Source organism: Marmota flaviventris, chromosome 12, assembly GCF_047511675.1.
Source record: "Marmota flaviventris isolate mMarFla1 chromosome 12, mMarFla1.hap1, whole genome shotgun sequence".
NCBI lineage: Eukaryota > Metazoa > Chordata > Mammalia > Rodentia > Sciuridae > Marmota > Marmota flaviventris.
The window spans coordinates 24,321,860-24,393,948 of NC_092509.1; positions in this window are offsets into that span (position 1 = coordinate 24,321,860).

Consider the following 72,089-nt stretch of genomic DNA (forward strand, 5'->3'; position numbering starts at 1 on the left):
CATTTAATTTAGCAATTTTGAAGATTTCCAAGTATAAGAGTCATGGAAAGACTACTGTTTCTAAAATTTTAATTTGGACACAATTGCTAAATTTACTGCATCCTCTTCACCAAGTAAATAGCAATAGTCTTTCTGTTAAAAAAACTTCCTAAATGTCTTTCCCAGTTTCCTCATACACAGGGAATGATAGAAATACTGTGAAATGGAAGCCCATACATAATATCAGTATAAACTACACAACTTCAGTTTGATTTTCTTCAAAATAGCTTAAAAACATCATAGACTTGTCATTAATTTTATACTTCTTATTTCTTTTATTTGTGTCATACTAGTGTTGGTGCATCTGGCCATTTCAGCTCACTTTTTTGCTCTTGTGACAACAGAATGTTTGAAGTTGACTACTCACAATCCTGGTTTGGTTGTATTAATATCAGTGTTATTCTAAAAAGAAAAATCCGTGCTGAAAACAAAATTGCAACCAAAATTTCCTCCCTGATAGTGTTGCATAGAGAACATCAACAGGTGTCCTCAGACTTGGAAGAGTGGGATGTAGAAGTCTTCTCACCCACATTATCTCCTTGGTGAGGCTTTCTTTTGTGAAGTTTTTTCTTCAAGACAATGAGAAAGGAGCACATGGTTGGAAAATCGTTGTCATTTGTTGATTTGGAGATTGCGTCAATAAATAGTAAATATAGATATATGAACTAAATGCTTAGTAAATACTATTTGATGATAAAAATGTAAGTATAGAAGAATTGAAATTCATGAACTCATGGAGGCACTACAAAAAGGACCCTCGTCCTTTCTCCATGCAAGAAATTTGTCTCCCGTGGAATGTCAGGCAGGATTTATTGTGCAGTTTATGAGATCAATGGATGCTTTGACTCATAATGATATAGTTATTGTTCCTACCAGATCATTGAAGACATACTTTATTGTTATTTAACAGATATAAAGACACAAATATATAGGTGGTGAGAAGGTCTACCCAGGTCACATCTTCTCAAATTATATTCCCTGAACAACATTTATCTGGTATCTCAGTGAGTGATCTGAGAACATAGTGTTCCATGAGCAAGTAAGCTTGGAAATTGCCTCTCATACTGTTAGGCAAGGGGAATAAGCTTTCTGACTCTACCATCCTGAATGGAGATGGTGAAGGTAATATGTGGCATATTTGAAATTTACTGAAAGAGTAGATTTTAAGTGTTTTCACCACAAAAAGTGAGGTGATCGATTTCTCAGCATAATTTAATCATTCTGTATTGTGAAAACATCACATTGTGCCCTATAAATATGTACATTATGATTTATCAATAAAATAAAAATGAAAATGCCCCTCATGGAATTTAATAATAAATATTAACATAGATTAGAGGTTTTCAGAAACTCTCATATATAGAATGAGACAAGGGAAAGATAGAGAAAGGAAAGAAGGTGAAAGAAAGAAACCTGTTTAAAGACTAAATGAGGGGCTGGGGAGGTGGCTCAAGCGGTAGCGCGCTCTCCTGGCATGCAAGCAGCCCAGGTTCGATCCCCAGCACCACATACAAACAAAGATGTTGTGTCCACCGAAAAACTAAATAATAAATTCTAAAAACTACCTAAATAAATCTTTTTAAAAAAAAGACTAAATGAGTCCTCACGTATATCATGGTAGACTTCTTCAACATGCCTTGCAATTTACTGGCCCTTACCTGCAAACTCCCCCTCCCTACTCCATTCCCAAAGCTTTTCTCTGAGCAGCCTTAAGAGAAGCCAGATCTGCAGTCATTCATTAACAACCATAAGCAAATATCTACTGGACTTCTGCTCCCTGCCAGTCACAATGGTAAGTATCAGAAATTTGATGTTGAGCTGAAACATGGATCCTGCCTACCCTGTGTAAGAAGGGATTAGTACCAACATAAGCACACAATTGCAATAAAATTTGTTACAGATCACAATCAGGGAAAAGGAAAGAGCTTAATAAAGCACAACAATGGGGAGTAAACTAAGACTGCTGAGTGGTGACAGGCATGGAAAACTTCCTGGAGGAGGTGATATTCAGACTACAGCCTGAGGAGTCAGTTGCTGTTTACCAGATGGAATTAGAGGAGAGGTGTCTGTTACAAGAGTGACATCACTGCAGGGTAGAAAGCCTGGGGGAGATTCTCTAAGAATGACTGGAGTGCCCCTAAGGATGTTATTTAAGAGATCTGGAGACATGGGCAAAGACCAAAGTTCCAAAGGCCCTGAAAAATCTTCTTTTTTTTTTTTTTACTTTGAAAGAAATTGTTTCTTCCCTGTGTTACTAATGTAAGGGTTTCTTTTCTCCTATAGACTAGAAGCACCCACGTGCATAACTAATAGATCCATTAGTTTCAGAGGTAAGACAGTATTCGTGGTGTTGAATACTGCTAGGTGCATTAACTGAGTCTACTGAGGGTGAATCTTCAGGTTATTTTTAATGGTTTTATTTCATCCTAAAATTTTATCATACTTTTATTTAGCAACTTTCCACTTAAGCCAACTTTTATTTAGCATCGTTCCACCTAATTACTGGTAGATCCCAGTATTGTCAAATATCAAGCCCAGAGATGCCCGAATTTTTGTCCAGCTTTTGCTAGACTTGGAAATATTATATGATTGTTCAATTGGCAGCAGGCTCTGCATAAGAAAATATTACAACATAGGCTTGATTTTTTTTCAATTAAATTTTAAATGAATGCAGAAATCTGAGCGCTTACTCCTTTTAAATGGTTTAAATTTAACAATACATTCTGCATTGCGCAATAAAGAAGCAGCTGTAAATGCAATGAATATTTGTTTACGATGTCTTGGTGGTAATTGGGTTTAGCAAGGCATGCACTGAGCAGCTTTCTTCAAATGACTTATTGGGAATGTGAAAGGACGATGAGTCTCTTTCTACAGCCAAGCTTCCTTTCTTCAATCCCTGAGATGGTATTACGAATAAATTGCAGAACAGATTTAATACCAAGCATAAAAGACCCTTGTCCCAGATGCATGGACATAACTTATAATTACTATACTATGTAAAGTATGCTATTACTATTTGACTTACATTTGCTATAATTACTGGGTATTATTCTTCAAGTAGCTGGGAATAAATGATCATTAACAGATGATGTCCTTTGTAATTCTGATATATGATAACCAGTACAATTTTATTCTTCCCTCTGGAGGTAAAGTGCTTAGCTTATAATAACAATTTAAGAATTGGGAGGTGTGGGATGGGTATTGGAGTCTGCTTCCTGGAGGATCACTGAAATTTTTTTTGCTGCTTCTGTAAAATGCCATAAGTTTATTTGTTTTCCTTTAACATGTTTATTTTTGAACCAAGCTGTGTTTTTCTAGTTAAGAATAATGATCCATCAGAACCTACTATGCCTAACTATGGTTCTTCTTTTTTTTTTTTTTAAAAAAAATTGCTGTAGGAAGACATCCAGGGGATAAGACACAATTGTCTTTAAAGTTAGAGATTTCACCCATGACATTAAGGATGCTTTTTTTTTTTTCCAGTGACTGAATTTTCACCTTCAAATCTTAAAGGTCACACAAAGGTAATGTTTTTCTTAAAACATACCTATTAAGGTGACCTAAACCTTAACATAAACACAATCTTTTAAAATGCAGACACCTGAAAAATCCAGGATTTCAATCCTGGCCTCAGTCTTTGAATATGAAAAGAACAAGGCATACTGAAATTCCTCTGAAGCAAGATCTCAACCCTCATTTTAAAGAAATAGCCTGATTCTTTGGTTTCTTTCTCCCCTACAAAACATCCTTAGCTGAAATTTTCTTCTCTTACTGTGGGGGAAAAATACACTGACCAAGAGTAAATGCCACATAACAAGCTGTCATCTCATACAGTCTTTTAGGTGGTATTTCTATGGTGTAAACTATTAAGTCATTAAAAAAATAAAAAGGAAGAAAAAATTGAATGTTTGTGATCTAAAATTTCCCCAATAATATCACAGTGGCAATGCAACCCTTTCTACTTTTTTGACGATTTGCCTCAGCTATAAAAGTTGATGGATGCATGTTGTTTTAAGATATAATTAAAATAAATAAGGAAGGGAAATAGATAATATTGTGCATTAAATGCCTATTACATGTTGAGTATGTTTATGGAAATATCTGTTAGTCATTCTGTTTTTTGAGACAGGGTTTAGAAAGCCGGCACTATTTTTTAGTCCTATTTCATATGTGACTTGTGGTTTCCTGAACTTTGCAAGGTTCTTGCAATCTACCTTGTAAATTTGCCCAAGGGCTGTGTGTCTCTGCAGCTAGAGCTGCCCAGACATGAAAGCCATGGAACCATAAAAGCAAGATAGCTTGATTCATTGCAGGTTACCTTAGGGATAGAACCTGAGCTTCCTGTTCCTGTATGGGAGACCGATTGCAGGAGAAGTGGATTTAAATGATTCTCATCATCTAAAATCATTCTGTTTCATTTTTATAGTGTGGGCTTTCAGTCCATAAACAGGAACTAACAATCTGAAAGTGCATCCCCCCGCCAATGGAAAGAAATATCATAATAACCTTTTCCTGATATCGCTTGAAAGAAGGGTCAACCAAATATGTGGAGGGAATTGCCTTAATTGTTGTTACTTAATTTCAAAAACTTTCTTTCTGATTGTAAAATTAAAACTTGTTCAGGTTAGAAAGCATAAAAAAAACACAAGAAAATAAAACAAAAATTAAACTTAATGCTATCAATGGGAAGTAGTCACAATTATTTAGGTATAGGTACCTTCAAATTAGAAAGAGAAAGGAGCAACCGCAAATTCAGACTTTGGGTGTCTGAGGTCAAGAAAGCCAGGCATGCAGCCTAGACTGGAGAGTGAATCTGAGCAGAGTCGCTTGAGGTGCTAGGAGATGTGCAGAAAATCTACAGAAAGATAAGGACTCAGTTTACACCAAGAAAACAAGAAGCAGAAGTCATTGGGACAGTGAAGATACTTAGCAAATAAATTTAAGAGGGAAAAGTGTAATAAAGTTAGTGTAGTGATAAATTTTTAGTATGATTTTTGATACCAGTATAAAAGTGAACTCTGTAAATAATAATATGGGTGTGTTTAAGGGAAGAAAGAATTTTCCAGCTCTGATTTGTCTTTAGATCCCTGCAAGGGATCTGCAAGAGGCATTGCTACCATTGGTGAGTGGTAAGGATTTATGTCTGGGGCAGGTAGGCAAAGCATGTTTCCTCCATATTCCAGAATAAAATTGGAATCATAATGCAAGCAGATCTATTTTTAAAGCTTAGTTTGCCTGCATCCTTCTCAGATTTTCTTTCCCAGCACAATTAGAAAAAAATTTCAAAAGTTTGAAATGGAAAGACATGGTCCCCGAGGCAGACTCTTAAAATTTGTTTATTTATTTTTTATTTATTTTTTTTAGTATTTGGTGGACACAACATCTTTGTTTGTATGTGGTGCTGAGGATCAAACCCGGGCCGCACGCATGCCAGGCGAGCGCGCTACCGCTTGAGCCACATCCCCAGCCCCAAAAGTTGTTTATTTTTTTCAGTTAGTTACTGAGAATATTTTCCAGTGTTCTTAGATATATTTGAAAACATGACTTCTCATGTGTTAAGTCCTATGGAAGTAGCACAGTTTATTTAAACATTTATATAAACACCCCTCTATTGTTGGAGCTTTCATTTAAAACTCTTATTTTGTCATCAGTGACTCTTAGAATGTCCAGGAGGTAATTTCTGGTCAAGTTCATTGCTATGTCATAGGGTCTAAATACGGATTAGCACATGGTAAGCGTTCCATCAGAAAGGTTTGAATAAATTATTACATACTTTGAATCTCTTTTAATTTCCTTGAGAGATATTTCTAGAAATGGAATTACAGGTCAAAGTTAAGGAACATCTTTAAGGCTCCCTCATAGGGAACTGTGTTTCCCATCAGCATCACCCCTCATTGGCAGTTGCTTTATTCCTCCTGAAACTTTCCATTCAACAGGAGCATATGCATTGTGTACCATAAACATGACCTCAAGATCCTGGGTACAACACTAGAAACCTTCTGATCTTCAAGTTGTACTTGTTAGATAACAACTAACTCAGTTTCACCTCCTTTAAAGAAATTTACAAAAAACTCCTTAAAATTTTTCATAATGGTAACAGAATAGTTTCATTCTAATTCATTGTTTAGTCATATTATCATTTTTCCACATGTGTTTTAATTTTGGTGGTTTTATTTATTTTTGGCCAGCATTTCATGTAGATTTGCCTTGTTTCTTTAACTAGATTATAGTCTCATTGAAGATTAAAAATTATAGCAATTTGGGAGCACAGCCTTTTGGGTCCTTTGAAATTGCTGAAACACTAATTGGCTCTGTGACTTTGTACAAGTGACTTAGTTCAGCTTTCTTGTCAGTCAGCAGGGCTAATGATACCTCCTTCTCATGATTGTTGTAACTATTAAATGAGAAAAAGGTATCTAAAGTGCTTAGCACAGAGCTCGGAAAGTATTAGGAGCTCACTAAATTTTATGATCTTGTGATTTTCTGGGAGAATATAGGCATCATTTTTGAAATTCCACTCAGTCAACTGGAAATGTGATCTGTGGGTGGTATTCACTGTTCTTTCAGGAACCAATGAGTGGGAAGGGGATGCTGTGCTTCTGGGATTTACATTTTCTAGAATGTGCCCTAGTATCATGACAGACTTATCCAGACATATTTTAGGTACTAAAGTGATAATCGTTAGTCAGAAAAGTGGGAAGTGCTTTTAAATGAATTCTCCAAATATCTCTGACTGTTTACCTCGGATCAAAGGCCCAACATAGGAACAGATCTGAATGTGGTTTGAAACCACTCTTTCACTGGGAAAAACAACTTGTTGCCTTTCTTTGACTTTTTTTTTTTTCAAACCACTGTGACTACACACATGCTCACTTTGCACTATGGTTTTGCTAAAACCTGTTTGCCAAGATCTCATTTAATGAAGCTTTGGGAAAGATTTATTGGCCATGAGAATCCTGTTTTCCATTCTTTGTATTTGCTGTCAAAGAAAATTCCACTCAAGAAGGAGGTCCACTTTAAAGCTCACTCAGGCCGCATCCCTGTAAGCCTTTTATTCCTACCCAGAATATAGAAACCAAACACGTGGCATGGAAAGCCACATGGCTTTGCAGGGTAAGATCCATGATTTTTTTTTTGGTCCCCTTGAGCTAGCAAGTGGTGTTTGGAATGTGGAAAGGCCATTTGACAAAATAAAACAAGTGGTCTTTAAAATTGTGTTTTAATTCTAAAAAAGTAATGTTCAGGGAAAAAAGTATCTTTGGTATTAAAAATGATAGAAACCAAGGGGTAGAAAAATGACCAAAGTATCTAAAGATAAGTTTTTAAAGTAACATTCCACACGATAACAAAGGATTATCAAGGTGAGAAATCAAACCTTGGATTTTTGCTTTTCTATATTTTGCTTGGTGGCAAGAATTAAAAGCTTGAGCAAGGTGAACTGTATTAACGGTTTGTATTTTTCTATTAGTTTCAAGTAATTTTTCTCCAGTAGAAATTAGTGACACAAGTGCGTCGAGTTTTCTTATGATGGAGTCACAGCAAAATCCTCTCTCATACCGATAGATTTTGAGAGCTGTAGGAGTGGACTGAACTTCTAGAGGAGAAAACCCCAGGGGAATCTTTTAGCTAGGGCATTAAGGTTGACTTCAACCCCCTAGCTATACCTGTACTTTCCCCATTTCAATTCTCCTTTTAATTTCTTCTGCGAAAAGTAGCATCACAAAGGTAAAAGCCAATTTATTAGAAATTGAGGGAACATTGAGTTGAGAACAAATTTTGCCTGAGGGTAGGGAGTGCAGAATGGTAGGGAAAACTTTTAGCTTACTTTCTCTCTCTCTTTTTCTTTTTCTTTCTTTCTTTCTTTTTTTTTTTTTGTAGGTAGGCATATTATTATTGACAAAAGGCGGTTCTTCTGAAGGAGAAATCTTTCTATGAAAATAAAACATCAAAGTGATACAACAGTGAAAGCATTCTTGAAACATTTGCTTCACTGTCAGGGAGAAAGGGGAATTGCTGTAGGAGGTAAAACTCAGACTAGGTGGGAGAAGATCTGGAAAGAGATGTTGGCTACAGTTATCAGAGACTTCTTTGCATTTGTGGACTTGGTTATGAAGGGCTTTGTTAAAACAGCAGTGGTTAATAGGCAATGTCACTGTCCTTCCATCTGTAGGATCATTTCCAAATGTTCAGAGAGAATAAGATGGAACATATCATATGGTGCTATTGAGCCTCATATGTATAGACAACCTACAATCCTTAAAGTATGACCAAGCGTCGACTGATCACAGCTCATTCAGCCATAGAACAAGTAATTTCAGGCTGCCATTCGCCTGCGGCTCGCAGACAACTTACTCAGGATCAGTGCTAATTAACTCGTGGAAACTGCTTCTTGGAGCCTGCTCCTATCAGAACACACACTGAGCACGGAGCGGCCGAATTCCGGCTCCCAGAACTGCTCTGGCTCAGGGCTAAAGAATCCGCGGAAACTGCTTCTCGGTCCGGGTCCTGCTGAATACTGTGGAGGTAAATACCAACCGAGCCTTCATAGGCAGTGGCAACAGGACTGAGACGGGGCTTGTGAGGGCCGGTCAGGACTCACCTGTTGATTTGGTCACCCGGCAAAGGGAACGAAATGCTGCCATTCGCATGGGATACCAACATGGCAGAGATCTGATGTCATCAGAAAGTGGCGGAGGAGAGAACGTCATCAATACCAGCAGCGACAGAAACAGTTGGTCTCCAGGTAAAGAAAGTGAGTCACAAACACCCAAGTCTCTCTCACTTTATCATCAAGCCAGAGGGGCAGAGCAGAGCCGCCGCCTGCGCCCGGAACAGGAATAGCGGCCCGCTGGCGTGACCCCAATTGGAGTAGGGGCAGAGCAGAGCCGCCACCCACGCCCACAAGGTAGGCAGACCTGCGACCGACCCGCAGAACAGGACCAGTGGTCCGCGGGCGTGGTAGAAGGGGCAGGGCAGAGCCGCCACCCGCGCCTCCAAGGTAGGCAGGCCTGCGACAGACCGGCGGATCAGGCCCAGCGGCCTGCCAGTGTGGTACACACGTCACCCCAACTAGAGTAGGGGTAGAACAGAGCCTTCGCCCGCGCCCGGATCAGGCCCAGCGGCCCGCTGGTGTGGTAGTCACGTAACCCCAATTGGAGTAGGGGCAGAGCAGAGAAGCCACCCGCGCCCGCAAGGTAGGCAGACCTGTGACCGACTGGCGGATCAGGCCCAGTGGCCTGCCAGCATGGTACACACGTTACCCCAATTGGAGTAGGGGCAGAGCAGAGCCGCTGCCCACGCCTGCAAGGTAGGCAGACCTCCGCCCAACCCTGCAAGGGAGACTTTTCAACTATACAAGAGCAATATAAATATATAGGGGGGGAAAATTTTCAAAAACACAACAGTTTCACCAAGCAGAAAGAAACACAAGCAGTATGAAAAGACAAGGAAAGAAAGGACCACAAGCAATGCAGGTCAACTCAACTTTAGAAGAGGTAACAGCTGCAGCAGATGGAATGTCAGATAAAGAATACAGGATATACATGCTGCAGATGATCTGGAGTATCAAGGAAGACATTAGACAGCAAAATCAGACAATGAAAAATCACTTCGACAATGAATTACACAAACAAATCCAGGCAGCAAAAGATCAACTATACAGGGAGATAGAGGTTATAAAAAACAAACAAACAGAAATCCTAGAAATGCAGGAAGCAATAAACCAACTTAAAAACTCAATTGAGTATACTACCAGCAGAGTAGAACACTTAGAAGATAGAACATCAGACAATGAAGACAAAGTATTTCAACTGGAAAAGAACATAGACAGCTCAGCAAGACTGTTAAGAAACCATGAGCAGAACATCCAAGAAATATGGGATAACATGAAGAGACCAAACTTAAGAGTCATTGGGATACAGGAAGGTATAGAGCTCCAAACCAAAGGAATGAGCAATCTATTCAATGAAATAATACGAGAAAACATCCCAGACTTGAAGAATGAGACAGAATCCCAAATCCTAGAAGCCTACAGGACACCGAATGTGCAAAATCATAAGAGATCCACACCTAGACACATTATAATGAAGATGCCCAACATACAGAATAAGGAGAGAATTTTAAAAGCTACAAGAGAAAGGAAGCAGATTACATTTAGGGGTAAGCCAATCAGGATAACAGCTGATCTTTCAACACAGACTCTGAAAGCTAGAAGATCCTGGAATAACATATTTCAAACACTGAAAGAAAATGGGTTCCAACCAAGAATTGTGTATCCAGCGAAATTAAGCTTCAGGATGGAAGATGAAATTAAAACCTTCCACGATAAACAAAAGTTAAAAGAATTTGCAGCTAGAAAACCATCTCTTCAAAACATCCTTGCCAAAACATTACAGGAAGAGGAAATGGAAAATAACAATGAAAACCAACAGTGGGAGGTAGGACAGTAAAGGGGGGAAAATAATCAAAGAGGAAAACAAACCATGTTTAGTAACATAAATAAACAAATATGGCTGGAAGAACAACCCATATCTCAATAATAACCCTAAATGTTAATGGCTTAAACTCACCAATTAAGAGACACAGGCTAGTAGAATGGATCACAAAACAAGACCCAACAATATGCTGCCTACAGGAGACACATTTGATAGGAAAAGACATACATAGGCTGAAGGTGAAAGGTTGGGAAAAATCATATCACTCATATGGACTTCGGAAACAAGCAGGAGTATCCATACTCATATCAATAAAATAGATTTCCAGCCAAAGTTAATCAAAAGGGATAAAGAGGGTCACTACATACTGCTCAAGGGAAACATACACCAACAAGACATAACAATCATAAATATATATGCCCCAAACAATGGTGCAGCTATGTTCATCAAACAAACTCTTCTCAAGTTCAAGAGTCTAATAGACCACCATACAATAATCATGGGAGACTTCAACACACCTCTCTCGCCACTGGACAGATCTTCCAAACAAAAGTTGAATAAGGAAACTATAGAAATCAATAACACAATTAATAACCTAGACTTAATTGACATATATAGAATATACCACCCAACATCAAGCAGTTACACTTTTTCTCAGCAGCACATGGATCCTTCTCAAAAATAGATCATATATTATGTCACAGGGCAACTCTTCGACAATATAAAGGAGTAGAGATAATACCATGCATCTTATCTGATCATAATGGAATGAAACTGAAAATCAACAATAAAAGAAGGAAGGAAAAATCATGCATCACTTGGAGAATGAACAATAGGTTACTGAATGATCAATGGGTTATAGAAGACATCAAGGAGGAAATCAAAAAATTCTTAGAGATAAATGAAAACACAGAAACAACATATCGGAATCTATGGGACACATTGAAAGCAGTTCTAAGAGGAAAATTCATTGCTTGGAGTTCATTCCTTAAAAAAAGGAAAAACCAACAAATAAATGATCTCATACTTCATCTCAAAATCCTTGAAAAAGAAGAGCAAAACAACAGCAAAAGAAGTAGAAGGCAAGAAATAATTAAAATCAGAGCTGAAATTAATGAAATTGAAACAAAAGAAACAATTGAAAAAATTGACAAATCTAAAAGTTGGTTCTTTGAAGAAATAAATAAAATCGACAGACCCTTAGCCATGCTAACAAAGAGAAGAAGAGAGAGAACTCAAATTACTAGCATACAGGATGAAAAAGGCAATATCACAACAGACACTTCACAAATACAGAAGATAATCAGAAATTATTTTGAATCCTTATACTCCAATAAATTAGAAGATAGTGAAGGCATCGATAAATTAATTAAGTCATATGATCTGCCCAGAATGAGTCAGGAGGATATAGACAACCTAAACAGACCAATATCAATTGAGGAAATAGAAGAAACCATCAAAAGACTACCAACTAAGAAAAGCCCAGGACCGGATGGGTATACAGCAGAGTTTTGCAAAACCTTTAAAGAGGAACTAATACCAATACTTTTCTAGCTACTTCAGGAAATAGAAAAAGAGGGAGAACTTCCAAATTCATTCTATGAGGCCAACATCACCCTGATACCTAAACCAGACAAAGACACTTCAAAGAAAGAAAACTTCAGACCAATATCTCTAATGAACCTAGATGCAAAAATCCTCAATAAAATTCTGGCAAATCAGATACAAAAACATATCAAAAAAATTGTGCACCATGATCAAGTAGGATTCATCCCTGGGATGCAAGGCTGGTTCAATATACGGAAATCAATAAATGTTATTCACCACATCAATAGACTTAAAAATAAGAACCATATGATCATCTCGATAGATGCGGAAAAAGCATTCGACAAAGTACAGCATCCCTTTATGTTCAAAACTCTAGAAAAACTAGGGAAAACAGGAACATACCTCAATATTGTAAAAGCAATCTATGCTAAGCCTCAGAGTAGCATCATTCTGAATGGAGAAAAATTGAAGGCATTCCCTCTAAAATCTGGAACAAGACAGGGATGCCCTCTCTCACCACTTCTGTTCAACATAGTTCTCGAAACACTGGCCAGAGCAATTAGACAGACAAAAGAAATTAAAGGCATCAAAATAGGAAAAGAAGAACTTAAATTATCACTATTTGCAGGTGACATGATTCTATACCTAGCAGACCCAAAAGGGTCTACAAAGAAACTATTAGAGCTAATAAATGAATTCAGCAAAGTGGCAGGCTATAAAATCAACACGCATAAATCAAAGGCATTCCTGTATATCTGCGACAAATCCTCTGAAATGGAAATGAGGACAACCACTCCATTCACAATATCCTCAAAAAAAATAAAATACTTGGGAATCAACCTAACAAAAGAGGTGAAAGACTTATACAATGAAAACTACAGAACCCTAAAGAGAGAAATAGAAGAAGATCTTAGAAGATGGAAAAATATACCCTGTTCATGGATAGGCAGAACTAACATTATCAAAATGGTGATATTACCAAAAGTTCTCTATAGGTTTAATGCAATGCCAATCAAAATCCCAATGGCATTTCTTGTAGAAATAGATAAAGCAATCATGAAATTCATATGGAAAAATAAAAGACCCAGAATAGCAAAAACAATGCTAAGGAGGAAGTGTGAATCAGGCGGTATAGCGATACCAGACTTCAAACTATACTACAGAGCAATAGTAACAAAAACAGCATGGTACTGGTACCAAAACAGACGGGTGGACCAATGGTACAGAATAGAGGACACAGAAACCAATCCACAAAACTACAACTATCTTATATTTGATAAAGGGTCTAAAAGCATGCAATGGAGGAAGGATAGCATCTTCAACAAATGGTGCTGGGAAAACTGGAAATCCATATGCAACAAAATGAAACTGAATCCCTTTCTCTCGCCATGCACAAAAGTTAATTCAAAATGGATCAAGGAGCTTGATATCAAATCAGAGACACACAGTCTGATAGAAGAAAAAGTTGGCTACGATCTACATACGATGGGGTCGGGCTCCAAATTCCTCAATAGGACACCCATAGCACAAAACTAAAATCAACAAATGGGACTTACTTAAACTAAAAAGTTTTTTCTCAGCAAAAGAAACAATAAGAGAGGTAAATAGGGAGCCTACATCCTGGGAACAATTCTTTACTCCTCACACTTCAGATAGAGCCCTAATATCCAGAGTATACAAAGAACTCAAAAAATTAGACAATAAGATAACAAATAACCCAATCAACAAATGGGCCAAGGACCTGAACAGACACTTCTCAGAGGAGGACATACAATCAATCAACAAGTACAAGAAAAAATGCTCACCATCTCTAGCAGTCAGAGAAATGCAAATCAAAACCACCCTAAGATACCATCTCACTCCAGTAAGATTGGCAGCCATTATGAAGTCAAACAGCAACAAGTGCTGGTGAGGATGTGGGGAAAAGGGTACACTTGTACATTGCTGGTGGGACTGCAAATTGGTGCAGCCAATTTGGAAAGCAGTATGGAGATTTCTTGGAAAGCTGGGAATGGAACCACCATTTGACCCAGCTATTCCCCTTCTCAGTCTATTCCCTAAAGACCTAAAAAGAGCATGCTACAGGGACACTGCTACATCGATGTTCATAGCAGCACAATTCACAATAGCAAGACTGTGGAACCAACCTAGATGCCCTTCAATAGATGAATGGATAAAAAAATGTGGCATTTATACACAATGGAGTATTACTCTGCATTAAAAAATGACAAAATCATAGAATTTGCAGGGAAATGGATGGCATTAGAGCAGATTATGCTAAGTGAAGCTAGCCAATCCCTAAAAAACAAATGCCAAATGTCTTCTTTGATATAAGGAGAGTAACTGGGAACAGAGTAGGGACGAAGAGCATGAGAAGAAGATTAACATTAAACAGGGATGAGAGGTGGGAGGGAAAGGGAGAGAGAAGGGAAATTGCATGGAAATGGAAGGAGACCCTCAGGGTTATACAAAAGTACATACAAGAGGAAGTGAGGGGAAAGGGAAAAATAATACAAGGGGGAGAAATGAATGACAGTAGAGGGGGTAGAGAGAGAAGAGGGGAGGGGAGGGGGGATAGTAGAGGATAGGAAAGGCAGCAGAATACAACAGACACTAGTATGGCAACATGTAAATAAATGGATGTGTAACTGATGTGATTCTGCAATCTGTATACGGGGTAAAAATGGGAGTTCATAACCCACTTGAATCAAAGTGTGAAATATGATATGTCAAGAACTATGCAATGTTTTGAATAACCAACAATAAAAAAATTAAAAAAAAAGTATGACCAAGCTTAAAATTCTAGATATTATATTTAAAAGGTGCAGCAGCTAGTGTTGCAGTTTGGCATTTACCCCACTTAGAGACTCTATGGTGATTTGAATTCTCCAGCTTCTTTGGTCTTAAGGGGAGCTTCAGTATTGTGAGTCTTTTCCTTCACCTATTTCCCAGACCTATTTCTCAGGTCAAGAGAAGCAGAAGACTGAAATCAAAAAAATAACTCTTATTATTGAGGTGGAACTAATCTGAATTCTCCAAAAACCTGTTTTGGAGGTGGATGGGTTCAGGCTTGCATATTTTCTCCGCCATTTGTGCAATCTTAGGAAATATGCTTACTGCTCCAAATCTGTTCCCTTTTCTGTGAAAGGAAACAGGAAGGAATTTCCCCTTGGAGTTGTTTTAAGGAGCAAATGAAATTTACTTGGGACATATGTGAAGTATTCCCTTAGTGTCAATTATGTAGCAGACACTCAAAAGATGGTGCCAATGTAATATAATATTTCTAATCACCGTTCCTTAGTATCAACAGGTCCTGGGACTGAAGATGTTTGAAGACACATCCTTGCTTCTTTAGTGATATCATTATGCTTTATCAAATGGTACATGGTACTTTAAATCTGAGGAAAATCTAACATGACTATGATTTCTTGGGTCTGCTACCATTTTTCTACATTTCAATGTAAAGAATTTTCTCAGGTAGGAGATGACACTATATTTTGCTGTTGGCTTATCATGGATGATAAATTAGAGAATAGATGGATATTGTATGATAACACCAGGCTAGGGGACGTACCCACACAGCATTTATCAGAAAGACTTCTGTGTGTTCAACATGCATGATCAGGGGCCTTGGGATCACAAGACATACTTATTGGGGGAGGATGTCAGTTTACAACTATTATAGAGAAGCTTCAGTATACCAAAAGTAACTTTGAAATGACTTTCTTTTGAAATACCAAAGGTACTGTCCTACACAGTTGTCAAAAACCATGCCTGTATAATCTACTATGAGAAACAGAAAGAGGAGAAATACAGTAATTTTTTTCATACTTTTAAATTATTGAATGTATTTACCTCATTGTCTGTATCATCCTCCTCTTAGGTTTGTTAATCATTTTGGATTTGATTACTGTAAGCATTCATAAAGTTCACATTTCAAGTGTCATTTTTATAAGCATCTGTTTAGTTTACAACCACAAATAAAGCTTAGGAAAAAAATCTTTCTAATAGCTGCTATAATTTTTCTTACAGGATAGAATAATGTTGCTTGCACTTATAGTGACATCAAGTGAATGGTATTTATTTTCTCCATACCACAGGCCAGAGCAACGTGAAATTGCACTTTCTGGATCTGAGACTTACCATTGCCCATAAGACTAAGTTCAGATTTCTTGAACCTGTTTCTTTCCTCCAAAGAATTGATCATACTGTTCTTTGTAATCTCTCAGACCCTGTAAAGAGGTTTATATTGCATCTACACAGGTTTATTATGTGGATTTGCATATGTCTTTATCTGCAGCCCCCGCAGTTTCCTTTACTTCTTTTCTTTCTTCCTTATGTTCAGTTCATCCATTTTTACAAAGGACTACTTGTCTCTTAAAGTCTGTATGTCCTAAATGCCTTTGAAAAAAGCCCACTGTTTGATTCTTGATAAAGTTGGAAGTTTGTAAATACTTAGTGAATTCTGTGGTTCTGCATAAATTGTGAGCCAACCAGGGGTATGGATGAAAGAGAATTTCTTTTTACCTTTCCAGTGTCGAGTATTGCATCTGATACATAATAGATGCAGAAATTACATTTTAGTTAAATAAGCAAATACACTATACATATGTAGAATATATATTATATCATCTATAACATCATATTATTACATATTATAATTATACTATATATAATACATATTATATTATATAACACTATATAATATATAATATGAAAATGTATATTATGTATTTTTATAATGTACTTTTGGGTTATTTGGATAAAACAGATTTCTCACTAGGATTTGGAAAGAAGATGAAAATAGAAATTCAGAATTGGAATGCAATAGTTTGTTCTCTTAAGGTGCAATCTATTGTCAAAAATTAATTGCTCATAAATGTAAGGATTTACTTCTGAACAATCAGTTCTAATCCTCAGTCCAGTACCACACTGTCTTGATTACTACAGCTTTGTAGTAGCTTTTGAAATAAGGAAATGTGAATTTTCCAAGTTTCTTCATTTTTAAGATTTTTGTTTATTTTGCTGTTCTAGTTTCCTTGAATTTCCACATGGATTTTAGATCCATTTCTGCACAGATGCTAACTTAAATTTTGATAAGAATTATGTTGAATATACAGATCACTCTGGGGGAATTACCTTACCAATGTAACATTTTCTAATCCGCAAACACAGAATGTCTTCCCATTTCTTCAGGTTTTCCTTAATTTCTTTCTGCAATATTTTGTAGTTTTCAGTGTATAAGGCTTACACTAAAATGAAATTTATTTTTGTTTCCTTCTTTTTGATGCTAGATTGGTAATTGCTAGTGTATAAAATTATAATCGGTTTGAACTTTGATTTTTTTAATGGTACATTATAGTTGTACATAATCATGGGATTTGTTGTTACATATTTGTACATGCACACAATATAACAATATAATTTGGTCCATATCACTTCTCAGCGCTGCCCCTTTTCCTCCTGAACATTGATTTTTTGCATTCTGTAAAGTTTCAGGACTCATTTATTTGATTTAACAGTTTTTGCTGGATTTCTTAGCATTTTCTATATATGTGACAATGTCCTTTGTGAATCAGGATAGTTTTACTTTTTCTTTTTCAATTTGTTTGCTTTTAATTTCACCTAATTACTAAAAATAATTTTGAAAAGTAGGTTGAATATTGAAAAAAAATAGATTCTTTGTTCTGTACAAAAATTACAGGACTTATAGCTTATTATTTTTGGAAAGGTAAGAAATGTTATCCTAGTTTTAACATCTTCCAGTTCTCAAGAATACTGTTTTCATGTGCTTATTGGATGTTTACACTTTAGTCAGTTTCTGTTATATCACTTATCCACATGTGCTATTTGTGTTGTTTGTATTAATTTGTTAGATTTCTTTATGTGTTAAGAATAACGACTCTTTGGCTGTGAAATAAGTGGTAACTATAGATCCTAAGTTTGCCTTAATTTATTTAATTTATTCTGTTTTGCTAATATGGGGATGCTGTTGTATTTATACATAATCATACAGAGTCATTATTCTGTTCCTGGGTTCTGCCAAGATGCTGCAGATGTCTTTTCCCTAAGATTATGTAACTATTCACCTATTTTTTCAGGTTCTTTTGTGAATACCTTACTTTTGAATGAATGTAGTTGAAAACCATTAAAACACTGCAGATGTGAATTTGTAAACCTTTATGATAAATGTAGTGGACTTCTACTACTTTAAGAAAAATGAGTTATCAGGTGCCACTTGGGGATTTATTTCCTCTAGCCACCCTTTCCTGTGGCAATAGCTTAAATTTTTTTTTTTCCAGATGGCTCCTCAGCAGCTTGCCTTGTAGTCAATTTCCTCTGAGAGAATGCCACCTCTGCTGACTCTAATCACAAATACAATCCAATTAAAAGCTATTATGTTAATGTGAATAGAGAGGGAGATAAAACAAGACAGTGAAATGTTTCATTTAGGCCCAAATGAGTTGATTTCTCAGGGCATAAAGCATCCCCATTAGGTTGGTTGCTGCAGTGACACAAGAAACATGCAAACCAAGCTACTGATTAGAATCTGGGAAAGTGAGATAAAGGTTTATCAGCATGACAAGGGCTGGTTGATGGACTATTAGATGACACATTTGTATGTTTGCTTTAAAACCTTTCGGCTTCTGTCATGCATTGTCATTGAGAAAACTGCTTCTTTCCATTAAGTTTGTATAGTGTTTATCTGGAAAACAAAATTGATGTACAGTGTCAGGAAAATGGCAGTATCATTTCTCTGTGCACATAACAACCTGTATATTTGATGAAGGTGGCCTAAAGGAGAAAGTTATAGCAATCAAGAAAGTTGATGCCTCTTTCAGGATTATTAAACTCTGTGATGCAGTATTAATTTTAGAAAGTAAAATCTGCATGAAAGAATAGAAAACATTGACTTTGGATGGTTACTTCTTTCTCCCCTTTACATTTTATAACATATAGCTATTGGTGTGAAGGAAATATTTTGAGGTTTTTATAACCGACTTCTAAGGGAATCAATTAAATTCAGTTGTTACTTCTGAAATAATGTATTTTGGGGTGTACATCTCACCTTAGTTCCATAAAAGATTACCATTTCTAGTAGGTTGATAGATTGGTCACGTGAAATCTGCTTTATGTATGGCATTTAGAGCAGACTTCCTACGTATTTCCTTCTTCCTGTATGAGTCCATAAATACAGTAGCTGGCATTTTGGTGGGGACTACAGTTGTCCACCCAAATCCATTTTTGCCCTTTCTTCCATTTGTAATACAAGTGCCTGGCATCTGGAGGGAGCTTAGAAGGTTTCCCTTTGCATCAGGCGAGTCCATGTGACCAAGTTCTAGGCAACCAAAGGGAAGGTGAAAGGGAATGCTGTGTGCTTCCTCCAGGTCAGATCCATGTGTCATGTCATCTTCCATGCTCTGTCCCCTTCTGTCTGACTGAGATGTTTTACTCCATGGTGATTGTGGAAGCTGATAATGAGGAAGGAAGAGCCACTGTCAACCTAGGATGTGAACAAACATTTGGAGGAGGGTACTCTTTTCACTCAACCACATCCCCCCAGTCCATCCCAAGAGCATAAAATGAGCTTCTATGGTTTCTGAATATTTCATGTTTTGGTTATTTGTTATTACTAATACTCATATGACATTACTGCCAATTTATAAATCAGTCAACAAGAGGAAAGGGATATTGTGACTTGCCTTATGTCCCAGAGAGCTCTTTCCTATCTTTGAACATATTATTTCTGAATATCCTGCATCTCATAAATTTTTAGCTCTAATGAAACAAGTATAACGACGTATACTGTTATGGTTTGAATATGAGGTGTACCCTCAAAGTTCATGTGTTAAAACAGGAATGTTCAGAAGTGAAATGATCAGATTATGAGAGCTGTACCCTAATCAGTGAATGAATTCATTTGATGGATTAATAACTTGAATGGATTAACTGGGTGGTAACTGTAGGCAGGTGGAGTGTAACCAGATGAAGTAGGTCACTGAGGGCATGCCTTTGGGGTTATACTTTATTATAATTTGTTCCTGGCTTCCCCTCTCTTCTCTCTCTCTCTCTCTCTCTTTTTTCCTCTACTTCCTGGCTGTCACAGGCTGAGCAGTTTTCTACCATGTCTTTTTGCCATGATACTCTGCCTCATCTCAGGTTCAAAGCAATGGAGTTGGCCAACCAGGGACTGAACCTCTGAAACTCTGAGCCCAAAATAAACTTTTCCTCCTCTAAATTGTTCATGTTCAGATATTTTTGTCACAGTGATGAAAAGCTAACACATGTAAGATGATGTTTGAATAAATTATGGTCCATTTATCTTCATGGCTAACATTCCTTGACAGAACAATGACTCAATTTATTTTTAAAGTTAAAGTTTTGGTAAAAAAAATTATGAGTATATTAAGAAAAAAAATTCTGACAACATCTATGTGACAACTAAATCATTTTGTATATGGAAGTATATATTCTTTGACTTGTACAAAAGAGTATCATTTATTGTTTTAGTCAGCTTTTTCACTGCTGTGACTAAAGGAACTGACAAGAAAAATTTTAGAGGAGAAAAAGTTTACTGGGCAGGGTGGGGTGGGTGGGGGGTGCTCACGGTTTCAGAAGTCTTCATCCATAGAAGACCAGCTCCATTCCTCAGGGGTCAAGGTAAGGCAGAACATCATGGCCGAAGAACGTAGTGAAGGGAAGCAGTTCATGTGATAATCAAGAAGCAGAGAGACTTGATAGATACAAAATATATTCCCCAAAGCCATCCCCCAATGCCCCACCTCCTGCAGCCATACCCTACCTGCCTTTAGTTACCACTCAATTAATTCCATCATGTGATTAATTTGCTGATTGGGTTAAGGCTCTTACAACCCAGTCATTTCTCCTCTGAACCTTCTTGCATTGTCTCACATGTGAGCTTTTTGGGGACACCTTACCTCCAAACCATAACATTTATTTTGCTTATAAGCGCTAAAATGACAAAACATTGATAGATTTGCCCCAACTTTAAGATCTCTTAGAGTCATGTTTTCTTGATTTTTTTTTAACAGAACACTGTTTTTCATGTCATAGCTTAGTATCAAAGATCTCATTCTTATTTTTGAAATATTTGTACTTTAAGCACAAATGTGACTATTTTTTCAAGTCTTACAATACCTATAAACTGAATTAGTAAATCATGGATCTTCATTTCACTTTTATAGCACACCAAATCTTAGAAAAATAAATTCTCTCAACATTATTGATAGAAAGGGTCATAGCAGTCACAGACACTAAATTTATTCCTTCACTTATTTAGCAGGTATTTCTTGGGTACTTTTTAATACCAGGCACTATTCTAGGCAACGTGGTATTTCCCAATATCTCATTGTTGATGGAGACAGACTGCTTTGTGAATGTGCCTTTCTTAGGAACAAAACTAATTTAGGTCATGTACTGATATTCTGGAGAGCAGAAGGAAAGGTTACCATCTGGCAGAGCTAGAAGGTTCTAATGTGTTTCTGAGCTTCTATGGTGTCAGGTGAGGCCATGGGACTATGTTCTAGACAGACATGTGTTAGAACATGATGGCCCCTTCCACTCCAGAGCCATTCAGATCTCCCATAGTATCCCCTGTGTCAAGACCTGGAGATTCTGTTGAAGACCTATAGAAAGGATCAATTGTGACTTCCGACCACAGTCAAAGGAAATCACATGGAAAGTGATGAGAAAAGTGATGATAAGGAAGGAGAATAGTTTTTAACACCCAGAGCAACAGTGAAAACTTACTAAAAATTCTATCAGATAAGCATAAATCATTTAAAAATGTCTTGTATCAAGTAATAGTGTAATTGGTTCCACCCCCAGTTCCCAAAAAGACAAAAAAAAAAAAAAAAAAAAAGAACCCTACCAAAAAATAAAAAATAAGATAAAAAAACAGATTAAGATTTAGAAAGGCTTCTTGTTGATTGGTAGATAAAAAGAGAGGTGAAAGGGTTTTTGAATGGTCGTCTTCAAAGACACTTCTCAAATCGTGCCCAGTGTCACATAGTACATTCCACAGTAAAAAGTAATACACATTCCTACCACACAGGTTATTTAAAAGTTTTTCTGCTTCTGAATTTCTTTTTTCAGTCTACTGAGGTATAATTTACAATAAAATCATATATATTTGAAGTGTACATTGTGATTATTTGATGTAGGAATTGTGAAATGATTATAATCCAATTCATTAATTTAAGCTTCAAATTTCTACTTTTTTTCTCCAGTGAGAACATTTAAAATCTACTCTTTTTCACATTTTAAGAATTTCCTCTCTTTCTCTTTGTTTTAGTAAGTGGAGTTACCATTCTCCTCATTAGAGATTCAGAACTGACTCACAACTGGATGTTGTAGGCTTCAACCACCATCTCTCCTCTCCCCCCACTCCTTAGTCCCAGGCTGTAACCATCACACTCTTGGTCTCTGTGAGAGGGAGATGTGAACATATGTAGAACTGTGTCACATGTCACATTTTCCTTTTTTTTTTTCATCCGTCATTGGGCATTAAATTTGTTTCCATATCTCGGCTATTATGAATAATGCTGCGGTGAATGTGGAAATGCAAATGGCTCACTGAGATGCTGATTTGTTTCCCTCAGATGTGTACCCAGAAGTGGGATTGCTGGATCACATGGCAGTTTTATTTACTGTGTTTTGAGGAACATCCTCTACTGTCTCCATATGGCTGGTATTCATTTACAGTCACACCAACAGCGGACGAGTGTTCCCTTTTCTCTAGATCCTTACTAGCACTTGTAATCTCTGTCTTTTTTGATCCTATTAGGTGATGTCACATTGGGGTTTTGATTTGCATATCCCTGATGATTAGTAATTTCATGTGCCTTTTCATACACCTGTTGGTTATTTGACTGTCTACTTGGAAAAATATCTCTTCAGGTCTATTATGGTTTAGAATGAGGTGTTCCCCAAAAGCTCATGTGTGAAACAATGAGAGAATTTTCAGAGGTGAAAGGGTTGGATTATGAGAGGAGTAACCTAATTAGTGGATTAATCCACTGATATGGATTAACTGGGGAGTAACTGTAGACAGGTAAGGTGTGGTTGGAGGATGTAGATCAGTGGAGGCATGACTTTAGGGTTTATATTTTTTTGTCCTTGGTAAGTGGAACTCTCTCTGTTTCCTGGTTGCCATGTTCTGGGCTGCTTTCCTTTACTACATGCTTGCGCCATATGTTCTGCCTCATGTCAGGCCCAGAGCTATGGAGTTGGCTGACTGTGGACAGAAGCAATGAAACTCTGAACCAAAATAAACTTTTCCTCCTCTGAATTGTTTTTGTCAGGTATTTTGTTCACAGAAATGAAAAGTCGACTGTAATTTGGTCCTTTGTCATTTTTAGTAGGATGAAGATAATGTTGATGATAAAGATGGTGATAGCTATTGAGTTGTATAAATTTGTATATATTTTGGATATTCACACACTGTCAGATACTTGGTTTGCAAATATTTCCTCTCATTCTGTAGTTTTTGTTATTATTATTATTGTTTTCTGAGCTGTGTGGAAGGTTTTTAGTTTTTAACAACCCACTGTCTTCTTTTTGCTCATGTTTATTTATTTACTTTTTAGTTTTGGATCTGTTGTTTCTTTGTCCTATTTATATAAAGAAATAAAAGTGGTGAAGACAGTGAAAGGTGACCATTTGCAGTTCACAAAGTTAATCCTGAATGTCTTGAACACAACCACCCATATCTAAGCAGCAAACATTTGAATTAAAGATAAGCAAGGATACTTACGGATCTTGACTATTTCTTTTTTTTTAAGTTCATCCCAATTCGTTTCTTTTATTAATACAAAACATTTATATATTTTTATGGATATTTATATTTACTTTTGTTATCTGTACTTTTAGTATCAGATCTAAAAAGCTCACTTCCAAGAACAATGACAAGTTTTTTTTTTTCCCTAGAAGTTTTATAGACTTATGTCTTACAAGTCATTTACTCATTTCAACTTAATTTTGTAAGTGTATAAAATAAGGATCCAGTTTTATATTCTTATGTGTTTGGATATCCAGTTTTCCAAGTACCTCTTAGTGAAAAGACTATCTTTCCCCTGTGTTGTGTTCTTGAAGCACATGCCAGAGATAAGGTGACTGTTTTTGTCTGAGCTTATTTTCGATTCTCTATTCTGTTCCATTCTTCTAGGCATCTGCATTTATATTGGTACCATGCCGTGTTGAGTACTATAGCTTTATAATATAGTTTGAAATCAGGAAGTGTGGTGCTTCTAACTTTGTTCTTTTGTAATCTTCTTTCCTGATATAGCTCTGGATCTTCAGGGTCTTTCATGGTTCCATACAATTTTTAGAATTGTTTTTCCTAATTCTGTGGAAAGTAATCACAGGAATTTTGATAGACATTGAACTGATCTATAGATTGCTTTGGCTAAGGCTTCCAGTCCAAAGGGCTTCAATAGTTGAATAAGAAAGAGCTAAAGAGGTTTAGAAAAATGAAGGCTTATATCTAGTTGACCATGGTGGTTGATACACGTAGAAATAAATGTATTATAATAGATTCTCTGAGGATGTTCTCAATAGACCACACAGGGACTAAGGGGGACTATCAACATACATACCTTTCCCACTGTGTCCTCACTGCATGGCTACAACCTGGGAGAATATCACTCTAAAGCTTCTCTCTAGCTTGTGAAATACTCACCTCCTGAGCATAGTATGAAATAGTGGGACATTTCATTTTGTACTTGCAAGAAATTGAAAGCCAGGAAAATACCTCACTTTGCACAATTTCTGTAAGATCCCTTTACTATAATGTCTGGTTAATATTTGTCATTCATAATATTGGCAGATATTCCATATTATATGATATGCCTATCAATCTAGGGTGCCTGTGAATGCTGTATGTACTTGTGACCTTCTTTATCAGAGTCCGTGGCACTACCATGTTGGCTTGGCAACCAACCCAGAAGTCTTGAGGAACTGTGGTCATCAGAACCACACATGCAAAGCCTGCTCTGAAAGGTCCTGAAAGAATGTGAGGTAGGTACAACTGCAACTGCCTTTGACTCTTCTAATCACATAATAACAGGGCATAGTAAGTTTTAAGGGTGGAACATGATACTTGCAAATTGTTTCACAAAAGACCAGTTGTCTCCTTTGGGATTTGGGCCACTGTTTGAACAAGTTTGAGTGGATATGCCTTCTGAGCTCCCTGCCACAGAGAGCTAATCCCACTCCACCACTGAAGGAAGATGCAGTTTGGTGATTTGGATCAAAATGGGAAATCTTTATGTGGCTCGCTGCACTGCCAAATGGATGGGGGACTTTGTGGATTTCCTAGAAGCTCGGTGTGTGGAAAGGAAAAAGAGAAGGCCACAAACTGCCAAGAAGTGTCGCAATACATTTGATGACAGTGCAGAGGAAAATAAACATGAGGCAGGTAGAGAAAGAAACCTAAACTGTCTCAAATTTCCACTGAGTGTTTAAGGCAGGGAATGAACAGCAAAGAGACCCAGAAGGGTGACACATACCATATAATTGAAGAGATGAATGACCTCATGCACCAGTCACCTGGTTTTCACTTTGGGAGTCAGTCCTGCTCTTAGCTAAGGGTGTCCATGATAATCTCTGCATTCTACAGAGTCTTTATTGCTTTTGGAAAGTCATGGAGTATCAGACATGGAGGAGACATTGGGGTTCCCTCCGAAAAAAGTTTCAATAAGACGTGGTGAATGCAGTCAGTTCTCTTTGTGCCCAAGTCATTGTGGAAGATTTCTAAGGTCACCTGGAGGTCCTGGAACTTGTTCCTTGATTTCTGGGTGACTCATTCTCTTCCAAGACCATGGAATAATTATCTTTTTCAGAGTACAAAAATGGGTTCTTATACTACCAGCTGTATTTCTCACATCTATTATTTATGGTATAAACTTCAGTTTTTCCACAATAGGATTTTATGATTTAAACTCCAATTATTATTTCCACTTTTCAAAGCCCAGTTTGAAACTTGAGAGCTGAGAACTGATTCTTCTTTTACCATTCCCTGAGGTAGAAAATAGAGGATGGCTTGACTAATATGGGGAGACCAGAAACACAGGAGTTCACATTTCCATGTTCTATCCACTAGAATTTATTGTGCTATACTACTGTTTGGAGTAGATTCAATGCTCACATCTTCTCCATAAAGAAGAGCACAATAAGTTAAGATGATAAAGGCAGAGAAGGGATATAGACCGGAAAGATGGAGGGCACAGGTTGATCAAATATTTGCCTCCTTGTTCCCCATGCCCCCCGAATTCATTACAAATCACCACACATTGAGCATCTTATATAACACAGATTTCTCACAAATTTTCATTGCGTAAGATTCTGCATATAGTTTAACTGGGTCTTCTCCCCCACTTCCATAGACACCCAGCTCTGGGTCCCCTTCTCTGCAGAGAAGTTTATCTCTGTTCTGTCCTTTAAATAAAACTTTCTTTCTACACTTGCCTTGGCATTTCTTGGATGTTCAATCTTCCTGTCTCGGGAAATGGAACTTGGCCCTGATTGATTCTCATCACTGGTGATATTGCTCTTCCCAGGAGAGTGAACCTGGGTTATGGTCTCAGATGGACTTTTAAACCCACTGGCTGTGGGGCAAATGTAGTTCCTTGATTATAGGACTGATACCATTGGTGATTAGAGGTCACTGATCACACTGTACTACTTGCCCTCTCCTCAGACAGAAATTTGCTTCACCAAGATCAACAATCTCAGCAAGATCAATCTTCAAATTTTCTTCTTCCTCTTCCCCCTCCCCCCCCTCCTCCTTCTTCTTCTCCTCTTCCTCCTCCTCTTTTCCTTCCTCTTCCCCTTCCTCTTTCTCCTTCTTCTTATTTGTACTGGGAATTTAACCCAGGAGCACTTTACCACTGAACAACATTTCCAGCCCTTTTTATTTTTTTATTTTGAGTTAGGGTCTCACTAAATTGCTTAGGGCCTTGTTAAGTTGCTGAGTCTGGCCTTGAACATGTGATCCTCCTGCCTCAGCCTCCCAAGTCATGGGGATTACAGGAGTGTGTCACCATGCCTGGCTAACATCTTCCAACTTCTATCTCTGGTTCCTAGACCTATTTTTTAAAATTAATCACCTACTTAGGTCAGGCCCATCCAGGATAATTTTTTGATGAACTTAAAGTCAACTGCTCAGGAACTTGAATTGTATTCCCCTAAATTCCCTCACTTTTGCCATATAACAATCTAATGATGGTAGTGATATGCCATTATATTCACAGGTCCTGCCTACACTCAAGGTGAAGAGATTCTATGAAGTGGGCATTTGAGGTGTAGGAATTTTAAAGGTCATCTTAGAATTTTGCTCACTTCCCTTTCCTGAGTCTTCTCCTTGCCCATGCATGTTGACTTTGTCCTTCATTCTCTTCTTAATATTCACCCCCCATGGCCCAGCAGAAGCAGCTGTATGAGAAAACTCTTCCTTGAAGAACAACTAAGTGGTGAGCTGATTATTTTCTTGGTCATATGTTTTCCCTACAATAGAGAAGAATTGTGATAGAGAGAAAGAGAGAGAGAACATTTTTGTTGTACTTTGGGGACACTCTGAGAATAGAGATTATATTTAGCCAAAAGCCTAAGATGGATTTCAAAAGGGAAAAAGAGACCACACTTGCCTTGAGTTTAAAGACACCAAAGGATAAAGCAGTTTTGCATATGACCTTGTCTTACTACATGTGGGTGATCCTATTGGGCCAAGTTGTCATTACACTGCACCTTATTTGGTTGCACACTGACTAAGCAAATGAGTGCATTGTCAGAATGTCACCTGGGTCCCACATTTGGAGGTTGAGCTCATGACACTCTAAAAGTTCATGACCGATTCTCAGCAAATTTCCCCGTAGAAACCTTCTGAACTCCTGAAACTCATTCTTGAGAAATGTAAATGCTCTGTCAAATAGTTTTGGATCGTGTCATGGTTGTCAGTGGGTTATGAGATTCATCCAGTATGACAGTCTTGAAACATGCTCTGCATCACCTGTTTCTGACTAGCGTGGTTTGCCCTGATGTCACAGAGAGACCAGATACCTCTTAGAGCTGGGAAAGCGATACATTCCTATGTCTCAAATTGAGAATTGAATGTATGAATAGATGAGTTGAACTTTAAATTTCTTATGGGACTGAAAGCTTTATCTAAAATTATGCCCTTGTAGATACAAAATTGTTCATGTCCTGGAAGAAATTATGGTTGTGTCATGATGCTAAACCATCCGGTGTGGGAAAAAAAAAAAAAAAAGATCAGAGTGTTGTCTGTTTGAGAATTTTGTTTATAGCACATCAAATGCTTCAATATTGTAAAATATCTTTGTCTACATCTGTGCTAGTATCTGTTATCGGCCTAAAATGTCTCATAGACAAAGTATCACTTGAGTTGCTTGGGTCACAGTTTGGATGGGAACTAGCAGATTCTTTGGAGCCAAGAAGATTTCAAGGAAAAAAAAATGGCTCCTAATGCTCACATGTGGTCTCCCAAACATATTTTTTCCTTTATCAGCTGGGTGCATGATCACTGCCAGCAGAAGTGCTCTTTGCTGCCAAGGTAAGTTCAACAAATGTAGCTGCCTAGCTCATTATTTCTTTTGAGATTGCCTTAGTGGTGAAATATATGAAGGGAACATCGATTAATTCTCTAGTGCTAAAATAGTCAATTACCTACTTCTAAGATTAATATGTTTCTTCTTTTCAATGAGAAGAACTTGAATTTTGTGACTGTGTATAGCTGACATTACAACCAAATAAATTATAAAAATATCCCAGCCCTGTGAACAAAATGTGTTTGTCTGTATTAACTAGAATAGTGGCCTTGACAATACCTAAATTCTGGACCACCGTCTAGATCTCTTTCTCTGGCCAATCATAGCTTGAAAAATTTTCACTGTTAAAATTATTCATTTAGATTTTAAAAAGACTCTCATCTTCCCTCTATCACCTATGAAGGGTGGTGAAACAATTTTTCAAAATATTATATTTATTTATGTCTCAGGTTTAGAAGATTTTATTACTATAAATGCAATGTGTACTCAATATAAAAATTTCAAAACAGTAAGATGCAGAAAAAATGGCTCCTATATCTCAAATACCTCTGTCCCACTACCCAGAGGCAGCAAAGTTTAATACATTTTGTATTTCTTTGCAAAAGTAAAGATAATTTTGTCTCTTTCTTTCTCTAGGATAATATGTTTCCAAATCTAAACTCATCAGATAAGTTGTCCCTCTTTATGATTCTTTTAAATGTTCCACCAAATTAGATGCTATAAAAATCTTAGAACTTCTTAACTTCATTTTATTCTGGGATAGAATATAGGTGTATATATATATATATATATATATATATATATATATATATATATATATATATTTTTTTTTTTTTTCATTCAGTAAAAGAAGTAGAACCATCAGATGATATATCCTTCAAGTGGGGATATTCCAAAAGCACAAGTGTAAACCCTCAAAAGTAGATCATGTACACAGTTTGTCTTTTAACACTTAATCATGCCTTCCTGGTTATAAAATATTGCTATCAATAATTTCAGCCTGCCAAAATCTCCAAAAGGTGAAAAATTTTTTTTTGAATTTTGCTTAAAGATTTCCAATTGTTTTTGGATTAAATGTAACCAAAGTTAGCTGATTCTTTTACAAAAAATTCAATACAATTGTAGAACACTTAGGTTGATTTATAAAGTGATTTATTTTTACAAGAACCAAATATTTTGATAACAGAATGATGACAACAGTATACATCAAGGGCTAACTGACATGAAAAAGTGTGTGTGTGTGTGTGTGTGTTTTCAACATTGGCTTCACCAGGAAAAATAAATTGTATGATAAAAGTCTGTAAATTTGGGGCTGGGGTTGTGGCTTAGTGGTAGAGCACTTGCCTGGCATAAGAGGTGCACTGGGTTCGATTCTCGGCACCACATATAAATAAATGAATAAAATAAAGGTCCATCAATATTTAAAAAAATTTAAAAAGTCTGTAAATTTTAGGAAGTATGGGTTACATTTCCTTTGGTAGAATGTCACTGGTACCCCTAACTTAAGATATACTATTTGTAGTTATATATTTCTTAAATTTAATAAAAACATTGCTATTACCATGATTCTATCCTTCACCAAAATTTATATTTTATTATCACTTTCAAAACAAAAAGCTTGATCTTTAGTTTTGAATTTTCCAATTGAATTTAGAGCAACACTTATAATATTAACCAACTGGTCACCGTCAGTAAAATAAATTTCCCCCTCTAATTGGGATAAAAATTGAACCAATTTTCAAAGTAATTGGTTGTATTTGACCATTTGATAACACTAGTATAAACAAAACTTTTATTGTTTAAGTTTGATCAAGAAGTTTTTGTTAACAGTGTGAAAGTACTACAATATTTTCCTGCATATGTCCAAGCAAATTTGAATTCAAAATGATCACAGTGAACTTAGAAGTGCAGTTGGTGTGATCTTGGTGAGAAGTCACACTTTTGGCCTCCTGCAGGAGCACACCATGGGCCTTGGTTTTGTATAGTCTTCCCCCATTTCCACCAACTTTTGAAATAACCATTGATGATTCTTCCCAAGATGGTGTCTTTCATTCTCCTGTGGCATTTCACAATGATGTCCCTCTGGCATCCACAGTGGATGGCAAAGTCCTTGGAACACCTTGTGCCAGTTACACAGTCCTCATAATTTTTTTTTTTTTGGTCTGAGACAAATGCACCACCATTCAGGATACTAGGGTAATAAGCATGACCCAGGCCTGTCATGGGCAAACTGAATTGTACAGTCACCAGACCCACAAAGGACATCTATTAGTTTGCTTTTTGATGATCATTTTTTCTTCTTTTAATAATAGCGCCTTAACTTTTCTCTTCAGAGAACCATACTCTTCCACTCGAAGTCCACATGGTTTAGGTGGTGATAATCCTATTCAATGACTTCAGGGATATGGATGTGATCTAAGATGTGGCCAATCAAGACAGTGCATCCTTTAACCACAATGATCACTATGAAAACAGGAATATGACGATGGCCAGGCCAGTCAAGTGCCCTCTGGTAAGGAGTGTTTGGCTGGAACCCTGAGGAAGGGGACACTCTCTTTTGCTGGGCACATGGTTGCCAAAGAACAGGAAACTTAGGACTTCTGCAGCTGTATGTGTAACTCAATGAGAAGAGGCTACCTAAGAATAAAGCCAAGGCAGAGCCAAGAAGAGACTGAGAGATGAGGAATAAAAGGCAACACAGATGACATTAGTGGAATTCCTGAACTTAGCAATTGCTGAAAACAGGTTTTCTTTTGATCACCCTAGTTATATTATAGTCAGTTAGCTCTACCTACTTCTCCTTTAACTAGTTTGCTTTTTCTTTATTATTTGAAACCAAACCAGTAGACTACACAGTCTAATATAAAACTCAAGGTGGCTCTTTTGATGTCATCCATATAAAAATAATCAAGTCATATAGTATGTATTCATGACAAAACTACTATTCAGTCATCCTAGGCAGAAGGAGGTGGGAGCGGAAGACTGCCTCGTGGTGCAGGGGTTGAGAGATTTGGCAAATACAATTATATGATAGGACTCTGTTGTCACAGAGCCGGTATGTGATAAGACTCACTATTTCATTATGGTGATTTTTATCCTAAAAGAATGGCTTAGTGATGTAGTACCGTGTATTTAAATTGAGAGTGGATTATTTTTGAAACATAAATTAAAGAAAAATAAATAACGAAAAGATATCTTCCAAAAGCAAAGGAGTGTAGTCAGCAACAATGGGAAAAAGTAGATTTATTGCTGGTTTTCAATTAAGATGTGCTGAGGTTCATACAGGTGGCAATATAATAGCCCGTTCTATCTTACTGAGCTTCATGGGCAGATGGTGGGTTTGGTTTCTTGAGAATTTTCTCTTTGAGGATGGAGAAGAAAAGGTTGTGAGGGGAGTTTCCTTATAAGTGAAGAGCAGCCCTCCACATTAAAAAACTTAGAGAAAGTTAGTTGTAGCACTGGCAAATATATTTTTAAATGTTATTTTATATCTGTGATACTTAAGGTGAGGGAATGTGGGAAATGGTATAAATGTTGAACCTTCCATAGAATACCAAAAACATACATACACACACACCCACACCCCCCCACACACACATACACACACACACACACACATATATATATATATATATATATATATATATATATATATATGGATGAAAAGTTAATGACAAAGCAAATGTATATAAGATAATGCTAAATGAAAACAATTAGGTCCAAAATGTGTAAACACATTTGATTCTCATGAGAACCATACATTTTTGTTTCCCTAATTGTGATTTTTTTAGTGCTTGCCTTATATGTGTGAGGCCCTGGGTTCAATCCTCAGCACCACATAAAAATAAATAAAAATACTGTGTGTACATATTCCATATTTTTCACTATAATTAAAAAAAACCCAACTCTTTAAAAATTTTCTGATGACGTCTTGTTTTAAAATGTTTCTAAGGAAAGCATGCAGTTATTTTTTTCCTAGCTCATCCCAAGTGCCTTTTGATAGTCCTAATCTGGTGGGGAAGAGGCAATAAGAATTTCAGAGTATCTTTATGTGCAAAATGAAGGGACAAATTGAAACCAGGATGAGTTAATCAAGCTAAAGATGGCTACTCTGAGTAATACTCAGAGTGAATCTCCCTTGTTACTCGAAGTGTGGTCCAGGGACCAAAAGCTTTGGGTTCTCCTGGTGCTGACTCTCTGGCCCCAAGTCAACCCAACTGAATCAGAATATGCATTTTAATGATATCCCCAAGTGATTTGTAAAACAATACATTTGGAGACCACTGAGGTAGAACTTTGGGCTGTGGGAATTTTAGTTGGCCTGTTTATGATGCCCTTGGGGTTCCATTGTTGGGACAGGCACTTAAGTCAGAGCCATTTCATTTTCTCTACCCATTAGTGAAGATTAAAAAAAAAGTACCGGTGATTATTTCTCAATTCCTCTCTAGTCTAAGAACTATTCCCAATTGAATGTTCATAATTTCAAACTATATCCCTCAGAATGTAATTGGAAAAAATATTACTTGTCATTTACAGTCTTCATTCCAACAGGTTTTCCCCCCACTTTTTAATTCTGTCATGAAATGAAGAACTTTGTAGAAGGCGAAACAAAATGACTCGAATGGCTTCCATACTCCTCTGCTCTCTGATCTCACAGGTTGCAATACCTGTGATGCTGTCCGCGTGATTGTTTTATTATTATTACAGAAGCATGTCTTTTTTTTTTTTTTTAAATCTTATTTGCTTTGTTTTTGCCCCAACCTGAACACAAGGTCAGGTTATAGTAGCAGTTGGCATAATAGCTAATTACACCCCTATTTGGCCAAGGATGTGGGTTAAAGAATAAATCAGGGTCTTGATGGTTCAGTTCATGCCACTCCTGGTTATTAGACGTGTGTCAATGAGCAAAGTTCTGATCAAAGCCTGTGGGAGGCAGCGAGGGGTCACGGAGCATGCCCATGCCTAATTGCGGGCCTGCGTAGCAAAGGAAGTTTGTAATAAAAGGCCATTAACTACTAGCCTTTCCGATCAGTGAAGCACGAATATGGAGAAATTATGTTTATCAACTGACAATTTGAAGGAAAAGACTCCATGTAAATGATTTTCACTCGTTCTATTCCTCAATTCAAAACAAAAAGCAAAACTAACCAAAAGTCCACAGGATATGCAACCAGTTTAAGATAATACAATATTCACAAAATCTACCTTTGGAAGTCATTATTAAAGGATTTTGTAAAAGTCCAATTTATTTAAAATACGAATATGTGAAGAAAAAGCTTGTTATTATATTTATTTTAAAATGTACTTCTTAGAGAAGAAATTAATTTTATAAATCATCTCTCATTAATTATATACAACTTATTCTGGCCATTAATCTTCTTTTATTGATAAGCTTTCCATCATGCCCCTCAACTCCTCAAAATCATTGGGAAAAAAAGTAAATAGAAATGTGACTTTGGAATATTCTATGGTCATATTGTTATATACTGTCATGGTTATTAAATGTGAGGTCACTGTGAGCCTGTTCTAGATATACACAGCCAGCTGTGCCTGCTAAACTTCAGATGGGGCAGTGGTGGCTACCATTTTGTTATTTGCCTCTCCATACTTACTAGTGAATTCTGAGAGGGTTTGTACCATGGATTAAAATGATAGATTCTCTTCTTAAAAACAAAACTTCTGCAACCTGTACCCTCAGAAAAATGAGAAATTATATCCCATCTGATTCAAATGTATGATATGTCAAGATCATCGTACTGTTATGTGTAACTAATTAAAACAAATAAAAATAAATTAAATAAACAAAACAAAACTAAACACATTCACAGTACATTCATGCCTAGTTTTGTTACCAATTTTAGGGGTTTGTGATCTGACCTCATAAAGCTCTTCTGTAAAGTCCATGAACTATGAATAACCCCTGAATTAGAAGGAAGACTAGGACGTAGGACCCTGGGACATGTACCCACAGACATATTTTCCTGCTTATGTAGCTTCATATTTAGACTTGGTTTAAAACATTTATTCAAAAAAATAAATAATCTGTGTATCCTTATTTTTATCTACCTTGTCACATTGTCCATTTCACTACAGGGCTCTGGCTGGGTACAGTAACCAGCAATGATGTGCAAAATGTCACTTTAGCTGAAATCCTACTTTGATTCCACAAAGGCAATTTATTACAGAAGGATTAGATGATGGCATTGGTGCCCTAAAAGTTGAAGCATTATTCAATGGTGAAAGCAGTTTGACACAGGAAATACACAATCGGATGCATTAACCGAAAACATTTCTTAATGTCTTTCTGCATTATTTTAATTTTTGCTAGTTTTGAACATTTACTTGGCAGAACATGCTGGTGGGTATCCTGGTAGATTCTTTTCTAGTTTGGAAGTAAGCTTGCGTTCCCACCATGGGAGACTTACAAGGTAACAAGTTCACTATCTAATGACTATGTCGTGGGCTTATCTTTAAGCATACATATAAAATGTAATGTAATGTGTATAATTCCTTCAGGTTAAGTTTTTATTGGAATCAATCAGGCTAACCTTGATGGTATCTCTTCTGCCTTCCTTTCAACTTTCTGTGCCCTTCTTTTCCAGTCTCAACTTAGGAAGAATAATGCACACACACCCCAAAAGAACAAATAAGAAAGTAATGCTGTCATTGGTTTTTATAAAGTATTTCACCTATTCCTTTTAAAGGTGTCAAACACCTTTAAAGGTGTTTAAATGTTTAAACTCTGATGTGACTGAACGTATCTCTTTTTTGATCCAGAAAGTCTCTTTGTTGCTTGTTTATAGATGCAATATACAGTTTTAGTCCTCAGTATCTGTGAGTCTAGCATCTGTGAATTCAGCTAGATAGAAAATATTCTAAAAAAATTGTATTTGTACTGAAAATTTTCAGATTTTTTCTTCTTATTATTCCCTAAACAACACAATATAATAGCTATTTATATGTAATTTATGTTATAGTAGGTATTATAAATAATCTAGAGATAATTCTAAGTATTTGGGAGGATATGTGTAGATTATATGCAAATAGCACATTATTTGATAAAAAAAGATTTAAAAATCTCTGGATTTTAGTATTCTCAGGGTTTCTGGAGCCAGTAACCCTTGGATACCAAAGGACCAATCTACAGGTCTTGAAGAAAGTAACTACATTTTTCAATTGAAGAGAAAAATTATCATGATTAATGGGTAACTTTCAGGAATAAATTGCTCAAAGCCCATCAGAAGAAATATGGAATGTGAAAAGAGCACTAGGTTATACTGACTTGGTAAGACCAATGTCTGTCATTTACTGGCTCCATGATCTTGAGCAAGACATTTAGACTTAGAAGGTCTTCTTTCCTTCAGCTGAGTGCGAGAGATAAATCACCGTGCCTCACAAGTTGTAAAGAGGAATGGAAACCGTGAGTATTCATAACTTAAAACATATGTCATGACCAATTAGTGATAGTCATCCCTGTTATGGTGTGTTTGGGATTTGGGTCATGTTCCTTTATAACCATGTTCAACATCTTCTTTGAAAGTTGATATATTGAATTTGACCATTGTTCCTCTGGCCTTAAAAAATTAAAAACTTAAAAAATCATCTTTAAAAAATAAAGACACAATTTTTGTTCTATTTTCATGTCTTAGCTTTTAATGATTTTAAAAGAACTGAGTTACTGCATAAGCCATGAGATCAAAATAACTAGAACTTGTTTTAAGGATTAAGTCTGTGTAGACAAGTTTGGGAATAGAAGACATAGAGATTAAAATTTCCACTTTACTACTGTACAATTGACTTACAAAAAGTTTTCATCATTCAGGAAATCAAGTAGAATAAACATAGTCTCTTGATGTTGCAAAAATGAAAGAAAAGGTTGGTTTGCATCCTACTGGGAAATAGTTAAATTGTGATGTCTTCAAATGTGTATGATTGTTTTTATCTACCCTTTCGTGTTTCAAGAACTTCATATGTAACATGATTTCAGTTAAATCATGTCAAATATATTTAAGATTCTTTGATGAGAAATATTTGCTCATGTACTAAAGAGCTAACAACTAGTTTAAAAAGGCTTATTTATCTTTGACATAAATGGTAAGCAGACCAATAAAGTTCTCGTGTGCAAAATTGAAAAGTCAATTATAGTGTCAGAATAATCTGTCTTAAATAAAAAGGCAATTAGAGAAATACTTATCTATTTGTGCAAATTGGTGTACATGTATTTAATTTTCTTACACATCTATATTGGCATTCTAAGTACAAGTTACTGATGTTATATTTTCACATTTAACAATACACAGCAAGTTGTTGTTTTCTGTTGGTGTGTTTGTGAGCATCATGAGGTCAAACTTTGACTTCAGTTTCTTACAGATGTATACCCACAGAATTTTACTAGAGGGAAACATGTATTTGGTCTTAAAGCAACATAAAGTAAGTGTGATTTTTGATAACATGAAAGGTATGTCTTTATCTTCCAAGAATACGTATTTTAAGATTGTCAGCAATAAAGATAAATTAGTTATTCTGAATTTCTGTTCCCTGATCCCCTACAAAATTTCAGAATAACTGAAGTGAGTGAGAGTATATTCCTCATCAAAGAACAAAGAATTTCCATTTATTTTAAATTTAATTTATAGACTTAGTTTGGAGCTATCCCAAAGTTATTTTATTGCTACCCAGATGAGATCAGATAATGTATATGATCATATTATTATAAACTGACAATTGTTCATAATAGTAATATTCTAATAACCAATTTAATTCATTTGTGAATATGAAAATGCCTTTATACCATGAATTTTCAGTAACAAAAAAAATGGAGCATGGAAAGAACGAAGAAAAATAAAGGGATAAAGGAAAAAATGAGGAAAGACTAGTCTTATCACTTGGTCATAGAACTGTTAGAGGGCATTTCATAGTAAATAAGGGTGTAAAAGAAGAAGGAAATGAGACAACTTATGTAGGTTAAAACTGTTATTTCAAGTGACTTTTAACTTTTATAAATCAAAAATCTACTGTATTTCTCAAAGAAATAATTCAGGAGAGCTACTTTCTGTGAAATGAAAATTTATAGTTGAAGCATTAGGGTATATTAAATAATTTTCATGAAATTTTCAGAAAATGCTCTAAAAACATAATTGTCAAATTAATCTGTATGTATCAGTGGCACACACAATTATATTTGCATACCAAAGCTATAGCTATTATCTTTTAAATATTTAATGTAGAGACTTTTATGTTTGGGAACATTTTAAATTTTAATTACTGGTTTGTGGGTACAGTATTGCTTTATGTAAAAGGAAGAAAGAAAGAATAGGGCAAAAATATTTAGTTCAGGTTAAGGACTATTTTACTTTCACACTTAGGGCAATAAAGTTGAAGAACTAAAAAAGAAAAGAAATGAAAAGGAATTAGGAAAAATTCCTTGAGACCTGTCACCAGCAGAAGGGACCAACAGTGGAAAAGCCTCCTTTCCTGGCTTCTATGGTTCTTTTTCATGTCAATAATTGTATGGTCAAGTTAAAAGGTGTCTCTGGGCAAATTATAATTTAGTTTACATTCTATTATTACTGATTTTTATGGTCCAATTTTGTGGGATTCATTTTTTATTATGATTTAAAACTATGATTTATACCACCATTGAATTTTGTTAAAATAATTTTTGGAATACAAACTGACTTTACTAGTTAATAGCATTTGTATGGTATCTCTGTAATTTGGTTTTTCATCTGAAAAATGGGAATAATACTTTGCAGAAATGTAAAGAAGTAATGAGAAAAGTGAAGTACTGATTTTAACTTCTGGCATACAGTAGGTTGATAATATGCTGCACAAATTGTTATTGTCAACATTGAGAAAAAAGTGATTTATTCTATTAATTCATTGCACCAACAAATAAAATTTTAAATTGAGAATAGTACATAAAGTCTATCTTCATATAATCCAGAAGCTTCTCAAAACCAGAGTATTATCCTCTTCTAGATTTTACAGTTTTTAAAAAGATTTAGAGGAAACATGTTAGAAGTTAGTACAGTGTGTTTAAGATTCTCATGTTTATTTATTTATTTATCATACAGAATTAAATAAGGATTTGTATAATTGGACAATATCAAAGTATATGAAAAACTAGATGGATTTTAATAACTTAAAATAGAGTTTGGAAATAATTTTGTAACAAAAGGAAAATGATTCTTACAAAGGACGAAATTATATTTTCGTTATAACTGAAAACTAGATTTAGTTTTGTTTCTAAATTTTATTAGTGTGCAAAGGAAAACATTTACTGGTGGAAGAATTCTCCAAAACATAGATATAAGTTGTGGTTACTTTGGAAGCATTTAGAGTCCTTCTCTTTGAAATGTTTTACCATTACATTTGGAGCTTGCTGTAACTTTATTCTTTACTGCTTTCAGTCATGTCAAGTAACATCTAGTTGAACTATCTATGGGTTACAGTCAGATGGAGTATAAAGGGCAACATGGGTGGAAGAGATTTTCCCCACTATACAGAGAGCTGATTTTAGCAATGAGAGGCTACCACAGCACTGTCTGCTTTAGAATCCAGCCATGAAATAAAGAAGGAATGTGGCCACTCACTTTCATTTCTGTGCTTGGCTCCTACTCACAACCATTGGGTAAAGGACCTTATTATAAGTCATAGATGGCAAAACCCCAAACCAAACCCAACCATCCATCCATCCATCAACCAACCAACCAAAAAACCAAACGACCAACCAAACAACCAACCATCCAACCAACTAATGAACCAAGAAAACACAAACCAAAAACATATTGAACTGAATTGAAAATGTAAGAAAATGCTTGGGAAAATAATTTAACACTATTTATTTATGTTGATGTTCTCAGGAGTTGAAAGTTCTCATAGTGGTGACAACTATTTCCTTTTGATAGCTCACTTGCTTGAGTAATTGAAGTAAGTTTGGATTTTGCCTTACTAGATTCTATGTGACCTTGGACAAGTTCCTTAAATGTACTCAATCCAGTTTCCTCATCCATAAAATCTGAAAAATAATATTATCTGCCTCAAGAATTACAGTTCAGCTCAATGTGATAATTTATGTAAAGTGTTTAACATAGCCTGAAAACCTAGTAAATGATCAATGAATTTTATTTCTACTATGGCCAAATGAATGTTTGATCAAATATGTTATTGAAGTCATGTTTTCTTTAGATTGACCATTTAAAGGTTTAGACCAAGTAATATAGCAAATTGGCAAAATTTTTGGAAAAGTGTATGATGTATGAAGATTTATATGGAACACACACATTACTGAAGGTTTAAATTTTAGTATCCTCATACTGAAAAAAGAGTTAGGGTTCACTAATTATCAAGTAGCTAATATTTAAATTCAATATAATTCTAATTCTTCAGTTTAGAAATTAAATAAAAATTTTATAATTATAATGATATTCAAGTTAGGTACCTGAATTGTTACTTGGACTGATCCAAATATTCAACCTAATACAAAAGCTGTTTTATCTGAGTAGAACATAAAACGTGTACTGGGGAAATTTTAAAATGAGTTTTCATGAACACTGTGAAAACCTTGCTTGATGTTTGTTTCCAAACATCTTTTAACTATACCACTGTGCTTCTTTCATTATAGTGGGAAAAAAGGAAGTCAATGTAGCAACATACAGTGATCAAGACACTGGAACTCTGGCCAGAGAAATTCTTATGGCAGATTTGCAACCTGATTTCTAGGCTTGGATTGTTCAGATGGAGTCAGATAAACTTCAGAGAAATGTCTGAACTTTTTAGCATTTTTCTGAAACACCAAAACCATTGGCCGTTCTCCCATTCTTCTCTCTTCTCCAAAGTGTGTAAGGGCTTTGTCTTTCACCCTTACAGCAAATTTCTGGCTTTCCATTTCCTAACAATTCCAAAATTGCACACCACACAATTCTATGCAAGCTGAATCAAAAGTCAAACATTTGTCTGCTTGCTTATTCTCCAACACCCAATCTAGTGCAAACCCCTCCCTCTTTGAGCTCTCCCTTAAATTGCCCAACAGATGCCCAAATCCTTTATTAAGTCGATCTTTTTAAAGTATGAAGCAAGGTTTATTTATTTAATCTCTAGGACAAATTATGATTATACATAATTATAGGGTACAAAGAGATGTTATGACATAGGTATGCAGTGTGGAAGATTGAGTCTAGGAAATTGACACATCCATCATATTTAATACTTATCGTTTATTCCTCCTAAGTGCAACCTTGTACCCTTTGACCAACACCTCCCCATCACTCCCTCTTCCTGGGCCCTAGCAACCACTCTTCTACTTTCTGCTTCTATAGGTTCAATTGTTTTGTATTCCACATGCAACAGAGAATATGCAGTGTTTGTCTTTTGATGCCTGGCTTACTTCACATATCAAAATGTCCTCCACTTTCATTCATTTTGTCACAAATGACAAGGTTTTCTCCTTTTTTTTAAGACCAAGTAGTTTTCCATAGTGTTTTGACACCACATTTTCTTTATTGATGGACACTTTATTTACTTCCATGGCTTAGTTATTACAAATAATACTGCAGTGGACATAGGAGTGCAGATACCTTTTCAATACTATACTGGTTTTAAGTACTTAAGACATATATTCAGAAGTGGGATTGCTGGAACTAATGTCTTTTTAACATCCTTGCACTCAAACTCTACATTGTTCCCTATAGTCTGTGTTGTTCCTCACTACAATGATAATCTCAGCTAGTTTAATGACAGGGTGATTTCTCATGGTCTTTGGTTGAAGGATATTGACAATTGTTTTTGATGGGAAGATGTAGTGATTTTCTTTACATGACACAGTTAGGGAGTGGAAGGATCAGGCTCCTATCTCACCTGAGTGGTGGTTGATGCAGTGGAAAACTTTGGCTTCACCAGGGATAAAATGCACATTATTATGAGATGGAGTCACAAGAGGAAACCCTAGGAAGTACACAAATTTAAGGAAAGTTTAGGGTTTGACAACTCAACAAAAGAATCTGAGAACAAAGAATAGAAGTTGTAAGAGGATAAAGTAAGGGGAAACCCATATCAGAAAACCCAAGTGTCAAAGGTTGCAGAGATGTCTACTAAAATGGAGTTGTGGAGGAAAAACCTATTGGAATTGACAGCTGGATGGTCATTGAGGACTTCTGAGAGAGAAGGACAGGAGAAAGTCAGCACACGTGGAGGGTGAGGAGCTTGTGGAAAGTGACAGTATGGAGTGGAATACCCATAAATAAAGAGGGGGACAGGGATGAGCTAGAAATGACATGGGCAGAAGGCAAGGCTTTTATTTCTATGTTTCTAATAGAAGAGAAACTTGAGAATGTACACAGATCATACAGAGAGGGTAGGAGGGAAGTGAAGCTGAAGATATAAGTCATGGTGCAGACAAGAGTGAAGATCTGGAGAGAGAGAGGCACATCAATCTAGGACATGCATGGAAGGAGAAGCCTTCTGACCAGGAGAGCCAGTCTTTCCATTTGGGTTTGAAGAGGCCATGACTCTGGACACAGGTCCTTTTGACTGAGCACCAGAAGGAAGAAACAGGTAGGAAGATGAGGAAATTTTCATCTAAGACTATTGGGGAATATAGGAATTCAGGGCAGTAGGAGAGTGGCAGAGACTTTTTAGCAAAGACTTAGGCGTCTCTTCCCAATTATGTATTTTCTTTCTTTTTTCGTAGATTTTGCTTAGCAGGTAGGAATGAAGCTTAGTAAAATCAACCTATTATAAAGCTCTATTGACAGTGCAAACCCTGAGAGTGACACTGTTCATGTTGGTTACGAGCACATGACCACTTTAAGACTTGACCTTGAGCTCTCAAGATCTCTTTGGGTGCCACCAGAGCTTCCAAACAGTCTCTGCAGTGACTTGCAGAGCCATGAAGAGACTTGGAGCTGACCCACAGGGCAAAACAATGCCTAAGGTCTTCTAAAGATTCCCAGGAGTGAAAAATACAGAGACAGAAAAAAATGCATAGTAATGTGCAAAGTATTAATAAATCATCTAATTTAACTCACCAAAACATTATATTATAGGAATTACATGAAGTTTCTATAATATACCAATATCACCACCTTATACATATATATCTATCTAAAATGAAATTATGTAACAAGCTATGTCCACACATGGTTACACCCTCAATAACTTTAATTGAAAACCCATGAGAATGTGTTGGCTACTTGTTCTCTTAGGTAAGAAAAGGATGAGAAAAAGGTGTTAGGAACAAAGTTTCCCTCCATGTTCAATTCAAACTATTGATAAGAGTAGTTAAACTGATTTCGATTTATGTTGAAAACCACCTAGTATCATCTAATAAAATTTAGTACACCCAATTAAATTTGAATTTCACACAAGTAAATAATATTTTTTAGCATAAATTTGTCCTAAATATCACACAGGACATACTTATACTATTAATATAATTGTGTTATGTTAAATCCAAATTTAATTGAGCATCCTATGTTTTTATTTGCCAAACATGATAACTCTGACATCAATATTCCTCAATAACTAAGTTGCTTTGGTGGAGAGAAGTTTGTGTAAAGCTCTGTTATTAATACCAAGCTGGACATTCTGAAAGAAAAGTACAAGGGCTTAATCAGTTTATGAAAACATGAACCCATCGCTGTGATTTTCCTGTTTAAAAGATTCCACTGTTAGTAAAACATTGAATTGGAATATTTTGGATTCTTACTTTGTTTCTGTATTTGTTTGGACCATCTCCAACTTGAGATACCTGAGTAAATAGATTATATCGAAAGGAGAATTCACAGCATTAGCAATAGCAAATATGATTATTTATTAAGATATTATGCCGTGCTGCAGCTGAAGCCACAGTAACTTATTAAGAGGAAGATTCAATCTTTCCATTCGCTTGCCTGTGCACTCAGTACCATGATTATTTAGAGTGAAATTGTTCTGTTTGTTTGGTCTCACTAACACACACACACACACACACACACACACACAACTAGGGAATTTTGACTTGGAATTTGTTTTTTAAATATACAATCTAGGCTCTGAAGCAATATTTCCTAAAAAAATCACTTTGCTCCCATTTTATAATTTTTAAACAAATATAGATAGTTCTAACTTTTTGCCAGAAGAGCAGATATGTTGTCTTCTGATCCTGACATGCTAATTATAATTAGAGTCCTTATGACCAAGTCATCTCCACTCTTTGTTTATATCATACAGGCAGCAGAGTTTTCCTTTTCCTGAATTATGACATAAGTTTATTTTTCTGTTTTCTTTATGTACTCATCTTTTGCATCTCCTTTCTTCCATTTTGATGGAGATTACGTGACTCCCCTTAATGCCTCTTTTCCTGAAACCAAACCTTTCATTCCCCTCACTCATATCCACATATACTCCCAGAAGAGGAAGCCCCTTTACTCAGCTGTGAGTACATGGCAGAGCTTAATATGGCAATTTATTTTCATACTTTTCCCCAAACAGGCCTAAAGAAAGAGAGAAATCCTAAGTCTGAAGAAGGCATCCATTTTCAGCTGGCGGCGGGTGGTGGTGGGAATGAACTGCAGGGAGGAAAAGTCTCAGGAGGACTCTGTAGACATTATTCAGGTGGCTTCATTTTCTCTTTCTATATAATACGGGTGCAGACCCAGTGTCCAGTAAAGACACATTCCAGACAGACATATGCTCAGCTGTTGATAGTTTGACCCGTTCTATTCCTATGTAATTGGCCATATCATAGCTGAGGGTTGAAATGCCTGATAACCAGGTAGTTATTTCAGATACTCAAACTCTGCTACCTAGGTGGCAAGACCAGAAGGTACTAAAAGGGACTTAGTCAACCACCCCCAAGATCCTGACATGCTGAGAATCATAAAACCACTGTTAGGGTCACAGAACCAGCAAGATAAAACATCTTTAATATCCTAAAGAGAAAACTAAGATCCAGAAACAATAAATGACTTGTCCAAAGTCATGACTAGTTAACAGGAGAATTGAAAATAAAATATAGAATTCCTAATTATCTTATTTAGTTCTTACTTAAAGACTAACCTATCTCACATGTACCTGAATGAGTACCAAAAAGCACAAGGAATTAAAAACGTTTTAAAACACAACTGAAATAATGTAGAATAAAAATAGTGTCAAGGAAATAAAAGGAAAGCCTTTAAAATACTATTTTAGTTTGGTTGGAGATACAACTCTTTAAATCAATGCAATAATTACAGATAATATTACAATTAAAACTTATCTTTGAGTAATAATGACCAAACCTTGCTAATAAAGATTAGGGTCCAGGCAATTGGACTCATATTTAAAGAAATGTTCAGATTTGTTATTCATTTAGTTAAAATTATTACAAAGACTTTTTCTTTTCTCTTTGTGATAATTCAGAATGGCATGTTGCTCAGAGCTAAGGAATGAAGAGCAGGTATGTTGTCTTATGATTAGAGGAAGACTCAGAGCCAGAACTTGTGAGCCTAATTAGAGAATTTTGTAAAGTGCTTTGAAGATGAAAAGAACTATGAAATCCCAAAGAATATTGATATTTCCAGTCTTACTCTTAGTTCTGACTTGCTGTGTGGTCTTGAGAGAAAGAAAGAGAAAAAAGGGGGGAGAGAGAGAGAGAGAGAGAGAGAGAGAGAGAGAGAGAGAGAGAGAGAACAAGATCAAGCAATTGCTAACTATGAACACAAAGACTCAAGGATGTATTTTGCCTCAGTTTGCCTGTTGGTTAGATGTTTTTATTTTAAATATAAATCTAAAAAGCTAACCAAATAGAGATGAAACAAGTTTAACACGTTAAAAATGCATTACAGTAGGTTTTTACCTATATATGTATTTTTTTTTTCTGGAAAATTCCAACTTCACTTCACTTTGCTCCCACCTTTATAATTTTTTAAAAAATATAGATAGTTCTAACTTTTTGCCATAAAATGCTTTTGTACTGACCCCTGAAGTGTTTTACAGAAATTCTTTGCTTATTAAAAACACAAACGTTAGAGCTCTTCTAATATAACTACCCCAGGTAAGAAATAATGGAGTAGAGACACATCTTTAAGCCAAATGCCAAAAGTAACCATGTAGCTTTAACTGGATCCAAATGGGCCCCTCTGTTGTTCTTCATCTGCTTAAAAAGGTTCTTGAGTTTTGAATGTTTGAACAAGGGAAGTGTGCTTATTTACCCTGAAACAACTTTTAAAAATAGAAATTGTTTCAGTAAAAGGTCCTTTTACCTTAAATTTTTGAATAACTAAAATAGTTAGCTACCTTCTATGGACATGTCAAACATGTGAATACATTTTGATGTTTTCTTGTATTTCTTACTCATTCTTGAAATTTTTTAAATCAGGTCTGATGTCCACATGCAGCAGAGAAAACACCTTCAAACTCTAGCCAACTCTCTTGCAGGTGACTTCAAGTCTTTCAAGGAGGTGATCAAAAAATTGATCAAAAAAGTGATTTGGAAGAAATAATTTCAGTAGATTCTTTTTTGTGGAAATATGTATTTTAAAGATTACAGCCTGTTTGGGGCAGGTCAGCAGCATCCACATATAAAGGTCATCATTCATCAGCAAATTGCAACCAATGTGCTAGACATTCATCCTCGTGTATTGAAAACTTGCTCTGAAACTATAAGAAAAGACCTACATTTCAGAAACTACAAGCTCCTCAGTTTACAGGGCATCTATCATTGCAACTGAGAGGTGTGAAGTTCACAAGCTGCACAGAAAGCAATTTTGCTTTCATACCTGGTGTTCTCTGTGCATCCAGACTAGAGGAATCCAAGCGCATGAGTTGTAATATTTCCAAGAGCGGTAGGTCGATATCAAAGACTCTTCAGTGGAGCGGGGAATTGTGGCAGTACTTCAAGAAGTGGCACTGCAATTAACTCTTAAATACAGATTCAAGAAATGTCCTGCTTGGTTGCTGCAGGCTTTGCTCATGCTTCAGAGGTGAGTGAATGTAAAGCAAAGAGCATGCAGAGATGACAGGCTGCAGAAAGTGAGGACAAGAAAAGAGAGAGATGATCAGAACGTGTACACATTGCACATTGAGATGTACTTTGAAAGAGGTCATGGAAAATATCATGGAAGTATCATAAACAAGATAAACCAGGGTCTCAAGGTTCAAAAAACCCTCAATCTTATTTTCCTTGAGTGAATGTATGTGTGCATGCAGAAGGAGCTTTTGTGTGAAGATGGAGAGCAGGAGAGGAAGCAAAATGTTCTTCTAGTGGTAAGGTTACAGATAGGTAGCAAGTTTTCTATAAACATTACCCTATCTAAAACCTTGGTAGTGATTTTCCTTAGTAAAATGTGAGAATAGTGGCAAAAGATTGTGAGGACTCTAGAGTCGTACAATAGAAGAAAAATTAAGCTAAGGAAAATACTGTTCAATAGGAAATGCTTTCCCTTACATCTGATCTTCTTGGGGAATGGGGATAACCACAACACGAAGGGTTATTCTTCCGTGAAGAGATTCCAATTTGATAAAGAGAGCTTTCCTAAATTTATGGCAGGAACGGAATCCTTTCAAAAAGCAAATTGATTGCATACAATCAACTTACTTTCTTATTTAGTAACTGTTTAGAAAAGCCACTTGGTAGATATAAACAGCTTTGTATGTCACTTTCTCTCTCTCACCATTTGCAATTTTTAACCTCGATAACATCATCCAGTTCCCTGTAATGATCTTGTGCTTCACGGTCTTCTGATGCTTGGTAAGAAAGGGAAGGTAATTGATAAGTAATAGCTTCATTTGAGGGTGCTCTATTAATTGAAGTGCCTGTGGGTTTTGACCATTTTCTGTGCTAAGGCTTCTGCTTCCAGCTTTAGCTAGAAATTCCAGGTAAAGCTATTCTGTGGGTGATATATATATTTGGGTACCTGCATATGTAGTTGAGAGCAAATCACCCTGTGTGGTAATTCCACTAACATATTCAGGTGGAAAAAAACCATAAATCTCATCTAGAAAAGAAAAAAAAATGGAAATGGAAATATTACCAAAGTTATCTTGTTTTCTGCATGGTATGATATGTAGACAGAGTGAGCACATTTTCTAACCAGCTATTGGATGGTAGGGAAAACTGGAAAATATTAAATAACTTGGAGATAGCATATTTGTGTTTTGAAAATATTCTAAGTATAGAAAATATCTTAAGTATGTTCACTGCATGTGTAAAAAAAGGGGGGGGGGTGTTTCATTTTTTTATTTATTTTTTGTTTCAAACTAACATGATAATTTTATGAGAACATTTTTGTTTCCAAAGTTGGCGAATCTGGCTCTCTTTTTCTGCTGGCAGATTCTGCAGTTCTAGTAACTGTTGTCTGAAGTACACTTATCCTCTCAGAATCACTCTACTTCCTACATGAAGTTTATCAGCAGACTGATGCTCCATACTCCAGGAACAATGTTCTGACTCTGGTGTTGGCGGTTAGGATTGTGCTCGGTTCCACAGTTACAGAGATTCAAATATAATGGATAAAATAGTGCTGAGGTTTATTGTTTCCCATACAGGAGAAGTCCAGAAAGCGTAATAATGTAAATTTAAAGAAAAGAACATTCTATAGATAAAAATTTAAAGCTACTAGAAGGAAGGAAAGAAAGAAAGAACAAGAGAGAGAGAGAGAGAGAGAGAGAAAAGTAATAACTATTTCAAGGTATTGGAAAGAGACCAAGAGCAAGAAGACACTAGAAATTGGAGGGAGACAATTATTGAAAGATGCAAACCACATTGGGATGTAACCACATTTATGTTAGTTTTCACTAAGAGCACTCTCCAGGCCTTGAGTTGCAGCATCTTGAACTCAGAAAGTACAGTTCTACTGGTTTGAGACGTCCAGAGAATAAAATTCAGGGCATCCATAATATTTGTAAATGAAGGGGAAATTCATAAATAAAAAAGAAAAACAGAAGAGTTTAAAAATTTACATTAAAATGTTTAACAAATCTTTCATTCTTGGGAAATATAAGAACTGTGGAAAGCAACATTTGGAAACCTCAAGAATTGAGCAGAGATTTCAGCTCTTATTCACCTCAGAAGAGTTTGAGTCTTGACAAGTTAAAATGGCTTGGTAAACACATCAGAAACTCATGGAACTTCCAAAAGGGTCATTTCTAAGGAAAAAGGTCTTTGTCTCAGGTTTAAAGTCTTTCTTTGGAACAAGGGCAAAACCAATAAGCTATGTAAGCAAGTACAATATTAGTGATTACCCAGAAATTTAATTTCCTGCTAGGCCAAAAAACAACATTTCTAAAAAATCTGCAGTCACTATAATTAAGAATTCCTATGTCAAAGGGTCTCCTCAGAAGATGGTTTTGAGAATCTACTATGATAACTGATGTGAAGAGGCTTAATAAACTAAAAGGTGCTAATAAAAAAAAGAATTCCTAGAGTATCATCCACAATTATAATAATAAAATAAATACATTACTAGATATGTGAACAAAAAGGAAAATATGATCCATAGTCAAGAGGGAAAAATCAACCAGTAGACTTTAAGGAGGCTAAGATGTTGGAATTAGATAGAGTTTCAAAGAGTTAAAGGAAAAATAATCACAATTAGTCAATAGATGGTGACTTTCCATAGAGATATAAAAATATTTTTAAAATGAAATAAAAATTTTAAAAATAAAAAGTTTAGAATTTTAAATTAAATATTTACTTAATGAACTATCACCTCTCCATTCTCTCCTTTAGCATGTGACAAAATTGCTTCCAGAATCAAGATTCTAGGACCATGTAGGGAGGGATCTTTGACCTAAGATCTCCTGGTCTTTATATATCATTGACACATTTTAGTTTTTTTTAATGCTAGGCAACCTGACCTTTGATCCATTGGAACTAAGCTTTCCTCACTAGACATTTCTGAAACATTGCATGCAATATGAAACTGCATATTAAATATCTTTTAAAAAATTTATTGGCATTTCATAGAATTTAAGAAGTAGGTTTGGATAAAAGAAACCTAACTCAAAAGCTATGGTTATAAGAATGTTACCATTTTGTTTGTTAACACACAAACTCTGCTAATTTTCCCAAACATCACTCACAAAGTTAAGTATCTCTTCATATTTAGTAATTAAATGTACTCAAATTTAGAGGGTGTAAAGTCAACTCACATATTAGTACCAGGTTTTGATGGAGTAAGCAAAAGTTGAATTTAAGAATTTGAGAGTTTGTTCACTTGAGTCAAAAGTATAAAATCAGGAAGTAAAGACATTGTGGAAAGGGAAAGCATTTTGTAAATAAAGGCATTTTCTGATTCCATTTACCTTTTATGTTTTTAAGAAATATCAGTGTTTTTATTTCCCCCTCAGGGATACAAACTAAAGTGTGATTATTGAAAGGCAGAGTATCCCTTAGTGTTAAAAATGTTATACAATTCTTTACTTGCAGATAGATAGTGGTAGCAGAGCAGGATAAAGAATTAAAATATATTTTGATGCCTTAATTATAAGATTGCTATAATCTTGGCATGGGAATTAAAAGCCATGACAATCTTTTTATCATTTGAACTAGAAATGAAATGCAGTATATCCAAGAATGATTGGAGAAGGAGTGAAACTAACATGATTTAATGTCTTCAGTGTCTCTGAAAACAGGAGAAATAACTTTAAAAATTGTGGACAACTTGAATCATAATTTTAGTTCTGTTAATGACCAGCTGAATTCCTTGAACTATTTGTGCTTATCCTCTTCTCCTCTGTAAAAGGAAGTAAGAAGTTTCAGTAGAAACGTCTCAAGATTCTTTGAATGTTTTGTGACTCTCACAGAATTTTCAGAAAAATAGTGATTATCCAAGGATGAGAGATCCAGGTAAGTGTTAGTGAACTGTTTTTTGTTTATATAAAAATTTATTAAGGAGAGTTCTAGTCACCATTTAAATTAAAGAGAGTAGATTGGGTTAATATTCTACTCATGCCAGTTGTTGCCTGTAAGTTTACAAAACCCATGGTGGGATTTTTTAGTAGGAATTTAGGAATATATAGCATATTGGAGTTGAATGGTAAGAGTACTCAGATTGTACGGAATCTGGCCTGAACTCAGTACAGAGCCAGATGATATTCACATCTCCCCTTTAGGTTTATGGTTTCTGTGGAAAAAAATTGAATAATAAGCACAGGTGAACTCACACTAAGGTTCAAATGATGTAATTTTATATAGGAGGAGGATATGGAATGGCTAATGAGCACTGAGTAAAAGAAATCATGGGATCTAGTTTCAGCCATTACTAACTTTTAGACTTAGAGTTTTATTTTCTTTATCTGTAAGACAAATAACCTGAATCAGCTCAGTTTTAAATCACTTTGGTTCTAACACTATCAAGATTTTGCTCCATTTCAATTTAAGTTGTCAGCTTAGTAATGATTTCTTGTTGCAACTTACAATAAAATATCTGACCCAAATATTAAGGATTTGTGAACACCAAATAAAAGAATCATAAAGATAATGAAAGTGGGACAGTATTCTAAAGGGTGTTACAGAGTTTTCCCTAGATACAAATTCTGAAAGAAAAATTAAGCTGAATATAGATTTTATATACTTATCGACAACATCAACTAGAAGCCTAATATTAATGTCTCATGGGAAGTGCTTACTTCCTACTTTTATGGGATGATTTTTATCATGTCTGTGAAATTTATGTTCATGATGTGTACACTAAAGTAAAATAATCTGATTAAATGTTGGGGGGAGATGTATCGTATTTCCATGACAACTTCATGAATGAAAATTTAAAAAAAATTATGAGAAGTCAATAGGTTATAGCTGCCTTATTTTGCAGTATCTTCGTTAACCTTTAGTTAGGAAGTTCTCTCTCAAATAAGCTGCTTAACTTTCATAGGTATAGATAAAGAGATAGAAGAAACCTTACTTACCTTAAAGACATTGAGGCAGGATCTCTACGGAGGGGTGAATAATTGGATTCTTGTAATTAAATCCATTTGAGTTATCATTGGTCATGGTGTTTTAACTTTGAATCTTTTTCCTACCTAATGCAGGAATGACTCACTTGGATGCAATGCAGGAATCAATTGTCCTATTGCAAAATTAGGTTGTGGTTGTTCGTTCATGGGAAATCATTATGCACGTTTAGAAAATGTAATTTGCAGGTGAACAATTGTTTCTTGTTTGGGTAGATGTGAGTGAGTCTGGGGAAATTACACTGGGATTTTCCATTTTACTACTTTGGCTTTTTTCCAGCATGATCTTTTTAATTTATTGCTCAAAAAGAGCTTGCCCTTTCCAAGCTCTATCATTCTATCTTGATATATACATATGCGCTCGCGCGCACACACACACACACACATTCATTTCAAATATCAGGATATCTAAGTAGTGGACACATTGGACTAGAAGTTCCTCCTGCAGAATCAGAGATGTCTTTACTCTGATAGTTGAAATGACATAACCTCACCAAAACATAGACTGTGAGCACAATACTTACTGATTCGTTTGTTGCCTCCAAGACAACAAATGTTCTGTGTTCAAGTGAGGTAGATTTCAGTTCCTGAGATGAGGCACCATAGGAGCCTAGACTTGCTTCCTGTTTTGCTGAGCACAATTGAACACTGAGGAAATAGCAAAAGCATGTTCTTAAGTGTCATAATCATTTGGCAAGAAAGCTTGGAGGGCGAATGTTAAGGATGTTATAGACTTGAGGAATCCAGTTAACTTAAACTTTAGTTTCCATTGCTGTTTGGGGCTGGAAGACAATTGGATAAAACCCAGGGCCCTCTCAATGGAGAAAGTCTAAAAAGAGGTCTCTTACAATTGACAGGTACTCCCAGTCTAATAAAGTAAAACATAAACTTGCCACTCCTTCCATTAGTGGGTGTGAAATTAAAATGACTATGCTAATAACTTGGAGTAGGAAAAACACCTTTCTTAAGAATACATTACTACAAGCTAGCCTTGCCACAAGTTTGCCAACACCAACACATACTAGTTGACTGTTGCCCCCCAACTCTCTCTCTCTCTCTCTCTCTCTCTCTCTCTCTCTCTCTCTCTCTCTCTTTCTTCTCTTCTCTTTGTCTCTCTCAACTTAAATGGAGCTGGGCTTAACTCAATTCAAGCCTCAAAGAATTTCACTCACTTGCAAGACACATAAGCTCTGAAGCAAAACTTTTGATAGACACACACATACACAACCAAGGCAATAGTGAAACAAAGAGAAAAATTATACCCAAAAATAGTTCAGTCATTTTAATTATGATAAATTTGCAATTCTCTAACATAAATTATGCAATTATAATATAATTAAAGAACCAAAAGGCATTGGCATTATTAGTGGCAATTAACATTAATAAAAAGTAGGAAGTATGAAAAGTGACCAGGAAGATTTTATAAAGATTTACATAGGGCTTCAAGAAATGCAAAACATAATAACTGACATATAAATCTCAATGAAAATATTTGACAGAATTATTTCACTAATGTGAAAGGTAGTGAATAGGAAGTTAGACCTGAGAAATGGTGGAAAATATGAAAGAGATATGATAACTACAACTTTTAAAAAATATTCCAGGAGAAAGAGAGAATTAAAAACAAAGTAGAAGCAGTTTTTGAAATAATGATGGCCGATTAATTTCCAGAATTAATGATTGATATAATCTATAGAAGAATCACAGTTACATCAGAAAGATCCTTATGTTCATAAAAAGTCTGGATTGCTATATTAATAGTAGGCAATATGATCCTCATTATGAATTATCTCACTTTATGGGCAATAGCGCCCTTTCTTTTGAGTCAAGAAGACATCATAATAAAAAATATGAAGATTCCTGATAACAGAGCTTCAAAATAGCATGTTGAAAACCAAACACAAGGGATATCATCTTAAAAATACAAAGATTAGAAACAGACTACCTTTAGAGGAGGAATGCTAGTTCTGATGGTTAATGACTCAACTTAAATGATTGAAGCCAGAAGAACATGGTGTGGACACTTACAATAATGAAATAAATGACTGCTATCCAAGAGTACATTCTCGGCATAAATATTCTTCAAAACTGAAATAAGGTAATCAAAAATAATTATGTGTGTACAATTCTTCAAAGAAAAAAGATTCCAGATTGACTCATAAAAATTCAGGAGAATAAGTAAATATATAAATAGCAAAAATTGAATACTGACCATAACAACAATAAGTGTAATGCCAAGTTCAGAAAAAGTTTGACCAATCTCAGCCTTGCAAACAAGATGCAAAAATGCAATAAAATTTTGCCAAGTCAAGATTAATACTTAGAATATATTAGTTCGGTCCATTCATCAATCAAATTTGGTTGAAAGTTAGAAAATCAATTGATATGGTAGCAAGGTATTTTGCTTCTTGACAGATTTATACTTACTTCTTCTTGGTCAGCAAACCACAGAATATTTCCTATTTGACTGAGTTTTGTCCAAGAGAGAATGAGAGAGATTGGTATGTCTAAATTCCAAGCCTGACCTACAAAACTTCCCATATATGTTTCTCCAGGTTTCATGGATCACAGTGGTGATAGATAACACCTAACAGATGGTGAAGTCAAAATGTAGAAGATTAAAAGGTTGCTGTCCTACTGGCTCTAAATGACTTCATACAGGAGAGCAGAGCCTCCCACAACCTAATTATCTAATCTAACTATAACTTCTATTATGTTTGAACTATTGCATGTTTGATCAATTAGAAATTAACATCCTCTAATTCACCACATTTGCAGATTAAAAGAGAATGTCAAATACTGAGATATAATTCCACAAAGTTTAACATCTAGGGAGGATAACAAAATTGGCAAACCAAAACCAGAGGGGCACTGTCCTACTTTTATAAATGGCACATATATTTCCCTTTTCCCCAAATCTGAAACTAACATCACACATCATGAATATAATGTTGAACTTGAATGCATAATAAGGAAGGGAAGTAAATGAAATGATTTTTGAAAAGGATGAAATAAAAAATACAGTATTTTCTAATTATTGAATAATTGATGGATAATTGAAGTTTACAAAAGCCTTTATTGAATCTAGATTATAAATCAATATTTAAAATCATTTGTATTTCTATGCCCAGAAAACAAGCAGGAAATATATTTTCCACCATTTTGAACTGATCTGGATATTAAAACAATCTAGGAATAAATATTACAAAATGTTTTTGACATGCTTTAGGACACTTTATGGAAAGATATTATGAAAAAGAAGTCTTAGCAATCATGGCAGTTTCAATCAAAATTGATATAAAAATCCAAGGCAAACTTAATCAGAAAAGGTTTGTACAAACTGTGTGTAAGAATTTCACAAGCCAGTTCTTACACTGATAAGGACGAGCACAAGGCTAAAGATGGTGCAGAGAGTTCTGAAGAATGAAAAGGTGAGATTTGTTTACCCTTAAGAATATTCTTAAAGCAATAGTAATTAAGCCTGTATGATATTGATTAGGGAATAGATTAGTTGGACAATAGGACAATATACAGAGCTCAGATATAGGCTCATAAAATATGACTTGATTGATGGCAAAGCGGTCACAGATGAGTACAGACCAGTAGCACTTTCATTAAGTGAGGTTGGGAGAATTAAATGTTAGTACAAAAAACTGGATCTCTACCTCACATTTCACAAAATGTATTTCCAGGGTAATAAAAGACCAATGCATGAAAGTTAAAGCAATAAAACTTTAATAAATATATTTGATAAATATAAAAAACATTAAAATGAATTTATGGTCATGAAGTAGGAACTGATTTATTACACTAGATGCAAAATATAACAATAAAGAAAAATGCTAATAAATTTTGACACATAAAAAAGAACTCCTATATATCAAATGAGACCATAAATGGAATAACAAGATAAGGTACCACATCAAAGACAATATCTATAATGTATAAAATTCACAAAGGATTAGCATTTAGAATGTATGTCTATTTTTACATTCTGAATACTAAAATATAGACATTATGCAATACAATATAATCTATTTAAAAAGCTGAACGATAGGAAGGGCAGCAGAATACAACAGACACTAGTATGGCAGTATGTAAAAAAGTGGATGTGGAACCGATGCAATATGTATACGGGGTAAAAATGGGAGTTCATAATCTGCTTGAATCAAATGTATGAAATATGATATGTCAAGAGCTTTGTAATGTTTTGAACAACTAATAATAATAAAAAACCTGTAAAATAAATAAATAAATAAATAAATAAATAAAATTAAAAAAAAAAGCTGAACAAAAATGTCAACAGGCATTTTCCAAAAGAAGAGTTAAGAATGGCTAATTAATATAGAAGAAAAAAGCTCAACTGAATTAGTAATTGAAAAAGTGAAAATTGAAAGAAAATGAGTTAAATAGCTTATGTCTCCCAGATTTTCAAAAATTTAAGTCTTACAACATTGAATCCTTGTGAAGGTATAGGTACCTCGAATTCTTCCAAGGCATGTGAGGAAACTGACACAATTGATTTGGAAAACCATTTGATATTATTAATACACTTAGATATGATTATATTTTATGACCTAGCAACTCCATTCCAAGGTATATATCTAAGAAAAATATCTTTTATAAGTATACCAAAAGATACAAATGGGAGTACCTACAATGATATTTTTTAAATAGTGGAAAACTAGAAACACATCAAATATCTATAGCATTGGCTAGTAAAATAAACTGAATTATAATAATACAAGGGAATATTATACAGGACATAAAAGTTCTATCTATACTTAACAGCATGGATGAATCTCAGAAAAATCTCATGTCAAAGAGGAAGGTCCAAAACCTCTTAAAAGGTAAGCATTCAATTTAAATAAATTTCGTAAATGTGTAAAATCTAGAAGTATAGTTTTGGGCGCATGTCGCTTCAAATAGTCCCCAAAGCAATGGACAATGCCAGTACCGGAACATCTGGACCAAGGACATCTTGCCTACATCTGTAATTTCCCAATGTTTTCCTGGAGAATAGATGTATTTCAATTTATCTTGTTTCATTAGCCCCATCTACAACCAAAGATAATGTGCAAAACCTTCTAAGTTCACTGTGAATCTCAGATATGAAGAAAGAGAATTTTGTGCAGAGATCCTAGGAGGGACCCTAGTATTCAAGTTCATGATCCTGGAACTTAGATGACACTTTCTCAACTTTGGTACTTTTGACATTTGTGTTGAAATCAGTCTCTGTTTTGGGCCCTGTTATTTTTAACACAGAGTCTTGAGCAGCTTTTTTTCCCCCTGTACTCCAGACATCATCAGATACCCTCCCAGGTTGGGTGGGGGATGGCAAAGTTGCCCATGGTTGAGAATACTTCTCATGCCTTCTCTCCTAAATTAGTGTAGACCTTATAAGCTTGTTTGTATAAGCCTGAAATATAGATGTAGGAAAGACCTGTTGAGTTAGCAGAAGTACAGGTTGTGCATCACATAGGGTTTTGGGAGGGCTTCCGATAGGTTGGACAGACTTTACTGTACTGCACAGACGTGTCCTTTGGTCAGGCCCTGTCAACTGCAGTGGAAAAGTTTATATGGTATACCTTTAAGACATTCAGAGCTCACCTCCGTTCCCAGGAGGTGAGACAGGTCCTTGCAATCTTCATACAAGATCCAATTCAAATATGGATATTTCCATCCTGTTCTCTGGGTCAGTGTCTTTCATCCTAAGAAGACCTGGGGCTGATGCCTTCTACATTTTGGACTAATATTAGAAATTTCATGGTCTAGGATAGCACATTTTCTCTTCCTTCCCTCCTTCTCTTCTTCCCTCCATTCCTTCCCACCTCCCTCCCTGCCTTCCTTTCTTCCTCCTTCCTTCTCTCCCTCCCTGTCTTTTCCGCTTCTTTCCCTTCTTCTCTCCCCCACTTTTGTTTCTTTTCTCTCTCCCTCCCAGCCATTCTCCTTCCTTCCCACAAAATCCTATTTCTAAACTGATATAAAATGTACGAATCTCTACATGTTCAAGAAGAGCAGGAGTGGGCAAAGCCTCCTCTGATCAGCTCCACCCAGCTGATCTCTCCCACGGGGGTCCTTAAAATGCCTTCAACACTAGGGCTCTACGTCACCCACTTTGAAGCAGTGCCTCAGTAGGAATGAATTGTACATGAGACACACACACATGTAGAGAACTCTCAAGAATATTTAAAACGAATGAGAGACAGGATTTTGCTCAGAAAAATGGAGAACAGATATAGAGGTAACTTTATGTTTATTTTAACACATAATGCATCAATGGAAATAGAACTTTCAATATTCTAGTATTTGACTCGAATTACCTGTGATGGTTGGAATTCACAGGAGGGCAGGAAGGCACTGCTGTGCTGTGGAAACAAAAACAAAAAACATTGGTCCCAAATCATCTGGTTAGGTCAGAGGAGAGTCAGCCACCTGCCTCAGTTTTCTGAGCTAAGTGCCATGCCCACCTCAGAAAACAATTCAAAAAATTACATGTAATTGCAAATTACATATATTTGAAAGTCTTTTTTTTTTTTTTTTTTTTTTTTTGCTGAGCACTATGCCAGAGAATGCTGAGTAGAATAGATTTGTCTAATACTCATTTTATCCTACTTAGAAACTGCTGGAAAAGCAATGGTTGAGCCTCTCCTTTTCTTGAGTATGTACTAAAAATTTAGATTCAAAGTTATACTGTCTTTAAAATTTATGAACTTCTCATTCAGCATAGAGTATCAAATTGAAGGGTAGAGAGAGAGATGTATTTTGTCATGAAAGTAGTCCAAGTTTGAGTCAAACTCCTTTATTTTTCTATGGTGCTAACCTGCGGCATCGTAACATGCCTGGGGTTCATTTTAGTTGGTGGAAACCGGCAGGGTTCTCTAAAAATGATTTATATACAAATTGTGGCTGTTCTGAAAGTAGGGCAACTGATATCTTGAGCTTCATCTTCTCAGTACTTTAGACCTGGTCCTCCTGATGTAAGTGTTCATGTATTAAAGATTGGTTTTTGGGCCTTCCGAATGTCAATGTATGCGGATGGATGGCCTTAGGTCTTTAACCACAAACGTTAATGCTGAAAATGATGATTTTTTTTTTGTCACTAGGTACACTGAAATTGAAAACAGCAGGAAGGTATAAACAAGATATGTTTACTTTTTTTTTTTTTCTTTTGAGATTGAGAAGTTTTGAAATGCAAATGGAAAAGATTAAGGAAATGTTACAGGTTGAAATGATGGGAACTTGCTTTCCCTGAGTCTTGGAATGGTTCCTCTTGGTAAGATGCACCTGATCTTATTTTTAAAAAACAAGGCTCCAGGGAATTTAGGACTATAAAATAAGCTCTAATTTAGGACTATAAAATAAGCTCTAATTTAGGACTATAAAATAAGCTTATTTATCAGGTAGCAGTTTTGATTTTTTAAGTTTATTTTCAGATGAAGTTGTTTAAAGATTTTTCTTTTTTTAGAACATGAAATTGAACAAATGTTTTATTGAAGGTTAGTATATAGGATATTGAATTTATTCTATTGAATACTAATATTGTTCTACTGTCAGTCTAAATGTGTGAGGATGTTGCTGGGCAATTTATAAATTTACAGATGCAACAGATATTATTATATGCAAACTATTTTCTTCATTATCTTTATACCAAATACACCCAATAATACCTGTTTTTGTGTAATCCATGCTCTGACAATCTGTTACATTATTGTGGCAATCTTATAAAAGCAAAGTTTAAAATGCTGTATATTTTTTGTTTCCACATGATTTTTTTCTCTAATTTTAATTAATTCTTTAACAACCACATGTACAACAAAGAATTCTCTTATGATTGACATGCACCCAGCAATTTTCATTTGAATTCAGGAAAAAAGTCAATTTATGGTATTTGTATACTGTGGCTCTATCTTCATGAGTTAATTCTGTTAAGCTTTAAATTGGCAAAAATAGCATGATAAAGATGAGAACTGAAAAGACTAACTAATTTTTTTCCAATGTAATGTTTCAAAGAATTTGGAATGGTTTCTTGTCATACTGACTGGCCTTTTAGAATATTAATCCAACCTCACAAAAAAATAAATAAAGTGGGAATGGCACCATAAAACATGTAAGATTTAAGTTCCTTTTACTTTGCTTTAACCATTTAACTATGAGGTCAGCTAGGGGCTACCGTCAGGAAATTCCTAGCTGAATGCCTGCATAACAGACCTTCATTTGATGCAATTCTGAAGCTATTTTGTCAACATTCACTGAGGAGAATTATATTGTTTTTAAAACAAATATATCCATTCTAACTCTCACCTTCCCCTTTGTTATAACATTCCCCCAAATACTTTTATTTTTCTATTATATTATTGACTCGCATTCAAATTTCAGTTTACAGAAAGTTGGTCATTTGAAAGTTTTATTTTATTTTCTTTCTTTTTTGTTTTGTTTTTGTTTTTTGTTTTTGTTTCTTTGCTATGAGATTCAGGGTAAATCAAGATAGAAGAACTTGATTATCTCTTCTTTGGAGATAGAAATCCATTATCATTACAATATCTCCTATCAGTGGTCACACTCTGGGCTAAGCTTATAGTGCAGGTTTGTTTCTCCTTTCAGCTGAAATTTGAAAATACTTGATGAATCTCAAATTAATGAACATATTCACCCCCAAAGAAAGTCTAAATTCTTAGCAAAAATTTTGCTTTTATTTTGTTCCTTTATTTCAACTGGATATAGAGTTTTTTTTGCTTTCCTAATAGTGGAAGTAAATTTTTAGAGTCCTATGTCCACGTATATTCTCAGACTCTATAGAAGCTTTCTATCACATTCTTATATCAGGTAAGATTCTAGAAGAAAACTGAAAATCAGTCTGAGGTACTTAAAATCTTGGAGTATTAGAGTTGGACAGGTCTTGACAATATATATATATATATATATATATATATATATATATATATATATATATATATATAGATGTTGTTGTTTACTCCCTTAGTTGGACAGGTCCTGAAACATCAACTAGCCCAGAGACTGCAAACCTAATGCCACACCAGACAAGAACAACACTGTACATGCTGCTATAAGAAAGAAGGAAAGGAAAGCTGGGACACCACAGGACCCTGGTCCAGCGAGCACTGCTCAGACCTAAGTTGACTAGCTCAGTCCACCTGCCACCAGAGGAGAAAAATGACATGTGCAAAGTCACACTATTACTCGGTGCCAGAACTCTGGCCTGTCTTTATGTTCTTAATGGATCTTTGGAGGGCAGAACAAGTTATTGTAAGTCTGTGGCCTCATGCACTGATTATGTATTTATGAATTTTTGAGAGGTATGTCAGTGCAGGAGAAGATACACTATCTAATTATTTTAAGGGTGTAAATGGAAGGTACTATATAATTATTTTTTTATGAAAAAATAACCTAGGTATCATGTACCGAGTAGATTTGTTAAATAGTCCTTAAGCTCTGGTAGAATTTCTTTTTTAGGACTTAGTCTTAGTGTTTTTCGTTTGCAAATTTAACCATAAATATGGACTCATTTTCCACAGAGTCGAAGGCAACAAATAAGTAGTAAAACACAATATGTTTCCAAAATGGTTTTTGAGAAAAGGAATCTATTATGTCATTTAAATTGGTTATGATTTGTTGTAAGAGGTCACAGTTTAGGAAATTTAATATGTTATCTACCTCAAAAAAAAAACAAAAACAACCAGGCATTTTTAGAAGTTCACAAAAGTATGTAAAATATTCACTAAAATTTCTATCAGTTTTTATTTATGCCAGTGAAGATAACACCTTATGTCACTTGGGGTCATTGGGTCTTACACAGGTCATGCCTCAGGGGATTAGCTAGAATCTGAAATGTCAACGAAATAATGCTTACATATAATGTTATAGTATGAAATCACCCTCAACGCACATGTTCATAAAAGTCACTTAGAGGTGGGATGGCTTTGCTTGAAAACAAATCACCCAAATTTTCAATTTAGGAAAATAAAAGATCTAAAGGAAATGTCTCAGTTGTTAAATATCTACAGAGGTTAAAAAAAAAAAAAAGCTGTGATCATCTGGCAAGAAACTCCAGAGAATGCTCACTTTGATGAAAGTTTATGAACCTGAAAGGTTGCCTTTCTTACCTCAGTCGACTTTAAGCAAATCTCCGGGAATAGTCAGAGAGATGAGGTTTTGTTATAATTGATCCAAGGCTCTGATAAGTCATGAAACACAATCCTTAATCTGCACACATTTGAATTTGTATGTAGAACATGAAAGAAGAGGACCTCACTGTAGACTGCGAGTGTCCCTCACACGTCTGCACGGGCTGCCATCTGATTCCCAGAACTTATCTGCCAGAATGCATGGAGAAAAGACCGCCTGTCAATAGCCAGTGAAACTTGTTCTGACCTGTTACCCACACATGGTACTTAGTTGGATATTCTAAGATTGACTCAAAAACAAACAAACAAAATCCTGAAATAGTACAACCCATTTCAATAAAATAAGCCCTTTGTCATAAAGTTGGTTTGTAAGAGCCTGTACATAGAACAGGACTTAACCACGGGACTCAATCACACAAACAGAAGAGTCCTGAACTAAAAAGCAGGATGTCAGTGCATACACACAATTATTATAGTAAAAGTGAGGCTAATTAACTGCTACTGCCCATTGGTATTTTACTTGTTCATATATTCCAGGATCATTTCATGGGGTGGGGGCGGAGTTTCCAAGTGATGTGATTAACCTTGGCTGTTGACTACTACTCCTAAACTTTGGACCCAAACTCGTGCATGTGTGTGTGTGTATGTATGTGTGTGTGTGTGTGTGTGTGTGTGTGTGTAAGAGACAGTGACATTGCTATTGAAACAGCCCATCAGTTTAAAGCATTTAGCATGGTGTCTACCTCACAGAAAGGGTTCAATACTGAACAGATATGTTTCTTTCTTTCTTTCTTTCTTTCCTTTTTTAGATAGTTCCACTTTGGTTAAAAAAATAAAGACTTTTATTCTATCCTATCAAAGACCTTGCACATATATTGCAATAACTCATATTTATAATTGTAAAACTCTGAAGTTAATTTTACAAATTAGTTATGTCCCAGAATTTCAGAGCCCAAATAGGTTCCATAAATACAAGGGAAATGAAGTTGTGCACCAGTGCAAGATTGGTACTCAACATCTTAGCCTGGCTGATCTCACTACTAATTCACACACTGCTTGTAGAGGGGGGTGTTGAAAACATGTGGTAAACTAGCAAAGACACTTTGCCCTCAGGAAACTATGCTTACCAGGTGACAGATAGACCCCCCAAATGAGGGAAATAGACAATCCAGTTATTTTCAAATATCAGCATTGGTGAACATCAGCAAAATAATTCCTTTTCACTCCTGGTTGTTCTAGATTAAACCATGTTCTCAATGATGCTGCTTCTAATGACCAAAATACTCTTAAGATTTTTTTTATTTAAAAATTATTGACATACTTTTAAGAAAAAAAAGTCCTTTTATTCTGGCATGACCCAACCAAATTTTTCAGAGCTAAATTCAAGACAGGTGAAATAAATTACTCATTTATTAGAAATAGGAAATTGAATCCTGCAAATTAACGAATATATTATATAAAAAGAGGTAAGACTCAGCTTAACTTTAGAAACTGCCAGGTGCACATAGTACTTATCATTCTTATACTAAATGTGTTAAGTAAAAAAGTACAGGTTTGAAGCAAAATATCTGACTGTGTATCTGTAAATAAACTTGTTTTTAAATCAGAGCATTTACAAAGTTGCTCTTCGCTTATCTGTCAGGAATCACGTTTAATGTTCTTACTTTACTGGATAACGTCCAAAGCAACATAGCCATTGGAAGGCACTTCACTTTCTCTGCTGGTTGAGGTGATAGTGGCCTCATCAACTCCTGCAGGGGAAACTGGATAACTTAAAACCCAGCTATTCCCAGAAGGAAAAAAAATTAATTTTAAGTCACTGCATGGTAATTTGTTTTTATTTATTTCATATCTGTGCTTTTTGCAAATTAAAGTATGCCTGTGCAAAGGGTTATGGGATTTCACTGTCAGTAGCATGTCTATTTCACAAGAAAGTGTAAGTCACAGGAGAACGTAATGGTTAATATGTATGAAGACCTGTGTTTCCCTTTTGTAGTTTTTATGATGCAGTGAAAACCTACATACCACTGAAAGCAGGTCTTCTTTTAGCTATGGCATTCTTTGTGTCAGTCTTAAACATATTTGAACTTCTCATAATCTGAGTAAAAATAGTCTGTATCTGTTCAAAGGAGAAGAGTTTGTGATTTTTGCATATAGCCACAGTATACCAGAGGGCAGCATTATACTAGATGAATGGTGAAGGAATAGAGAGTCGCTTACAATGCCTTGGAGAAGAGACAGGAGAGACAGCAACAGCCATACCAAGCACGCCAGCTACTTCCAGCTAGACAAGCATTTTAAAGTTTCCACCCACCACCCATCACTTAGTAGACAGTTTCAAAATATTAATTCAGTATCTAATTTTAGGGGAAAACAGCATTATGTGTGGAAACTGCTTTATTTATAAGTTAAAAGGTATCACAGGAATTAAGATTCTGTCTTCCTGAATTCTTAGTGAATGATTAATTTTTAACACTTTTACAATCTGATCTGTTCAGGACCCAAATATTGAAGCCATGGTGAATAAAACTTGAATTTTGTATAGCCTGTGTCTTATTCAGGCAAGATACAGAGAGTAAAACGGCAATACTAAATTTTACTTCTCTATTAACAATAGGTAAAGAGAGAGTTGATCCTCACCTATTGAAAATAGAAAAAATGTTTCTCAACATGAGGTATCCTCAAAATGTCAATCATTCTGATCAACTGCAGTAGTCTTTTTCCCGGGTATTTGGGTCTGAAAAATATTCTGGGTCTGTTTATACTTTAGCAATTACTGTGTGGCTGGATTCCCATTCTCCACCTGACTCCTCAGAGAAGAGTTTTCTAAAAACTTCTTTCCTCAAATGCATTCATATTTCCACAATGATGTGTTTATGCGACAAGAGAACAGCTTAGAAGTGACAAAAAGCATCTTCAGTATTTAGCAGAGGCTTATCAGAGCATCCAAATGTGCCCAAAATTGAAAGCAAGTGTAGAAAAGTGGAGAATGGCAACTTCTGAATGATTCCAAGCCCCTGCCTGTAAAAAAGTCGTATTAATTTAATTCTCTGATGGCTCCAAATTTAGGAAAACAGTTATGTTAATGCTCATAGGGCAAAAGAAGTGTTAACATTCCTGTGTTCTCTGGACATTGATGAAGCATACAACTCAAGGAAAGTAACTTCTGTTTATTGTGTGTGGGGGGGGGGGTGTCATTTAGTATGTATGTGAAACAGGGATAATGGCCCTGTTGGAAAATCACTTTGAAAACTCGTATATAAGTATGAAGGAGAATTGCTTCATTATGCTGTAGGCTTTGGTAAATGTACTGCAAGCCATTGTAAATAAGTGATCTTAGGAAGGTACACAAATAAATCTGCTTCCATAGGGAACTCCTATGTCTATTTATTAAAATGCAATCCCCTATCATTAAATTTCATGTTGGGCAGCTTTTCTTTTAACTCTGGGGCTTCGCTAAATCTTTGACCTTTGCTTTTGAGGAGACTACTAATATTCATTTGCATGCTTTGGCTCTGAAAACATCACAGATGTAAAAATCAATTCTACATACTGTGTGCAATGTAATGACTATAATTTAGAAATTAGAAATGAGAATCTTTTAGATGCTCATCTTTTAAGTTTTTTTCTAAAAAAAGAAGTTGTTCATGTTTATTAGATTTGTTCTTCATCTCTTTCCAAGAATTTTCAGAACTAAATGAAAGATAAGTACATTCTTATTACGTGCACAAGTTTAAAGTAATTTTTCACATTAAATGACAAAAATATAAGGGAAAACTATTGGTGTTTGGAAATAAATAATTAAGTGTGGATTTAAAAATCCTTAAAAATATATGTCAAGGATCTCAAATTTAAAACTGGATAGCTAGTTTATTTTTTATTTATTTGTGAATTATTCTTATTACCTATTAGAGATAGGTAAGATTTTATATTCCTTGATTATAATAAGAATCTTTAATTTCACAAAAAATATATATAAATTCATCTATTTATATCTTTAAGGATATGATTTCTTTTTCCTACTATGAGATCATTATTTCAAAGGAAAAATATGTGAAGCTAATTTCAGGTAAAAATTTTAATTTCTCTTAAGCCAGTATTTCTTAGCAGACGCAGACACTGACAATTACTCTCTTCCATGTTATAAGAACACAGTCCACAGTCTTTTTTCCCCCCACATTTTAATGACTTGTTTTTTTTTTTGGCAAGCAAAATATCATTCTCCAAAGCTAAAAGCAAAGCTGTATTTATTGGGTACTCACTAAGGATAGGTAATATTCTAAGTATTTAACATAAGTTCTCTTGCTGAATCTCATACAAACTCTTAGGAATTTATCATATTCCTTTTAGTGAGGAGAAACCTAGCCAGTGAGAGTTTAAATAACTTGCCCAAGGTTATACAGCCAACACATAGACAAACATCTTAACCTGCTTATTCATCTGAATCTAATGTTAAAGTTCTCTATGAACTTTATAGATATCCCTGATAAAGTTCTGTAAGGGGTTAATCTAACTGCTTTACACATCATAGAAACATTTTAAAAACAAATAATTTGATTTTTGTGGAACATTAGAAGGGCGAGAAATAGATATTCCTTAGTTAGCATGGACAGTGCAATTTGTAAATTTTTTTTTTCCAGAATGAGCCCTTCAAACAAAGGTGAATTTTTTCTCCCAATTATTAGTACCTAGAAATAAATGATGATTATTTAAATTTCTGAAAATGTAGTTGAAATGAGTATGTTTTGCATCTCATAGCAGAGGCATGAGGATAATCCACTTTCTAGTCTAGCTGTATGTGTAATCAATTCATACCCACTTAATCAAGGGAATAAATGGCTTCTATGTAGCTTAAGTTGAACTTTGGTTCATGAATTTGGTCATCTTTCTCATAGGTTTTACACACTACTAAAAATAAATGGTCAAAATTAATCCTCAGAAGATCTTCTGAGGATTCCATCATAGTGACTGAAGTCACTCTTCAAAATATCTTTGCCTCTTCAGTTTTCCTTCAATTGGTCTTCCATATTGTTTCCCATTAAGATTTTTAATCAACTTTTATATCTTTGTTTTAAATTCTTTATTTGTTCTTACCTGATTTTATTGTTCAGTTTAGACTTCCAAGAGTCCTCGATATTTTGGTCTCAGCCTTCCTTTCTAGAAAGATCTGTCATCACACCTCTATACCATATCTAGTTGAGCCCTTCTGACTTCTTCATAGCTTTGGATGTCATATTCTGTGTGCTGGCCCCTGGCTTGGAATAAACTTCTCTTGCACTGTGATTCTTGTAAGATATATTTCAAGCATCACTGTTTCTTAGAAGTTCTTCAAAAAAGTCAAATGTCCTCTAGTGTATTTCTTCCAAACTTTTTTAACATGTTAGGCATGTTTTTAATATAAACAAATCGCACAATATTTTGATTATTGTTTCACTTCTCAATTTCCCTTAGAATATTCAGATATTCTTGAGGGCAGGACTCTATTCTGATATTGATTGAATGATGGGAAAAACACTTAGTTCTGTGAATTCACAAGTACCTTATAAATGTCACAAGAATAGCTCCTATTGAGTTTTTAAATTTATTGCATCCTTACAGCAATTCTGATCATTTTATTTTATTCCTACTTTTTATAATTTAATATGTAGCAGTTGCTCAATAAATATTCAGTGACCTTAATATAGTCACAGGAATAGACAATAATATAAAAATCAAAATAGTACTCCCCCAGGGATAAATATTTAAGTCTCCAACGTGTCATTTGTTCCTTTAAAAGTATTTATAATGTTTACAAAATAGTTTGAACAGTATAGAAGTCTACATGAGTCTATATTATATTAACAAATAAAAAATATACATAGGAATAATATTCTCCAACAAGAGTTTTGCCCATAGTCACTAATTCTCTTTTCCTTTACTCATAATAATTCAAGTTTAATTTAAAGGCATAGCTCACTTCTTTCTTAGTCATCTCCTCCATGCAGAACATTGCTTCAGAAGCTACTGCAAATGACCTTCTTGCAAAATAAAGTATTCCATATTTCATTATGAAATTGGAGGATGCTCTGCTCTTTGAGTAGCTTCTATATTTGGGGAGATACCTCAGAAATTTCAGGGGTTAATGTCTAATCTATTAATTCCCTCAGCATGATAGCAGCAAACAAGTTTTCAAGGGCTTCCTGAGTATAAAATCTGGACCCCGATCTCGAGCTCTATAATTTCATCAGCAGGAAGTGCCTTTTGCAGCCCTGACTGTGGGTCTGATAAAGCCACTGATTCTGCTGCTGTTGATAAACTCCCTACATTAAAGTCTTCAACCTTCGACAATTTTCAATTCCAAGCAAAACCTAACAATTTTATTTTCTGCGTGCTTCTCATTTACCCAGAGTAATATGCTGCCCTTTCCCACAGCATATCAGGTTAGCTCAGCTCACTATGGTGAGAAAAGTTTCCTAGGCTCATTTTCCAGAACACTAGCCGCTTCACATTGACTGGATTGAAACTCTCCTTTCCGCAAAGTAATAATAAAGGTGCCTTTACATTTTCACCCAGGGTGGTAAGGAAAAACTCAGACGGACAGCTAACTTACAGTTGAACTTTCTTTCTGGTTTAAGGATTTTCAGGAAAAAAAAGCTTCTCTATGAAATTTTCCTAGGACTTTTAGGACTAAAGAGTGAAAAACAAAAACAACAGAGAGAGACACCTCCAAATTCTTTTCTTACGCTTTTTTTTTTGTGTGTGTGTGTGTGAAGGAAATCTAGACGACAGATTCAGGATTTCATTAAACATGATTGATGGCTTTTATGTTAGGTCCTCTTTTTTTTTTTTTCATGACAGAGCAGAAGCTGTGTCAAACTGTTTTTGCAAAGAAGCTAATCAATGGCTGTTGGTACATTTCAGCAATCAAGCTCAGCTAAAACTTTTTGTGTATTGGCAACCTATCCAAGTGGGCATGCTGGCTATCACAGTGTAGGAAGGTTGATGCTAGTATCTGAACTCAGATGCAATAGAAAATTTTGAGTCTGACCTCTGGCATCAAAGTCAGTTGCCAGAGGACCTCTAGAGCAAGCAAGCATCAAATACAAAGATAAGCCAAGGTCAGGGAGCCATTTCAGATCACTGGAAATCCAGAAACATTTTCATGGGGATGACGAAGAGATTTGTGTATGTCTGCTCCTATTTACTAATAGAAGTTCTGCATAGTAAGGCTGTACAATGACCCCTGTAGACAGGTTAGGCAGGCAGTTGTTTTACTTATTGGTCAGTGTTCTTTGAGTGAAAGATGTGGCATGAATGAGCATTTTGGGGGTGGTGGTAGAGATATCCATGACTTTCACCTGTGCCTAATGTCACAGCAGCAACAATACCAAGTATCCCATAGATGTAGCCGTGCCTTAGATTAAAAAATGGGTGTGGATATTGGGTCCAATCGTATGTATGGTGGCACTGCCATTGGCCTCTACCTCCAACCTGAAGGCCTTCGGAACAGAGAATGTGAGAGAGGGTGTGTTTGAGCAGGGTGCTAGCATTACTCCTTTAGTTTTAAGATACATGCTTTAAAAGACCAGGGGTTTGTCAGGTCCCAGTATGACTTTAGATTGGAAAGGACTGATCAGCTCAGTCATTTGCTTAGAAACCCAGAACAGAAGCTAATATTTGACTAGATGTTCTGTCAAAAATACCATTGGAGTTGGTTTGGTTCTTCCCGTGTAGGCTGAGGTGGGTTATAGTGGGGTCAGCAATTGGCCTGCTCAAGCTAACAAAGAGTCACAGCCCCTTTTTCTTCACCATCCTAGTGACTTAACACTCCACATGGCTCTTTATGCACTAAAGTCATTGCAGTTTAAAACCAAATACATTTTTCAGAGTTTTGTTCAGATCTGATGATTTATGCTGCTCAATCCTGGCTAAGGATCCAACCAGAAAGAATATGCAAGGATGGAAACATTTTTCAATAAAATGTATAGCAATTAAATTTATAATGATCCCTAATGGAGAATAAGAACTTAAAAATAAAACCTCATGAAATGTAATTAGTAAAAACAACCACACATGAATATTTTCATTTTAGGAAGCAATGCTTGATTTCGAAAAGTAAAATCTTTATATGAGAAGACTTGGGGAAAATACAATCAGCTGTCCAACAGTGTAGGTCCACAAGACGTTTTGCATATTTCCTCTTAGGACCCCTTGAATATTTTCTTAGAATTAATTTTTACTTATTATGCAGGGCTAATAATTACTGACCCAGTTCAAATTTTTTAAGACTAAAAAGGGGAAATAATGTCTTCTGAAAAAAGTTTTTAAATAAAAAAGATATTTTCTTTGTACTCATTGTAAAAATGTAGCAATAAAGAATAAAATAGAAGAAATATAAATCTTTATGATTTTACTATTCCAACACCCAATTGTTTTCTGGTTTTCACATTTTCTTCTTTGCCAGCATAAAATTTATTGCAGTGACTCTTACAAATACCATTGTGCTCTTCTTATGGACTGCTTTCCCATCATCTCCTCTACTGAAATTGATCTTTGCAAAGCCAGATAAATTCCCATCTTTTTTTGAGAAGCCATCATTCCTGTAACTTGAGCTTTCAAAATTCCCTTAGCTCAAATGATCCCCTTATCCACCATTCTCTTAATCCTGCCATTGTCTTCTATTTGTTTACCATCTTCCACCATTATAGGTTAAAAAAAAAAGAGAGAAAAAAGACTGTTATGCAATTTAGATGTGCATGGTCTAATTGGGACAGTAAGTAATAGCTATTTTTCATGGCAGAATAAAAAAACAATGTCTAGAATATAATGCTATATTAAGAAGTCACAGATAGAATGTACAGTAAATTTCCATTTTAGTTATTCTTAAATTTCTTACAAAATATATATTTCTTTTGGAAAAGTCTACTATTTTCTAAAAACAAACTGTATTAACTATTTTTAAAAAGTACTGCTTTATTTCAAAGTAAGATATGATCAATTGCAAATATATAGTATTTATTTGCTGTATTCTAAGTTAAAATTATGATGACAAACCATAACGAATTGCAAAATTTCTTCATTCCAGGGATGAAGAAATTGATGCCCAGAGGGGTTGGGCGACTGGCTTGAAGCATCATTCCTAATGTCTGTGGAGTTGACAGAAGTTGAATACTGTGTCTATTCACTGTTTGTTTTTGTAAGCAGTTCTAATTGAGATATGCATACACAATTTTCTTTAAAATTGAGACCTAAAAGCAGTGAGTTCATATATATGTATTATATGACAGTGTTGACTTTAAAAATCATAAGAATAGATTTAAAACTTGGATTTATCTTCTTTATTTAATAAGAAAGAAGTATACCAGGAAGGAATCAAATCCGCCCCAAGGAAGATTATTCCCTATTCTTGCAATGGAGAAACTGGACGACTTCTCAGCTGAATTTTTAAAGAAAAGATAATTAAAAAAAAATCTTTCTGAATTAGTTTAAATGTGTGTATGGTAAAGATGACAGAAGACAGCTTTTTGAGGCCTTTCTGTGCAGATAATTTTAATAGTGAATATTTCTGTTGCATGATTCCATTGAAACACAGGTAATCTCAGTGTTTACCTCTCTGCCCAAGGCCTATTGTGTCACTGTTGCAAGCATGGACTGTAATTGTTCACACACACTTGAAACCAAAGGATGAGCTTCTAAATTCCATATGGAAAAGCAAGCAAATAGAAATAACGCATTTTTCCTGTTTAGCACCTCAGTAAAACAAATAATCCATAGCAAACTATTTCAAACACGAGAGATACAACTACAAGGAGCCCTAATAGCACCATCAGAAGGTTTTAGAATTCATCAAATAAAAATCATAATTTGACTTTTGGACAGTCAATTGCCCTTGCATTTCCCCCCCCCCCCAAGTTCAGTATTGTTGTGCTTACTTCAGTTATCTCTTTTTGCCAAGAACAGGCGGCAAAATTTAAGGCCATAGCATATAGAAAAATACATTCGAAGCTTAGCCAGGGCCACTTTGGGTATTTCCAGAAAAATAAATATAAACTTTATTTTAGTTGATGGGGTAAAGGAGGCATGCATAAAAGATAAGTAAATGAATTTTCACGACAACGATAATGGACTGGCATAGAAATAGGCTTTTGGATTTCAGAAGTTAGAGATACAACTCTGCCCTGTTCCTTTTACCTACCACCCTTGCTTTAAGAACAGAAAGAGAAAAATGAAGGGAGAATACATTTCCTTGGAGTTCAATAGGATGAGCATCTAGAGAAATTAATGGAAGTCTGAGGTTTCCTGTAGGAATCACTTGGAGGCCAAGTGACATTTTGACAAAGTTGGCTGCAATTAACCTGTTTCGTCTATGGGGCCTTCTTAATGCTGGATACACTTATTTACACTACCTTTATTTCCACTTCGGGTTTTTGAGAAAGAACAGAAGAGCA